A 70513-nucleotide genomic window follows, 5' to 3' on the forward strand; every position below is an offset into this window, starting at 1 on the left:
CGAATAGTGAGGACGTCTGCTCTAGTGAGAAACCTGTGTGATAAGGAGTGAACTGCGGGGCTACACCAGGTGAGGCTAACCACTGGGACACCTATACAGGAGGTGAAGGAAACTGAGCTAGAGGCTGTCCCTGACTCTGAAGCCCGATAGGCTGTACTGCTAGAGTCGTCGAAGTGGTAGGAGGCTGTGCAAGCTGGGGCAAAGTCTGTGGCAGTGGGATCCCAATGGCTGTCACTACATGCTACATGAATCCCATGAGCTGCTGCTGCATAAGTAACTGCTAGTGCTGAAGGAGCTGCTGCTGCCGCTGAAACTCGTCCTGACGAGCCTGAAACTGTGCGAAGTTTGTAGCTGTCTCCTATGCCTGTCGTGTCTGATCCTGCTGCATCCGCTCAAGAATAGCAATGAGAGCGGGGTCTGTCTATGGAGCAGGTGGAGCAGAACTGGAGCTACCTGCCTCTGCATCGTGTCTGCGTGGAGGCATCTGAGGTATAGGCTGGTAGTCGTCGTCGGAGCTGTCACTGTACTCACTCACCTCCTGCTGTGCCTCTAGCTCCGCCTCCTCAGTGGCTGCAATCCCTCTGATGATCTCGTCCTGCTGAGCTATGGACTCTGGCACATCGAGACGATGGCTAGGCTGTCTGGGTGCCAGAGGAGTGGCGTGTCTGATCCTCTGTGATAGGTTGTAAGCTGGGAACTCCGTAGTGGCACCTGTATACTCATCCATCATGCCAGGGGGCTTATCAATCACAACTCTGTGGATGAGAAACGTGATCCAGTGAGCATAGGGAAGCTGCCTGCGACCCTTGAATCCCTCAGCTATAGTATCCTCTATCTCTGAAAGAAGGAGGTCCCAGATGTCAAACACTGTCATCTGCATAATGGCATTGAGAAGCCAGAGCTATAAGCGAGTCAGGCCCTCCCTGTATCCCAACCTAGGAAGCAATATCCTCCTGATGATGGCCTCTAGTATCCTCGCTGTAGGAGTCAAGTCACTGGGGTTCCTGCTCGACCCCTCACCAAACGGCTCCTTGAAGCAATGGCGCACTAAGTCTGTAGGGGGCACCAACCCTCCATGAGGACGCCTGGGAGGCTCCTGATGTCCATAGCAAACCTCATGCATCCTTACAGGCTGCTCCTGTAGTCTCAGTATCTCTCTGGCCCTGCTACTCGTCACTCTATAGTCTTTGCCGTTGAAGGCAAAGTGAATGAATCTGTGATGAGGATCGATGTAGAGCGAGGCATAAAACTGACGAACCTAAGAAGGTACATATATCCCTGTCCGTCCAATCAGATCTGACAGTCCTGGCAAATATGACAAATATTGCCAAATGCCCTCTCCGGCTGCTGCCACAATGGACTCTATCGGACAGACCCTCTGTGATCTGAACACTGCCCCACTGTTTAGATATGCATTGTAGAAATCCTCCTGTAGTGGCATGTAGAACCCCTCAGCTGCTCTCTCATCCCTCTTCAGAGGAAACCAGACCTCAAACTCAACAAACTGCAGCTGCTGAACCTGCCTGGCTGTAGCGGCCCTCAAGTCGAGGTGAACCACTGGAGGCGGACCCTGTGGTCTGGGCGGAGGGCGTGAACCCCTACGCTGTGTAGCTGGCCTCGGTGGAACTGCAGCACTGGTACGACTCGAGCGGCGTAGCTGAGGTGCCGGCTCGGTCTCCTGACTCTCCTGAGTCTCCTGGGCTGGCTGAGGCTCTGCTGGTGGAGGCTGCTGCTGTGCTGACGGACCCTCCTCAATGGCAACCCGTCGTCCTGCAAGCATGGTAGTCCCAGCTGGACTACCGTGACGACGCTCAACCTCCTCAATCGCAGCTCTGACTGCGGGTGAAACTGGCTGATCTACAATGACAATTCCGCTGCGGGTGCCACCTCTCTCGGCACGCTCTGCGGCCTCTGCAACAGCTGCTGCTCTAGCTGTCTCTGCGTCGGGGTACTTCCGCTTCTTGGATGTTACCTGCTTGGTTGACTTGCCTTTAGATCCGGCTGGCTGACGAGGCGGGGGCCTCTGATCATCATCACCTGGGCCACCACCAACATTCTTGGTGCGAGCTATCTGAACTGACAAGATGGTGAACTGACGCTGATGAAGATCAACTGTCAAACTATCGCTTTCGAGGCTTGGCCTCGATCCTTACTCGTGAGCTTGGCTCCGAGTTAACTGCCAACTGCCAATTGAACCACAGCGGAACCGACTCGCTGCACGATAGAATAGATGGATATACAAATAAATACCATATGTCTAATAGATACGAAACCCTAGCAGAGAAAGCAATGTAGATGCGAAATTGAATCGAATGGCTTTCTACCTGACAAACAGTGAACCAAGAAGAGATAAGATGTCACGCGGGGGATCCTCGGAACCGGGCTAGGGTTAGGTCAAATGCCCTGAATGCAATTGGAAATTAGTGCATTTAGAATTGATCTAGATCACAATTGGAGATCAAGATTGAAACGCAGAACTCGCCTTACCAACCAATGGGAGGATAGGGCAAGAGCACTTGGCGTGAAGACGAGCAGCCTGGCAACGGTGGAGCGGTGAACTTCGGCGCGAGGTGGCCAGCGCGGTGCTGTAGAGTCGACCTGGCGCGGTGGCTCGGCTGCAGGGCACGAGGAGGCTGCGGTGCGGTTGGGCAGGGGCACGGAGGCGCGGGCGCGACTAGGCAGGTGCATGGAGGCACGAGCACGAGGAGAGGCGCGAGGAGGCGGCGACGAGGCTGCTCGGGCTAGGGCTGGCGAGCGAGGCAGCGGTGGCTCGGCGAGGCAGCGGCGGCTTGGCGAGGCAGCGGCGGCGCGACGAGGCAGCGGCGGCGTGGCTTGATGGCGCATGGGCTAGGGCATGGCTGCGGTTCAGGCTTAGATCAAGGAAGAAGAAAAACACGGTTCGGATAAATAGCCCCCAAAACGCGACAGAAAAGGAAACGGAAAAGAGTCTTGAAGCCGCACGAGATCCACTGACCGGACGCTCCGGTGGTAGCGACCGGACGCTACCACCCAGCGTCCAGTCGATTCCAGAGAGGTCCAAATCCTCTGGAATCGGGACCGGACGCGTTCGGTGGTCCATGACCGGACGCTGGACAGCAGCGTCCGGTGCAGCGTCCGGTGCACCTTTTCCAGTAAATCTTCAAACTCCCTTCGCGCTGCCTGTTCCCAATCAAGTCCCAACTTGAATAAGATCCAAATAAACACCAATTGGGACTGATATGAGTGACCTCTCTCAAACCCTCATATTTTTCAAAGTATTTTGCCTTAGGCTATAATTCTTTTTAAGAAAATAAGCAACAAGAGGGCAAATGGAACAAAACGACAAAACAACAATCATGCATATGTAATGCTTGTAAGTAAATCTAGTTGCTTGTCAAGTTTGATCCAAGGTTAAGCTTCTTCACACGCTTTTCGGCGGTTATCTTAACCATGTTAGACAAGCCCTATATGCATTTCCACAAATTAAACATGTTGTATATTACAATGAATGCAAGAGACAACACAAGCTCAATTTTTTGTGAAGTTACTAAAATCAAGTACATTGAGCTCGTTCTGCAATCTACAAAATGTAGCTTCATCTAGCGGTTTAGTGAAGATATCCGCTAATTGATCTTCGGATCTTACACCTTCTAGTGATATATCATTTTTAGCTACATGATCTCTTAGAAAGTGATGGCGGATATCTATATGCTTGGTGCGAGAGTGTTGAACCGGATTATTTGCAAGTTTCACCGCACTTTCATTATCACACAAAAGAGGTACTTTCTCTAGAACTACTCCATAGTCTAGTAAAGTTTGTTTCATGTATAATATTTGTGCACAACAAGCACCCACGACAATGTATTCCGCTTCGGCGGTGGACAAAGCCACACTATTTTGTTTCTTGGAGGACCAAGACACAAGTGATCTACCAAGCAAATGGCACCCTCCGGATGTGCTCTTTCTATCAACTTTGCATCCGGCGTAATCCGAATCGGAATAGCCAATTAATTCAAATAAAGCTCCTTTGGGATACCAAAGGCCAATGCTTGGAGTGTGCTTAAGATACCTAAGGATTCTTTTTACGGCAATTAAATGTGTTTCCTTAGGACTAGCTTAAAATCTAGCACACATACACACACTAAACATGATGTCGGGCCTAGATGCGGTTAAATATAACAAGCTACCAATCATAGAGCGGTAGAGAGTTTGATCAACCGAGTTACCTCCCTCATCTAGGTCGAGATGTCCATTGGTAGGCATTGGGGTCTTGATTGGCTTACATTCATCCATCTTGAATCTCTTGAGAAGGTCTTTTGTGTATTTCTCTTGAGAGATGAAGATGCCTTCTTTCATTTGCTTGACTTGAAAACCAAGAAAGAATGTAAGCTCACCAATCATTGACATCTCGAACTCCTTAGACATCAATTCACCAAATTCTTTGCATGAGTCTTCATTTGATAATCCAAAGATAATATCATCAACATATACTTGACAAATGAAGATATGCCCATCAAGTTTCTTGGTGAATAGTGTGGTGTCGACCTTCTCAATGGTGAAGCCCTTCTCAATAAGGAAATCCCGAAGGCGCTCATACCAAGCTCTTAGGGCTTGCTTAAGCCCATATAGTGCCTTGGACAACCTATAAACATGATTAGGGTATCTAGGGTCTTCAAACCCGGGAGGTTGATCAACATAGACTAGTTCATTAATAAAGCCATTTAAGAATGCACTTTTCACATCCATTTGATATAGTTTCATTTCATGATGTGATGCATATGCAAGAAGGATACGGATGGCTTCTAATCTTGCAACCGGTGCAAAGGTTTCTCCAAAGTCCAAACCTTCAACTTGAGAGAACCCCTTTGCCACTAGTCTTGCCTTGTTCCTCACAACAACACCTTGATCATCTTGCTTGTTGCGGAACACCCACTTTGTTTCAATCACTCTTGCACCTTTTGGTCGCTCTTCAAGATTCCATACTTCATTGCGAGTGAAGTTGTTCAACTCTTCATGCATGGCATTGATCCAATCCGGATCTTTTAGAGCTTCTTCTACCTTGGTAGGCTCATAGCAAGAGACAAAAGAGTGATGAGCAATAAATGAGGTAAGTTTTTGAGATCTAGTCATCACCCCCTTTGTTGGACTCCCTATGATGAGATCTTGTGGATGATCTTGTAGGAGAGGTGTATTTCTTCTATTGACCACTTGAGGAGGAGGTTGTGGAGCATCAACATCTTGTGCTTGTACCACCATTTGCTCATGGGAGATGTGAGTATCTTCATTTTCTACTCTCCCAACTTTATCACCATCTTGTGGTACATTTGATAAAGAGGGTTGGTTAATGACTTGTACATCATCTTCATCATCTTTTGGCTTGATGTCTCCCACTGGAATATTCTTCATAGCCTCCCTCAATGGTTCATCACCTACATCATCAAGATTCTCATGTGCTCCTTGGGAGCCATTAGATTCATCAAATTCCACATCATATGTTTCTTCAACCAAGCCGGTGGCATGATTAAATACTCTATATGCTTTGGACTTCGATGAGTAACCAACAAGAAAACCTATATCACAACGCCTTTGAAACTTCCCTAGGTGTTGCCGCTTCTTGTAGATGTAGCACTTGCAACCAAACACCCTAAAGAAGGAGACGTCCGGCTTCTTCCCATTGAGCAACTCATATGGTGTCTTGACAAGGAACTTTTGAAGAAATAGGCGGTTGGATGCATAACATGCGGTGTTGATTGCTTCCGCCCATAGAGCTTTGGGGGTGTTGTACTCATCTAGCATTGTCCTTGCAAGTGTGATCAAAGTCCGGTTCTTCCTCTCAACTACACCATTTTATTGAGGAGTATAGGTTGCGGAGACTTCATGTTTGATTCCAACTTCATCACAATAAGCTTCTATGTTTGTGTTGTCAAACTCTTTGCCATTGTCACTTCTTATCTTCTTGAGCTTCACTTCAAATTCATTTTGTGCTCTCTTGGCAAACTTCTTGAAACAAGATACAACTTCGGATTTATCATGAAGGAAGAACACCCATGTATATCTTGAATAGTCATCCACAATCACAAGACAATAGAGATTTCCTCCCAAACTCTTGTATGTTGTTGGTCCGAATAAATCCATGTGTAGGAGTTCTAGCACTCTTGTGGTTGACATGAAAGCTTTGGTTGGATGAGTGTTTGCAACTTGCTTGCCGGCTTGACATGCACTACAAAGCTTGTCCTTCTCAAACTTCACATCCTTCAACCCTCTCACCAAATCATTCTTCATAAGCTTCTTGAGTGAGCTCATCCCAACATGAGCAAGTCTTCTATGCCATAGCCACCCAAGTGTTGTTTTGGTGAATAGGCAAGTCTTCAAGTTTGCATCTTCGGAGGTGAAGTCAACTAGATATAGGTTGTTGTATCTAAATCCATTGAATATCACTTGATTGTCATCTACCTTAGATACAACCACCTCCTTCTCGGTGAACAAGCATTGGAAGCCAAGATCACACAATTGACCAACGGATAGCAAGTTGAAACTCAATGAAGCAACATAGAGCACATTTGAGATGGAATGATCATTTGATATTGCCACTTTGCCCAATCCTTTGACCTTGCCCTTTGAATTATCTCCAAATGTTATTTTCTCTTGTCCATCTACCTCTTCATCTAGTGAGGTGAACATACGAGGATCACCGGTCATATGTTGTGTGCAACCACTATCAATAACCCAATGACTTCCACCGGTCTTGTAGTTCACCTACACACAAGAGATTCAAGCTTTAGGGATCCAAGCTTGTTGAGGGCCCTTCACCTTCTCAACAAGTGACTTAGCCACCCAAATTTTCTTAGGCCTACTCTTGTTGGGGGGACCTAAGAACATGACTTTCATCTTTCCACTCGAATCTTTTCTAAGCATGTAGTGAGCATTGAAAGCAAAGGGTCTAGCATGCTTGGGCAAGGGTTGTGGTGGTGGAGTTTGACACTCATGAGCAAAATGGCCTTCTTGTCCACATTCAAAACATCTCTTTGGCTTTGGCTTTGGCTTTGATTGTTGATGTTGAGCTTGAGCCTTCTTCTTCTCTACACTTGCCATATATCTAATGCCACTTCTATCCATCTTCATGACGGTATTCATGAGTAGCTCACTTTGGAGATGCTTGCCTCTAGCAAACTTGCTCAATCCCACCTTGAGATGCTCTTTCTCCATCTTGAGCTTCTTGTTCTCTTCCTTGAGAATATCATTGTTCTTCTCTTCCTTGAGTTTCTTGATTTCTTCTTTTAATTTCTCATTCTCAAGGATCACCTCTTTGTCATGATCAAGAGTTTCTAACACAATGGTGTTGTGACTTTTCATCTCTTCAAGATCTTTCATGAGCTTCTCATTGTTACTCTTAAGCTTGACATACTCATTATAGTCATTGCATTCAACCACTTGCTTGCCCTTGCTACTTGATCCATGCTCAATGCTTTTATCAATTAAATCATCACATGAGGTAGCTATATCAATCTTAACAACATGGTTAGTAGCATCATGTGGCTCATTTGGTAAGAATTCTTGTGCAATAATAAGGGTATCATAATTGATCTTTAGAGTTGCATATTCATCTTTTAGCTTATTGTGACTAGTGATAAGCTCATTGTGTACCCACTCAAGTTTATCATTTTTATCTTTAAGCTCTTTCTTAGAAGATTTGAGCTCCTTGAGTTTGGATGATATAGAATCATTTGTTTCCTTGAGCTCATCATTAGCCTTTTCTAATGTATCACACTTAGCTAAGAGTGAATCATTTTTAGCATCAAGCTTTTCATTTGTAGCTCTACTCTTTCTAATGATCTTAGTATATTTTCTAAGTATTTTGACAAGATCATCATAAGTAGGTGAGCCATCATCATCGCTATCACTATCATCACTAGCATGTTCATCATCACTACTATCATCACTCTTAGTTACCTTGCGTTCACCTTTGGCCATAAGGCATAGGTGTGTAGAGGATGATGGCGATGGTGGTGGTGAAGATGCAAGATCAATAGCAATGGCGGCCACCTTTTCATCATCACTATCATCATCGGATGATCCACTTGATGAATCAATGTCCGTGAGCCAATCACCGACAATATAGGCCTTGCCACTCTTCTTCTTCTTGTAGAACTCCCTCTTTTTGCCATCTCTCTTCTTGTATGGCTTGTTCTTCTTCTTTTCATCTTCATCACTTGAATCATCTTTCTTGCCCTTGTTCTTGAACTTGTCTTTCTTGGGCTTTGTGCATTGATGAGCTAGATGACCAAGTTCGCCACAATTGTAGCAATCCATCTCGGAGATTGGCTTTCTTCTTGAGCTAGTGAAGAACTTCTTCTTTTTACCATCAAATTTGATGCCACTCTTGTTTAGCCTTTTTAGCATCTTGGTGGTCTTTTTCACCATGAGGGCAAGGCTTTCTTCATCATCTTCATCACTTGAGCTCTCATACTCAAGTCTTGCTTTGCCCTTGTCTTGGCTAGCTTTGAATGCTAAGTCTTTCTCTTTCTTCTTTGTAGAGGATGAGCCATCTTGTGGTGTGATGTGCATGTACATCTCATGAGCATTGATCTTTCCCAAGATTTGTGTCGGTGTGGCGGCGGAAAGATCACCTTGATGTAGCACGGTCACAATGTGCCCATATTTGTCAATGGGGAGGACACTCAAGATTTTTCTCACAACGTCGGATGGTGACATTTGAGTAAGTCCAAGCCCATTGACTTCCTCTACAAGAACATTTAATCGAGAATACATCTCATTAGCACTTTCTTTGGGAAACATCTCAAAAGAATTTAGCTTTTTAATCACAAGATGATAGCGTTCCTCACGCTCACTCTTGGTTCCCTCATGGAGCGCACAAACATCCGACCATAGTGCATGGGTGTCTTTGTGGTTCCTTACACGATTGAACACATCTTTGCAAAGGCCTCTAAAGATGGTGTTGCGAGCCTTTGCATTCCATTTTTCATAATTTACTTCATCGCCTTGAAGTTGTGCGGCATTCCTAGGTGCGGGGAACCCCTGAGAGGCGGCTCTAAGAATTCTAACATCTAGAGCTTCTAAGTAAGCCTCCATGCGGATTTTCCAATATGGAAAATCATCTCCCTCAAAGATAGGAGGAGGACCATCCCTGTGAGACATCTTGCTCTAAGCGATTAAGCTTAAAAATGTGAGCACGAGGCTCTGATACCAATTGAAAGGATCAAGATGCCCAAGAGGGGGGGGGGTGAATTGGGCTAATTCTAAATTTTCTTGCAATAATCAAATCCTACGGATAGCCCAATTAACCCCTTGTGCCTAGAAAAGTGTTTATATCAAACTAATGCACAACAACCTCTCAACCTAAGTTCCAAACTTACTCTAGCAAGCAATTCTTATGGAAATGAAAACAAGTATTGAATTGCTCAAAGTAAGTGCTCAAAGTAAATAGAGAGAGAGAGGAATGCGGCGATGTTTTGCCGAGGTATCGAAGAGTCGCCACTCCCCACTAGTCCTCGTTGGAGCACCCGTGCAAGGGTGTAGCTCCCCCTTGATCCGCACAAGGATCAAGTGCTCTCTACGGGTTGATTCTTCGACACTCCGTCGTGGCGAATCACCCAAAACCGCTCACAACTTGAGTTGGGTCACCCACAAGCTCCACCGGGTGAACACCAAACTCCCAATCACCACCAAGCTGTCTAGGTGATGGCGATCACCAAGAGTAACAAGCACAAACTCTCACTTGACCACGCGAAGCCTAATGAGAAGATGGATGCACACTTTGCTACTCTTGATTTGCTAGTGAGGCTACTCTCTTGGATTCTAGAATCACAAACACCTCACTAGGACCTTGCTCTTCTTGGCACTCACAAACATGTTTCTCAGCTGTTGGAATGAGCAAAAGATGCTCCACTCACGAGTGGAGCATCTATTTATAAGCCAGCCTAAAAAACGAACCGTTATGAGCTTCTGCGGGATGACCGGACGCTCCGATCGTGATGACCGGACGCTCCGGTCAGTTCAACCCGCGAAACAGTTTTCAAGTGATGACCGGACGCTGTCAGGGTCCGGTCAGTACCGACCGGACGCGTCCGGTCGCTCTTGGATGCTTACTGTAAACGACCGGACGCTGGATACACAGGGTCCGGTCACTCTTTTCCAAGTCTGGACCCTTACTGGAGTCGACCGGACGCTGGCCCTCAGCGTCCGGTCACATGACCTCCCAGCGTCCGGTCATACCAGACTTAATCCCCTTGGTCAAATGAACTGACCGGACCCTGCGGCCAGCGTCTGGTTGCACCGGAGCCAGCGTCCGGTCAGTGTTTTGACCCTCCATTCACTTCCAACTTCCGAACATATGTGAATGAAGTTTGCTCCAAAGGATCTTAGGCATTCATAGGAGCTACCTAGAGCTAGTTTTAACAAGTGTGCACCACACCTAACTCACTAGACTTAACTAGGTCAAGCTACCCGTTCATACCTCCCTTCATAGTACGGCCAAAGGAAAAACAAAGTCCTAAACTACTCTAAGTGTCTCTCCAACTTCAATCGACACTTAGAACTAGTTATCCTTAACCTTATCGTCCATCCTTTGAAAACCGAAACGATTTCCATCGTAGGGGCATGACAACCTCGATTGCCCAATCGATCTCTATTACCATGACCTAACTTAATTGTCTCTGCAAAACACACGTTAGTCATAGTAATCTTGTATTGACATTAATCACCAAAATCCAACTAGGGGCCTAGATGCTTTCATAACCAAACTGGACTTCATATCTAATTTGATTAAGGAAGGCATTTTAACCTAAACACCTCGCTTAATTTAAAAAAACCTTTGAAAGTATGTCGAGTACTTCCAAACCAAAACTTACTATGGCAGACAAAGGTAACATGAAAGCACTATAGAGATTTACTCAAACGGAGATAGAAGAACACGATTATTATTAGCAAATTGAGCATGTCTTAAAGGTAGAGACAACCAAAATAATTTAGCAACATGGCAAGAGATATTTTTTAGAACAGTCTTTGCCCTAGCTTGAATTTTGTAGAAAAATCAAGTTTGGATGAATGTACTTAAATGCTGCATGATAAATGGTTGGACATACCTTGGGTCAACATCCTTCATTCTTTTTCTTCAAACCTGGAATGGTTAGTAACAAAAATACTCGAAGGAATATTTTTACAAATATATTTCTATGCTCATTTCACAAAGGCATCACAACAAAAAGGTGAAAGCTCATGTTATCTCCCAAAAGTGCTTGTTTTAGGACAGAAGCTAGTCCTTGGAAAACCTTCGAATTGTGTTTTAAATTGATAAAGTGTTTTCCCCTCCAACACCAACTTTTGTTTGCCTATCTCAAGATTCATGCCAACGAGATTTGCAATATTTATGGTAAACATATGCATCTACAACCACCCTTTCAACAATTTTATGAACAGGAAGCACGAGGAGGTTGAAGATCTTATGTGGCAATATTGGAGAGACCAATTGATTCAAGAAATTTCTCATATGAGCATGGATTTGATGAGGTGCTCATGAAATAACTCCCATGCTCATCGACATCATCTTCCTTCTCTAAGGTTGCTTCTTCATGAATGTCTATAGGCAAAAATATTATCTCTATCATTCTAAGCCTATGACATTCATTGGTCATGTTGTTGTCTAAGATTTCCCTTGGATTGGTGACTCTTGGGTTGGTATTATCTAAAGCCTCGTCCATCCATTCAATGGCAACGGCACATAAGTTCTTAATATTCTTCAGCCATTATTGTTGCTCTTCTTGGTTTTCCTTGTGTCCTTCATGACTCCTATATTTTAGGTGTTGTAGTAGATTTCTAGGATCATCATGAGTCTTAGAAGAAACAACATAAGAGGGATCATTGGGGTCAAGGATGGGTTTAGAGATATGTTCAGATGAGACATCTAATATGGGCATAGAAGGGGAGAGAATAGGAATGGCTTCTAGATAGCTTGGCTCTCCTTCTATGGTTTCACTAGACATGCCACCCTTGTGTTCTTCCCAATGTCCAATATGGGAATAAGGATGTTTTCTAAGAGATCCCTTCCTGAGAGGATTTGAATTATATTCCCTCGAAGGTCTCTTGTGGAACTGGAAGTTTAAGCTTTTTTCCAAAATTAGCATAAAAAAGATCATCCTCACAAGAAATTCTAAAAGGTTGAATTTCTTCTTTCCTTGGAGGATTTTGGGGTATTGATGGTTCGGGATTGACAGCTAAATCTTGGAATTAGAGTGGTTATGATTTAGCTATCAAAACTAAAAGCATCTAGGCCCCTAGTTAGGTTTCGGTGATTAATGACAATACGAGATTACTGTGACTAACGTGTGTTTTGCAGAAATAATTGAGTTAGGTCACGGTAATGGAGATCGATTGGGCAATCATGGTTGTCATGCCCCTACGATGGAAATCGTTTCGGTTTTCAAAGGATAGACAACAAGGTTAAGGATGGACTAGTTCTAAGTGTCTATTGGAGTTGGAGAGACACTTAGAGTAGTTTAGGACTTTGTTTTTCCTTTGGCCGTACTATTAAGGGGGGTATGAATGGGTAGCTTGACCTAGGTGAGTCTAGTGAGTTAGGTGTGGTGCACAATTGTTAAAACTAGCACTAGGTAGCTCCACAACAACCCTTTGATCCAATGGAGCAAACTTCATTCACATATGTTCGAGAGTTGGAAGTGAATGGATGGTCAAATACTGACCGTACGCTGGCTCCGGTGTGACCGAACGCTGGCTTAGGGTCTGGTCAGTTCATTTGACCAAGGTGATTGCGTCTGGTTTGACCGGATGCTGTGAGGTCATGGTACCGGACGCTGAGGGACAGCGTCCGGTCGACTCCAGTAAGGTTCCAGAGAGGGAAAATCACGATCGGACACGTCCGGTCAGTGCTGACCAGACGCTGTCTAGCATCCGGTCACACTGTAAACACTAGAGTTCGGGGTATACTAACCGAAGCGTCTGGTCAATATGACCGGAGCGTCCGGTCACCCCACAGAGGCACACAACGGTTTGTTTTTCAGCCGATGTTATAAATACCACCTCCACTCATGTGTGGGGGTACTTTTTGCTCATTCCAACAGCTGAGAAACACCTTAGAGAGTGCCAAGAAGAGCAAGGTCCTAGTGAGGTGATTGAGATTTGAGAATTCAAAAGAGAGCCCTCATTAGTGAAGATCAAGAGTAGCAAAGTGTGCATCCACCTTCTCATTAGGCTTGTTATGGTTAAGTGAGAGTTCATGCTTGTTACTCTTGGTGATCGCCATCACTTAGATGGCTTGGTGGTGATTGGGAGTTTGGTGATCACCCGGCGGAGCTTATGGGTGACCCAACTCACGTTGTGAGCGGTTGTGGGTGATTTACCATAACGGAGTGTCGAAGAATTAACCCATAGAGAGCACGTGATCTTTGCGTGGATCAAGGGAGAGCTACACCCTTGCATGGGTGCTCCAACAAGGACTAGTGTGGAGTGGCGACTCTCTGATATCTTGGCAAAACATCATTGTGTCCTTTCCTCTCTATTTACTTTGAGCAATTCAATTCATGTCTTTACATTCTTAGAATTGCCATGCTAGAGTAGGATTAGAACTTAGGTTGCAAGTCTTTTATGTAGTAGAACAATTAGGAACACTTTCTAGGCACAAGGGGTTAATTGGGCTAACCATAGGATTTAATTATTGCAAAGAAATTTAGAATTAGCCCAATTCACCCCCCTGTTGGGCATCTTAATCCTTTCAATTGGTATCAGAGCCTCGTGCTCATATATTTAGGCTTAACCGCCTAGAGCAAGATGTCTCACGGGGATGGACCTCCTCCTATCTTTGAGGGAGATGACTTTCCTTATTGGAAAATTCGCATGGAGGCGTATCTAGAGGCTCTAGATGTTGGTATACTTAGAGCCACCTCACAAGGCTTCCCAAAACCTCGAGATGCTACTAACCTACAAGGCGATGAGGTGAACTATGAGAAGTGGAATGCAAAGGCTCGAAACACTATCTTTAGAGGCCTTTGCAAAGATGTGTTCAATCGTGTGAGGAATCACAAAGACACCCATGCACTATGGTCGGACGTTTGTGCGCTCCATGAGGGAACTAAGAGTGAGCGTGAGAAATGCTATCATCTTGTCAGGAAAAAGCTCAACTCTTTTGAAATGCTTCCTAAAGAATGTGCTAATGAAATGTATTCACGTTTGAATATTCTTGTAGAGAAAGTCAATGGGCTTGGAATCACTTAAATGCAACCATCCGATATTATAAGAAAGATCTTGAGTGTCCTCCCCATTGACAAATATGGGCATATTATGACCATGCTACATCAAGGTGATCTTTCTACCGCTACACCGACACAAATCTTGGGAAAGATCAATACTCATGAGATGTATATGCACATCACACCTCAAGATGGCTCATCCTCTACAAAGAAGAAAGAAAAAGATTTAGCATTCAAGGCTAGCCAAGAGAAGGGCAAAGCAAGACTTGAGTATGAGAGCTCAAGTGAAGATGAAGTTGATGATGAAAGTCTAAGTATCGTATCCACAGGAAAATGTGTGAGACTAACTACGATCTAACTTAACTAGGATAGCAACAAGGTTGAGATAAATAGGAGCGTAGAGAGGAAAACTAAAGTTATCTTGTTCTGACTTGGGTAAGATTATGTCTTCTACTATTCAATTGGGTATATTACTAGGGAAAGGCATCAGCAGAGGATGCTTTTCTTCGCAACCGCATCCTACGTGCGCCTATAGACGGGAGGTGGACTACAAAGGACCAACGAAGCTATATAATACAGGCTATATAGAACTTATGTCACTCACGCGATCTACCACCTTTCGAAATACTGGGTGTATCCATGATTAATCCAAGTCTAAGCACCACGCTTATACTTATGATTAATACTTTACTCCCCCTATGTAGAGAATAAAACACTTAAAAGAGTCACAAACCTGATAAACAATATAAACAAGATGCTTACTTGAATCAGAAGTTGATTACCAGAGAAATCTCAAAAGCAAGCTCAGATAGAACTTGAATCCGCCAAGGTACAAGCCATAGAAAGAGCACCGACAGGCCGGCACTTCCTCCAAACTCTTCCCTCACTCTTTATCTCACTATTTCTATTTATAAGACTAGATCCTATGAAGGACTAATCTTCTCTTGATAGTTGGCTCTGATCCTCATGATATGAATTAGGGTTTCAGGGATCTGCCCAAGGAGGGGGGTACAGGGTTGTTTATATAGGCCGGAGCGTCCATCGTGAGCCCTTGGATCAAACCGACTTAAAGAACGACATAGATGCAACCTAGGAGGCAGTGGAGAACCAATTTAGCAACGAGGGGCTGACTGGCAGACCCTAGGTGTCGAGCGGCCTGCATGTGGGGCCAGACGACCCCACATGTCAGTGTCTCAGGCTCCGCTTCGGTGGAGAGCCTCCTAGAGTCTTGCCACATCAGTTATGCTACGAAATTACATGATTTCTTTTGACGAATAGGTCCCCCTTGGCGGTTTTCTAGATAAACCCTGCTAAAAATATAGATTCACCAAAACTCGTAGAATTTATTAGTTTAAACCCCTATACCTATGTTTGGTGATAGAATTAAGTATAAATATATGTTATGTTGATGGTTTATAATTAATGTTAGTGACCGTCAACACTCAGGCTACACGAAGGGTGCTGGATGAAGGGGACGAGTGGATTGCCGCGGGCTTTATGACACTCTCGTTGTTCCTGGTGGCTGTGGTGGTGCCCTAGGGTTCTTTTCCTAGTTGTCGCAAAATCATTCATCATGTAGTACATTATTGTTTTGCCCGTGGTGGTTTGTACCTTGCTCCATCGAGGCATCTCGCCTGCCGATGGTTGTAAACTCTTTGTGTTGCTTCTTCTTAATGAAATACACGTGAAGTCATGTTCTAGAAAAAAAATCTGGTTCTAGAAAAAAAATCCAACGATGTTCACTAGCCAATTCACCGTCAGTCCACAACTCCACGTGCAGATACAGTGGCTCTTTGTCTGTGCTTTGACTCTTTTTCTGACTTCGATCAATCCACATGTGCTGTGATCGCTCTACCCTTTGACTTTGCTGTGTCACGCGCGTGTGGCACTGTGGCATCAAGGACCAGCCCAAGTGAATGTTGCAGGGCGGGCATTCGGGACTCCGCCTCCAAAAAAACAAAAAAAAAAAATCTCCCATTCCACAACCTACCAACCGCCAACAACACATACATTCTGCTTCTCCTAGATCTAGTCCACTCCTATTCTCTCCAAGTCCATCAGTCGAAGCATCGCCTGCCGATGGCGTCTTCGCCCCACTCAGTCGAGGTCTAGACCCCTGACGACTCACCGCGGTCCACTTAATGTTGCGTATGTTTTACAATGGTTTTCAAGTGTTTGTCATGTGTTTTTGCAAGTGTTTCAGATAAATGTTTTAAGTATTTCATCTGTCTTCCAACGTATATTGTAGATTTTGCATCTGGATGTTATAAAAGTACCATCTCACTTTCTATTATCTCGCCTTGATGTCTCCTCCTCGTCCTAATGCCTGCTCGGCATCCGCCGCCCGCTCTCCCACCTCTCAGAGCCTGTGACATTCGGGACGGCGCAGGCCCCGGACCGTAAATAGGCACGGAAACGGATCCGTCCAGACGTCAGGCACTAGCAAGTGCTCAGCTACACCTACTGTACATTGCTAGCTACGAGTACTACCCTGTGCTGCCTCTGTGCCGTACGTCTACTCTGTGTGCAGACAGCAGACAGCAGACAGCAGACAGCAGACGTGCAGTGCAGTGTACACGACGGATCGGATCCCCGGCCGTCGGGCTGTGGATATACACATAGACACACACGTGCCCCTGGAACCTTGTCTTCATTCCTTTTCCATCTACATCATCGATCCATCGGGGGCGGCGCTGTTGGCCGGCGGCATTGCATGGACGACAGACGGCGCGGCGGCGATAGCGATCGATCGGTTCATGGGGCGGCGGCCGCCGTGCTGCGACAAGGAGGGCGTGAAGAAGGGGCCGTGGACGCCCGAGGAGGACCTGGTTCTCGTCTTCTACGTCCAGGAGCACGGCCCCGGCAACTGGCGCGCAGCCCCCGCCAACACAGGTGGGTGTGGGTGGGCACACTAGCCGTTTCGCTCGACGTCGTACGCTCGCATGGGAGTTCACTCTGCTGCCTGCCTGCATGCAGGGCTGCTGCGGTGCAGCAAGAGCTGCCGCCTCCGGTGGACCAACTACCTCCGCCCGGGCATCCGCCGGGGAGGCTTCTCCGACCAGGAGGACCGGCTCATCGTCCACCTCCAGACGCTCCTCGGCAACCGCTGGGCCGCCATCGCCTCATACCTCCCCAACCGCACCGACAACGACGTCAAGAACTACTGGAACACGCACCTCAAGAAGAAGCTCCTCGTCCAGCAGCAGCGCGCCACCGCCGCCGCCGCCTCGTTGCCGCCCAAGGGGCAGTGGGAGCTTAAGCTGCAGGCCGACATCAACCTCGCCAGGCGCGCCCTCCGCGACGCCCTCTCCGTCGACGCCGCCGGCCCGCCAGGATGGCCGCCGCGTGCTCGGCGGCGGCGTCCGCCGGCCCACCACCAGGGGCACAGCCGTTAACTCGATCCGTTTGCTCTTTTTTTTTTAAGAAGTCGGGAGGGGAGGCCCCTACCTAATTTGTATTAAAATTGCAAACTGTACAAATGCAGGTTCAAAAGCCATGAGGCTCACAGATAGCGACACAGAAATACAAAGGAAAGAAGTTACAGAAGTGCCAGAAGAAAAAGCTGCAAAGAACCGGATAAAGCAAAAAGCAGAGCTATAGAAAAAGAACAATAACTGGGAACAACAGCCCCAGCTTCGCTTAAAAAACAAACTGAAAACACTGGTCTGACTGATTTTGTCGTGAGAGAAAAACACTGTTTTGGTTGAAAAGACAAGCAAAAAGTGACCGATCATAAGACAAGCGACAGGGCCTAACATCCTGAAGAATCCCTAGAGTTCTCAAATGATAGCCCCCTTGCTGCTGGCAGCCGAGTCGTTCCCAGATTTGTTGTTCCATGCCTTGATAGACAAACTCCCTTGGTTCCTTCTGTGTTCTAACATTATCTTTGATTGTTTGAGTAAGGTGTTGTAACATTGTCAAAACACTCTTTCTGTTTCTTGCCAACCAAATATTCCAGGCTATTGCAATTAAAATAGTTGGAACTTTCAGGTATCATCTTGTACCAAGTGATTGTGTTTGTTGCCATTAGAGCTTGAGCCATGTTTGTGTGCTGATTCGGTGTTGAATCCTAAGCTGTCCATACTTGGGTTGCATATGGGCATCTGAAAAGCATATGCTCAATATTTTCCTCTTCATTACAGCCACAGGGACATAAGGCATTATCTATGATATTTTTCTTTGCTAGGATATCTCGTCTTCACCTTTCATACATAACGGGTAGTACCATAAACTCAAACCGTTAATGTCTATTTCAATGGCGAAAGGAGGAGGGGGAACAGGGTTGGTTTATAATCACAAGGGAACAATGTTTATAGATAGGAACTGAATTACACAAATTATTATTCACAAGGCAGCAACAGTATTTAGTGTCTATGTCTACAAATAAGAACTAAGTTGCACAAAAAAACGTTCTTCACAGCATAGCAAGTTGATGTCATACCGAGAAGTCAAATCTCGGATGCTGCACAGTACTCTCAGGAATGCAATGTCTCAGTTTGGTAATCCTCCTTTTCTTTTTAACGAGCTTATTAAGATTGAGAGTAAGTTCAAGATGCACTCGTATGGCATTGACAAAAAAAAATGTATGGCATGATGATTATTTTGACCCTTTTATAAGACAATTCATGTTGACTTTTGGAATTTAGGAGTGAATTCTTCTGTTTTTAACACTATTCTTATCCTTTTTGAAAAATTAATAAATCACGATTGACATCTTGGGTCGTAACAAAAGTGTAACATTTTATTTCAGTAGTTTGGTCTACTCTACCTTTTAGTTTTTCTGTTTTCAAGTCGTCGCATGTTTTTTCCAATTGGTTGCAAGTTTTACCGAAGAGATGGTCAACCAGTCACCAAGAGAGGCAAATGTATAAAAGCTTAAAAGAAAATATTACAGCTTGCGACATGGATGGACCCAAACATAGCCAATTCGCCGTATCATAAGCTCATAACAGACAAAAGGTATGTTCGCAGATTTCTTTTACAATGCTGGTGTTTGTCATTGCAACAAAAATTTGTAAGGCATCTTGTTGGTATATCACAATAAAGAATTAACAAGTACACAAATGCACGATTCAGAGCCTCAAAGCAGCAATAGCTTCAGGCCTGAAGTCAATCCTAAGTCCTAACACTCTCCGCACCTCTGCAGGTGTCAACAGCCATGTCAGATGGCCAGCATTGTCACCCCAGAAATCCAATATCTCTGATACCCGCTCGAAGTTCAGAATGGTCGACATCTGCGAAAGCCTAGAGAACTTGTCTCTGACTGGTCTCTGGGACATTTCTGAGAAATGGTTGATCAGAGAGCGGACCTCCTTGTCAAGCTGGAGCCCACCGAGCTGGCTGAACCTCTTCTGCATCATAATCACCTCGAGCCTCTTGACAATGAAGTCAATGATCAAGTGCACAAAGGAATCATAGTTGTTCGATGTCATCACTGGCTGGAGCCAAGCAACATTAGTGTTAACTGCAAGTATAAGCTTCTGCACCCATGGGTCATTCACCTCATTTTCCCCATATTCAGCATCATCCAGCTCATAACTGACCGTAGCAACAGTGTCAAGGACTGGACGAATGCGCGGTGCCACAGATGCCACCAAATGCTCCAGTGCAGAATGAAGGATCTTCTTAAAGGAAGCACTGATCTCTCCTAGCTCTGATAAACAGGATTTGATCTTCTCTCGATCAGCTGGAGTATGAAAAACCTGTTGGACAGCCACAAATCAGTGGAGTTTATATCAACCATGATGATATGGCAATCAAATCAGAAATCACTGCTCACTAGTTACTAATGACACTGTTACGTCATATGAGTCACACTCAAGTAAATATCGTACCCAATTGTAACTAATAAACCCTATGATCCTCAGGACTTCCAGTTATGCTAACTATAGATTCTTTGTCAACATAAGATTTCTTAGAACCATTAGAGCAAGTACAATGATACACGTAAATGGTCTTATAGGTTGTCCAATACTAGGATTTTTTATGGTGTGGATGAGAAGAGGGAGGTGAGAGAAAGAGGTTGTTTCGTGAAACAACCAACACATAAGCTAAAATTTAGGACTATGAGACTGCTTCTGCACCATTGTATGACTTCTTGTTGCCATGCAACTCATAACATTCATTTTGTTTTATATACACAAATTAAGGAAATGTGAGTTACTACGAGAACTCAAAAGACAAGTTATTGTACAGATTGTCTGATAAGTCAACTCAAGATCACATGCACTACATGAGAGACCGCCTATAAGACACACCAAGATACTTGCCCTTAGTCCATTATAAATTAAAGGAGCATGTGAAGGAACATAGAGGAATCAAAATCAGAAGTGAACTTTTGCTCTAAACTTCATCAAACCAAAGCTGCGTTAAACAATATAGCCAAATTCAGGTATTCCTGCCTTTTTCCTGTGAATTGAACCAATTCCTGTGAAATTCCTGCATTCCAAAACAGGCCCTGGGCACTGCAATCTAGTTGCATAATTATAGAAATTTGGTACAGGGTTCAAGAATCTATTACAATAGATCATAGATGCAAATGAAGATGCTCAAGCGCTACTGTTGTAGTCCTGTAGATGGTTTTATAGTTTTAGTCCCCTACAGGCATGCATGTTTTGCTGACTAGACCATGTATATTGTATATACTAATTTAATATCTGTGTACCATACAGTAAATGCTGGTACAAGCCTATGATTCATTGTCTCATTTCCAGATCTATTTTCAAAAAGTATTTCGGATAAACGTAAACAAGTTTCATTTTTGCTGCACTGTTTTAGATACTGCTCAATAAAAGTTCAAGGTGGTCCCAGAGCATAATGTGCTTGTCACTGACATTTTGTACATTATTATGCTTGCAAGATGACTAATAAGCATGCTGTTCTATTCGTTAGATCACAGGTTCCCGCAGACAAGATTGCTGCATCAATCATACATTCAATACTTCACACATCATTTATCAATACTGTTTATTCTACATAGTAAGTTTAGTAATTTAGTTTGCAGAATTGTTTATCTGGAACTAAGTTTAATGGTTTTGCTATGGCAAGCTGAAAACACAGTTCCTACAACAGGAGTGACCAGAAAGCAGTACACAAAATGTTATCAATGTGACTAACATAATTCTGTTCTACTTAGAAAGTTGCTAGTTCAGGCATTTACACAATGTTTTCTGATCGTCCGATTAATCGCAATTAATCGTCCTTATCGGTACTTAGCACTTGATTAGGCCCTCCGATTCGATCAGAGCGATCAAAAACCTAATCGTCCGATTAATCGTCGATTACTCGCGATTAATCGTCCGATTAGGTCTCTTTGCCGATCAGAACTAAATAGGCAGATGGGCTACTTCAGTTTACTGGGCTATATTTATTTGGGCCAGGCCCATTAGGGTTTCTCTTATATACCTCACCCCCACTCTTTCTCTCCTCAGTCCTCAGTACTCCTCACTCCCGCTGTGTGTGCAGCTGAGCTCCATCTCTTCCCTGCTGCGTGCATCTCACTCCCTCCTCCCTCCCTTCCAGTTCCAATCCAAGCAGCCCATCCGTGGATCTTCCCTGCTGCTTGCTGCTTCCTCCTCCCTTCTGCTGCAGGGTCGCCTATTCTCTTCCCCACCTGCAGGCTGCAGGTCCAGGGAGCACGAAGATGAGCTCCTCCTCTAAAGGTGAGTCATTAAATCGGCTTTGTTCTGTCATCTCCTTTCCTCTGCACTATGCTCAAATCTTGATGCTTTGTTTCTTTGGCTCTTTGCTGAACTTGCGTAGATGAAAATCGAAGGCGGCAGCTTGCAGTGGAAGTCATCATGGCTGGGCCTAATGCTGAAGTTGGTGCTGGTGCAAGCTCATCAGTTGCATCAGGTGGTGCTGGTTCAGCATCCTCAGCTGCTCCAGATGTTTCAGCCCTTGTAGAAAAGGCTATAGCAGCACAAGAGGTTAAATAAATTTGCGATATTGCTTGCAAACCAATGTGTTGTTCATTATTTTTTATGCAGTTCCACACCAAAAAGAGGAACAGATTAGAGCACAAGAGGTTAAATAAATTGGTCTATGTCACTTACAACAAAAAGATGTCAAACAAGTTTCAAAAAATCAGAGAGCTTGGTTGCAAAGGACATAAGAGCAACCCTCTCACGCTAGATGAATTTCAGTGGGATAATGAATGGGTGGATGAGAATTGTGAGGAATCGACTTGGGCTGCTGTTGATGAAGCTATTGGTGCATCTGAGAATCTACAGGGCCGCAACTTGCCTAGGGCCTCTGTCAGCCAGATGTATACCAGGAAGCGTCCAAGGACTGCTGCAGCTGCAGCTGCTGCTCCAGATAGCATTGATGATGAGATGATGACCATGAAGCACAAGTTCAGCCAGATGCATCTAATGCTGAAGTAGGAATGGAGGTGGATGGAGACTCGGGTGGAGATGGAGGAGGCTTCAATTTGGATGATGATTTGCTTATTTAGATTTAGATGGCTGCTGAATGCTGATTGAATGGCAGCTAGTGTTATCTTAAAAACTCTGAATGTTGTTTGCAGTGTTTAATTATTTAGTTTGTAGTATGTACTCAGTACTCGTACTATATTAAGTAAGCTGTGGACTATGCTAGTTTTCTTAATTCCTACTTTTCTGGATCTGGATTGAGTATGTGCTGCTGTAATGCTGTCAGTCTGTCACACTATTCTTTTGCATCTACTTACTCAAGTTATCTATTATTCCTGCAGAAAATCAGCAAACATATGGAGGCTGGGACAAGAATATGGAGTCAGATAACTAGAAATATGCTCGATGTCTACTATATAAATATATAGTACATGGTATATTATATATATACCATACATATATGATATATACTTATATAGTCCTGCTATATGCTGGACGATTATATGGACAATTAGACCGATCAGAGGTCGATTAATCGTCCTGATCGTCCTAATCGGTACCAGACCGATTAGGAATGATAAGCCGATCAGAAAACATTGCATTTACATCTCATGATTTGTCATTTCCCAGCTGACAAATACATAAGACTAAACAATCATTTCTATGTGCATTAGCATGATAGAATTAAGCAATGCCAAACTAATTTTACTAAGGCAATGAAATGCATTCTTTGAGTTATGAGATTCTCTATTACATAAGATACATAGAGATCAAATGACGGCAGCAGCGGCAGCACACAGGAGATACCATTACCAACTCACAGGGATCATTGTTGAAAAATGTAGGTGTACACAACTAGACCAATATGATACACCAAATGATTTATCAATGCCGCAAAAAAGTTTTAGGTTTCTGAAATTTACTCTATTACTATCAACTAATTTTCAGAGAATGCTAAACTGTTATGAGCTCCTTCATTTTAAATCAAACAATCTGCAATTAAGAACACAATATATAACTGAAGAAATGCACAGAAGCAATAAATTGAACTTGATGGAATGCATAGATGGCCTAGTTGTTAAACATGTCTCACTTTAGGCTTAAACAAATGTATAGAGTCAAAAAATACTAGACTCACCTCCACACAGAGCTCCTCAATCTCATGACGGAGCTTCAGAACATACTCAGAGCTAATGTCAATGTTGTTTAGTGCAGTCGCAATCTCCTCACCAGTCTTCTGCACCCCAACACCACCAAGGAAGAGCTTTGCACCCAAATTTGGCTCCCGCATCCTCCATTGTAGTGCCTCCTGATACTCATTGCTCAGAAGGCTCGTTGCCCCACCAAGCACAGCAAGAACAGAGTTTATGCTTGCAGTGGAAGCAGCCCGGCGGCAGCAACTCTGCAGTACAAAGAATACATCGTCCACCATTGACGTTGTGAGACCATCTGGTATGGGCTCATCAATCCGTATGGCTTTCCTCACATTCTCCACCATGAAAAACTCCTCAAAGATCACATAGAACCCAGTCAGATCCTGCTCCATTTTATTAAAGTTACCATTACGGAAGGCCTTCATCGCCCGCGGCCCAAGTTCAGGCTTGACATCTCTCAATCCGCGGATCTTATTCACCATAAATTCAGTGTAGTCCTCCCCAAGCTGTGTCAACGCAAGAATCTCCTCAAGATAAAGCTCAATTTCCCTGGGATCAGGCCCTTCATTACCTCCAGCAGCACTGGCCATGGAACCCATGACCGAAAGGAGGTTCTTTGTATAGGAGTTTATATCCGATGCAAGGCGTGCAAGCTTCCTATAATCAGCATAACGGCGTAGGATCTGGGTGCCCCGCGAATCACACTCCTCCTGCAGCTCAATGATGGCATAAGCAACACCATCATCGCCTCTGAGCTCACGAAGCACAGCATCATTCTCCTCAACAGCGAGCACAATGTCCTTAAAGAGACGAGTGAGGCAGCCAACAAAATCCGGCCGCTCAGAGGTCGGTTGGGTCACGGAGGTCAGCTCAGCGAGGTGCTCAAAGTCTGCACGGGCACGCAGAGCGACAACCTTCTTCAGGTAGGCGACGTAGACCTGGAGTCCTTCATCGGCAAGTCCGAGCAGTGGGAATAGGCGGACGAGGCGGAGCACCGCAGGGTGGTCCTGTGCGTCGACGACCGCCGCTAGCCTCCGACGCGCGAGCCCCTCGAGGCGACGTTTGATGTCAAGCAGATCGCGGCGGAGATCGTCGTCGGTGGGGAACCGAGCGTCGATAGCGAGGAATTCATGCGCGGCGGCGGCGGCGGCGGCGAGGTCGTCGGCGGCCAAGGCCCGCCGCGCGGCTTCGAGCGCGCGGGAACGGTCGAGCGCGGCCTCGGCGCGCGCCAGCGCGGCGTCCGCCCTGGAGTGCGCCGCGTCGAGGTGGCGGACGCGGGATGAGAGCGCGTCGGCCAGCGCCGCGGTGGAGGAGGAGGACTCCTTAAGCGCGGCGGCGTCGGAGGCTGCGAGCGAGAGCAGCGGCGGGGCGGAGCGGAGGAGCGAAGCAGCGGCGCGGTCGAGGTCGGCGCGGCGGGCGAGGAGAGCGTCGAGACGGGCGTCGAGCGCGCGCTGGTAGGCCACGCACTCGTGGAGGAGGCGGGTGGCGGCACCCGCGTCGGTGAGGACGCGGAGCGCGGCGAGGGAGGCCGGGTCGCCGAAGTCGAGGGACGGTGGCACGTCAGCGGACGAGGGGTCCGGGGCCACAATGGCATCTGGTCGCCGCGGGGACCGCGGGGTGGGAGAAGGAAAGGGCACCGCCATGGCCGCGGGTCGCGGCGTCGGTGCAGATCGGCAAGATCTCGGAGTCAGGGGAGAAGACGAGAGGGCTGTGGAGACTGAGAAGGCCAGATCTCGGAGTACTCTTTTTTTTTCCCCAGGGCAAGGCCAACGGTGGGCTGGTGGTGTGGAGGGGTAAACTGACGCCAACAGGCAATAGCGCAGCAGCCTAACCAAGGACAAAACAGCCCGCGCGGCACCTGTTCGACGAATTGCCCCACTGGCCATGGCGCTGCTATGCGCCGCGCTAGCCCAGCCGTTCTCGCCGCGCGCCGCGCTCCCGGTCCGACACCCTCCGACCTCGCTGACAGGATCCGGGCTTAGCCTCGACTTCTCGCTTCCGCCACATCCAGGTGAGCAGAGCCACCGCAGACACGCTGTTCTGCGCTCGCTAGCTCGGCGACGCCCACGCGCGTTCTTATCTCTGTCTGATGCGTGCAGGTCTCGGCGCGCCCCAGCGCGCGTACCCCAGGATCGAGGCGACGGCGAGGCGCGGCGCGCGCACGGAGAGCTCCAAGGTCAGGAACCGTCGGCTGCAGAAGAAGGTACGTTCCGATGCTCCACCTGAGCTTTCAAATTTCAGGATAAGGCCAGCAGCCCGGCACCCGGCAGGATGTAACCAAACCGCGGTTCCGCCGCCGACTCTCGCTGGCTGCAGTTCAACGGCACGGCGACAAAGCCCAGGCTCTCGGTGTTCTGCTCCAACCGACAGCTCTACGCCGTGCTCGCCGACGACCACAACAAGAAGATCCTCTTCTACGGCAGCACGCTGCAGAAGTCCATCTGCGGCGACCCGCCCTGCGGCACCGTGGTAAGCAGTCGTCGTCTTCTCCGTCTGAAATTTGCATTGTGTTCCGGTGGAAATTTTAAGTTCAGCTTGCCTCGCCGGCTCGCCCTGGACAGGAGGCAGCCCGGAGGGTCGGGGAGCAGCTCGTCAGGGTGTGCAACGAGCTGGGCATCTCCGAGGTCTCCTACGACCGCAATGGCTTTGCACAAGGCGACAAGATGATGGCGTTCGAGGTTCCAGTCTCACAGCACGGGTTCCTGCCAAGATAGGCTGCAGTCCCTGCACACTGTAGTGTCGCTCCAGCCTCCAGAAAGGAGACACCAGGCTTGCACCGACAGTTCACCGGAGCAGCTTATTCAGGAGACAAGGAAGTTGGTCCCATTCCATGCGGATTCTGTATGAGTCCTTGATCAACTGTAGTTCATACGTATTTCACAACAGTCTAACAAAGTTTCTTCGTACTCCTACTCTATAGACATGATTCCAGTGCATACTGCTCAGCTCTCGTTACATCCCTTCTATAATCTATTCATCTACATGAAGTCGCTGAAGTGAACATTAAGGAGCTGTATGCTACGGTGAAGACGCTGAAAACTGGGACTTGAGTTCCCAACCTGTGGACCAACCATGGATTCTCGATATCTGGATCAATGAAAGTTTGTATAAGGAACGGTATAGCTTCATCACCGAACAATTCTTTGCACCAAGGTACCCGTTCCGATATGCTGGATCCTGGACCGGAGCACCTGTGAAGAATGCCAATAACAGATGTCAATACCAATTACCAAACATGCCTATTCAGCTGCAAGTCATCTTGTCATGAGTAACCAAGAAGAGCTAGAAAGTAGAAGAGAAAAGGAATGATCAACCAGTAAACATAAAAGGATATCGTCATTTTGAAGTTCAAGTAACACTCGTGTTCAGGAACAATGAGAAACAGAAGGACAAGGCTGAGACCTGTACTCGCAGAAGCAGGCCGTTTGCTCATTCTCAGGTTTGTCCCAATTATGCCACCCAACAGGCTCTATGCAGTGATCCATAAAAGTTTCTGCAAAAACAACCCTCCCAAAGGACTCCCAGGGCCGACCTAGGTACATATACGCAGCTTCTCCATTGCCAGTAATAACACACCTGGATGGTGCCATGTCATTTGGCATGTAAATTCGTAGTAAGAAGTAAAAGGAAATGGTAGGCTAACTCTAGTCTCTAGATAATCATGTAGCAGATTTACATTACAAGTGAGAACACTGGTGAGTAGTAAACTCACTTGAAGAATACGAATCCAGTTGATTCTGAAGAGGATTTCCGGCCATGAGCAGTAATATATCCTGCTGATTTGCAGTGGATATGGCAATGCACCAGAAGGGCAGTAGAATCTCCAAAGATAAAGTCATAATTACCTTCAATGTAACAGTTTTTCAAGAACTGCTTTCCATCATGCAAATGTAAAGTTTCCTGAATGATTTTGCAAAGCAAATTAGAATACCTGAAAGTAAAAACAATATAAAACTAAATAATGACAGCTATGTTTATATCTCCTTACAACTTGGCACCAAAAGACATCAACCCCCATGAAACATGATATTCTTCTGCACAATAAGCGCACTACAGTATTATAATGTGTATTCCACTAAGCTACCACCACTCCACCAGAGGTGACAGACTGACAAGTCAACCTAACAAACCTGGTTAACCAAAGCCCCAAGCTAAAGCTAAATGGTTACACAATTACATATATGTACCTTTTCTGCCATTAAATGATGTATTAGACGATTACACTATGAGGCAAATCAAAAGCAGATCCAATTTCTAGTAACAGGAAATTCACATAAGACCGTTTTTCTGAAGAAGCAAACATCAAATAAACAGCACAATGTGATGAGGCACCTAGAGCTAGAGTGTGAAAGAGTTAACCCCCCCCCCCCCCCCCCAAAAAAAAAAAAAAGGAAACCACAAATAATGAACTGATAGAGCCAAGTAACTGCCACCCGAGAAATCTGCAATCATAGAAGGCACACCTGTCAGGCCGTCACACGGACTGCTGCTGCTGCCCAGACACCTATACACACAGCAGTACATATCATCGCACCAGCATCACTGACTAACTAGATCCACCAGAGGTGCCACATAAACAAGTCTGCTAGAATAATACCTGGGGAGCTGAGTTCTTAAAAATAACATTCTCTACAATGAAATCATCCCCCTCCACAATAACTGTTGCACTGTTTAGTGTTCCTGTGCCAATCTCTTGTGATGACTGGTAAGAGAACAGATATGGAATATGTGAGGAGTATTCAGAAAATGCAAAAAGAGAAAAAATAATGCAAGAACTTTACATGATTCCATCCGATTATGGTATAGGAACAGCCAGAGTAATTCCAATCAGGCTTATCATTTCGGATACACATTGGTTCAGATTAACAGAACTTAAGTACACATTGTTGCTCTTTTAAGAAGATAAATGTCATTGCTAGTGGCTTCCTCTTAATGAACAAGACTTCAAATTTAAGGACATCCAGGAAAAATAATTCACTAATTCGTTACCGGGGTGGAAAGAAGTTATAATACTCAAAAGCCACAAATGTATTGATTCCCATAACAAACAATGAAACTGCTTTCACAAGGGGTACAATAACCTCAACTTATATTGTACCTGATCAATGCAAAATGCACTGGTCACCTTGACAAACAATATTTTCACATCGAAATGACATCATTGTTACATATCTAACTAATAGCGATCCTTGTTAAGTGAATCTTTACCAGGCACTTGTAATTTCACTAGGGATAGCACATACATGACAGACTATCTATTCAAGCAGGAGGCCAGCCGGAAGTGACACTACCTGAGTATACTTGATGCGAGTAGTCGTGTTGTCCCAACAGATCACTGTGTCCTTTATTGGGGATCCACACAAGGTGATGAAGTTCTTGGTCTTGGGAATGTGCACTTGCTGCCGATGCACACCAGGACCAATCCTGATGATGGTGCGCGCTTGGTTGTTCAGTGGAACAGCATCCACGGTATCCTGAACACTTGCAAATGAGACAACTCCATCGTAACCAAAGATTGCTACCTCAGGAGATGCAACAAGTAGAACCCTCCTATCCCCCATTGCTCCTTATTTTCTTCCAAGTTTTTTATTGTTGGAATATTTTGGCCTGTACAAATGTTGGAAGGATTTAGTTTTTACGAAGCCTAATCCTTAAAATATTCTATGAAGTCTGATCCTTCAAGGAATCAAGGTTCGGTGCTGACAAGGCTCCACACATGACTGCTTTGTATTTTCCTTGTTGATGTGCAGGATACCACATAAATAATACAAGTGATAGCTATAGGCTCTGACCATCTTGCCTAATCCTTCAAATACTCTATGAAGTCTGATCCCTTCAAGGTTCGGTGCCACCAAAGGCTCCATACATGACCGGTTTGTATTTTCCTTGTTGATGTGCAGCAGGATACCACATAAACAATACTAGTGATAACTATAGACTTGGACTTTCATAATGACAGGATTTGACTATGGTGCATTTTTGCATTTTTTACCTGTCGCCAGATCACTCAGTGTAACCATCACTCAAAGGGAGAACTAATGACCAGTCATCACAACATCAGTAGGAAGGCATAGACAGTAGTCGGGCAGCTCCAGCCTGTAGTTTTCTTGGCCCCGGTCTTATTCATGGTCCGTCTAACCTCCATGGCTTCTGCTGTTCGGCCAGCGGCTGTGTACATATCTACGAGCAAAATCTAGTAACCACCCTCATGTGGGTTTAGGATCCTTAGTTTTTGGACTGCCTTCTCTGCCATGTCAATATTGCCGTGCATACGGCATGCACCAAGTAACACACCCCAGACCACATCATTGCTTGGAATCGACATTTGCCTTATCATCTGGTAAGCTTCCTCAAGTTGTCCTGCCCGACTAAGCAAGTCCACCATGCACCCATAGTGCTCGATGGTCAGCTCCACTTTGCCATAATCTCCTCTTTGCATCGCATCAAACACAGTGCGCCCCTCCTCAACACAGCCCTTGTGTGCATACATGGTTAGCACTGCAAGCAGCGTCACCCCATCTGGCTTCACGGAATTGTCATGAGCCAGCATTTGATGAAACAAAGCAATTGTGCTTTCCTCATCACCATGCGATGCATATGCTGAGATAAGTGTATTCCAAGATGTCAAGCTCCTTATTGCCATCCCATCAAACAAAGCACGTGCTTCAGGTAGGCACCCACACTTAGCATACATGTTCATGAGTGCATTGCGGAGTGAAACCATCCACCCAAAACCATTGGAATCAACATAATGACGCAGACGCTCCCCAGTCACAAGGTCCCCAAGTGCAGTGCATGCCGACACAACACTTACCATGGTCACCTCGTCTGGTTGCACTGGCATTGCATCAAACAATGCCAGAGCCTCCTGTAGACGCGAAGCCCTGGCATAGGCAGAGATCATGGCAGTCCAAGAAACAACATCACGATGTGGCATCTGGTCGAACACCATGCGCGCGGAGTCCAGCTGGTTGTTTTTGAGGCGCGCCGTAAGTAGCCCCGAGAAGAAGACTACATCCCGGACGGGCATTTCGTCGAACACCCTGCGGGCGTCGTCGAGCGTGCTCGCTCCGCGCGCCGAGGCAACCGTGCTTGAACGCCTGAGCGTGGAGGTCAGAAGGCACCCGACCAGGCGAATGGCAGCGGGAGCAAGACTTGAGGACGAAGGTGAAGGTGAAGGCGTCGGGAGCGGCGCCCGCGCGGCGCATCGCGGTTAAGAGCTCGTGCCAACGCTGGGCGATGAGGAGACAGCGAGACCGCGAATGAGGGTGTTGTAGAAAAAGGCGAGGTGGGAAGCGGCGGCGGAGATGAACGGGAGGTGGAGAGAGAGGAGCACGGAGGCGTGGCGGAGGTCGCCGGCGGGAGACACCGCGGCGAAGCGGAGGAGCTTGGCGAGCACCGCGACGGCATCGGCCGCCGGAAGTATGTGGCGGCGACGGAGGAGAGCGGCATGGAGGAGCCGGAGGTCGCGCTTCGTGGAGCACCGGCCTTTGCAGACAATCTGCCGGTGAGATCGACGGCATCGCGGAAGCTGGCTGCGCATCCGTGGAGTCTGGAACTCTGGAATCTGGATGGCAAATTGGCAATCGTTAATTGGCCATACCATTACAAATTCAAATTCGACGTTACCCATGCCACTTAAAATTTAAAATATGTTATTTTGTACGTCTGCCGCTTCTTTAAACCCACGTATAGACATACAGACAACTCTATGCTTTTGTATGGATGACATATTTCAAGTCCAAGAGAAATTATAATGACACCAGTCCTATTAGACAAGAAGTAATGGTGTATCGCGTACACATAGAATTTATAATGGATTCAATTAGCCCAATTAATGATGCTGCCTTAGATACGCATGAGTACTCGAGCTGTCGTAGGTGGGATACAAAATTCTAGGTCCCGTTTGAATTGTAGGATTTCAAACGAAAAGTATAGGAATCAAGATTCCTCCATTTTCTACACTGTTCATGCGTTTGGAATGTAGGTTTGAGCAAATCCTTTCCTGTAGAAAGTTTCCTCCACCCATGCATTTTGAAGGAAAGAAAACATCCCGTCTAAGCTAAGAGAAAATTCCCTGTGACGATGTGTGACTGACCATTCACGTCACTTCTGTTCTCGTCATGCAACAACTCCAGTGCTCCATTGACCTACCCATGCTAAACTCAAGCTACCAAGTTTAGCAAAACAGGCACAACATTAGTCCAAATAAAATAAGATTCTTCTACTATCTCATTATTGCATTCCAAACGCCCATTCCTAAAAAAAAAATCATATGTTTTTCCATTCCTCTATTTTACCATCATGTTCCTTTCCTATTCATGTATTTTCTTCCGTTCCTATATTTTTTATTCCTGCGTTCCAAACAGGTCTTATGAACTTGTTTGGTTGGATTTTGGCTTATGTTGATACTTATGCTAATTTATTATGAGAGAAAAATATTGTTTGTTCGCTAAAAAGTACTGTTGAAGTAGTTCGAGCAAACAGGGAGAATAATTGTCTGCATGACTACATGCTAGAGGAGACAGCTGGCTAGATACGATGCATGAGAGGTTTTCGTCCTGTTTGTTTGGCTTATAAGTCGTACTTTTTCAGTCAACGAACAATATTTTTCTCTCATAACAAATCAGCCAATAATACTTTCAGTCATGACTTATCAGCTAAACGAACAAAGCATTTATATGTAGATGCAGGTATGAGTACAAGATTCCATCACTTAAATGCTTAAAATACAAAGAATGAGTTAATCTGTAGTACATACCTAGCTTTTACTATACACTCACTCGGTCCCAGTTTGTGAGCTTTAAAATTTATTCCTGAAATATAGCATTCTACAAGAGTATATGATATTGTCTTCTAATGAGAAAACTAATTATGAATGCATACAAAACGGTAGTTGTCAAATTAAGCAGGTATCCTCCAGGAAAGAAAAGAAGATGAGGATATATATATGTCTTTTGCTAGTATTTTTAATCTATCAATTTTTTTTTGAAAATATTAATTATTTTGGCGAAGAGACTAACTAATTTAAAATTATAAGCTTTATTAAAAACTTGGATCTGTTTGAATCACTAGTCCCAAGAGAGTTTAGTCCTTGACTAAAAGGAGATAAAGTTTAGTTCTTGAACCGAATTTTAGTCAATGTCCCATCGGATGTTTGGACATATGCATGGAGTATTAAATATAGACTAAAAAAATAACTAATTACACATATTGTGACTAATTTGTGAGACGCGTTTTTAAGCCTAATTAATCTATGATTTGACAATGTGGTGCTACAGTAAATATGTGCTAATAATGGTTACTTAGGCTTAATAAATTCGTCTCGTAAATTAGTCTCCATCTGTGTAATTAATTTTATAATTAACTCATGTTTAGTCCTCCTAATTAACATCCGAACGTCCGGTGTGACATGGACTAAAATTTAGTCCGTGGAACCAAACACCTCCTAAACTTTAGCCCCAACTAACAATGACCAATTTACCCCTAATTTAATTTATCCATGCACGTGCACATGCACACGGATACGTCCTGTTCGCTTGATCATTTTTGTGGTTTATAAGCCGACTTATATTGTTTTGTTGTGAGAGAAAAACACTATATATAGCTGATAAGCATGACTGATATGATCAAATGAACCGTTGATAGCTAGTGGGCGGGTGGGGGTATGGGGCGTCCTTTGCCCCAGGCACTTTTAGCGTAGTTTAGGCTCCCTTTAGAGCAAATGGACTGAATTTTAGTTCTCTTCTTTTAACTTTAAGCCGTCCGTTTGAATTTCTATGGACTAAAAGTTAGCAAAATGTGTAGAACTAAACTTTAGTGCATCGGATCCTCTGTAAAGGGACCCTGTCATGTTTGTTTGGAGGAATTCTGGAGAAATCTGAATGAATCTAGAGAGATTTGTAAAAGAAAAATACTATTTTAAATAAAAGAAAAAACGGATCGAAGCCAGCTTTAAGAGCCGGATCTAAGAGCTCCCTAACGGGTCGAAATTTTGAATGTCTCGTCCCCTGTGGTCACCGAGACACCAATCCATCCTTTCCTACTGCTCGTAGGAAAGCCAAAACAAAGACCAAGAAGTCAAGAACAGAAGCCAAGCGCAAACAGCCGCCAGCAACGCGTCCAGTCCCCACTCTTGCGGTCGCGGTCACGGCCTCACCGCTCTCCAGTCCCCGCTCGCCACCAGGCCAACAAAATCACCTCCCGCCCCTCGCGAATCTTCTAGAACATTCTCGAACCGCCGGCAACCGGAATCGCCGCCGTCCGGAACCGCTCCAATGCCCGCGGCGATCAGGAGGCGGCCGTCCGCCCGCCGGGCCTAGGCCGCGGCCGCGCGTGCGATGGCGAGGTCGAGGCCTAGGGTTTGGCTCGTGGCGGTCTGCGCCGCCGTCCTGCTGTGGGCCTCCGTCGCGCAGCTCGTTGCCGTCGGCCGCCTTCTCCTCCTTTTTGGCCTCGCGGGCGACGCCGATCCCTCGCCGCCACCTTCCGCGCTTCCGCCCCCGAGTGCGTTGGTTTCCTTCTTGTTTTGTATTTCTGGGGTAGTTCGATTTCATTTTATTCTTATTACTGCTCTATTGCATGGAACTTCATAGAGCACTGAGCGAGTGAAAATGGAAAAATATCGTGTTACAAATGCTGAAGGGTATTTTAGTCGTACGAGTGCGCAGCTGTGATTGTCCGTACGCAACTTGGCACTAGCACGTTTATTAACCTGTAAATGTTGCTGCTGAATGCATTGTTGCGACTATTATTGAAGTATAAGTATGTTGACTCGGAAAGTCATGCCAACCATATACTGTTGTATAGGAGTAGTGTTTAGTAATGCTTTGATCGATTGACACCCTCATATTTTTTCTCTCGAGGCACTAGCACTATTAAATTGTGAAGTTACGAATAGGCTTCATGTTTTGTTGAGAACTTGAGTTGAATTTAGATTGACTAGATTCTGTAGGCTTTTGTTGATACACAGCTGCTGCATTCAATAGCCACTGCAATTTGGCAATTTGATCACTGTTAAATTATTTCAGGAATATACAAGAGCAATGGTTACCTGAAGATATCTTGTAATGGTGGTCTGAATCAGATGCGCTCAGAGGTCATTGCTGTTTGCTTTCTTCTTCCATTCAACTTCGTGTTTCCTTTTTCTTTCCTAACAATCTTTGCTGTTTGGTATCTCCATTTATTCAGATATGTGACATGGTGGCAGTTGCTCGTCTTCTAAACCTCACTATGGTTGTCCCAGAACTTGACAAGAGATCATTCTGGGCTGATCAAAGGTAACCATCATTTTATTTGAGAGATGCACTATGGAACTAACCGTATTAACATCTAAAGTGAGTAGTGTTCGTTGTGGTGGACAGTAATTTTGGAGACATATTTGACGTGAGGCATTTCATCGACTCATTGAGAGATGAGGTGCACATCATTAAACAGCTTCCAGAGAAGCTTGGTCCAGGAGATTCAGACATTATTATACTTGAAATGCCACCCGTGAGCTGGTCAGATGAAAAATATTACTTGCATCAGGTTTGTAACTCATCTTGATGTGTCCTTGTTTTCATGGTAACTGATTCACTGTATCCTCTTGACAATCTCTCACCCGTGCAGATCTTACCACTGTTCAGCAAATACAGTGTCATCCATTTTAACAAAACAGATGCTCGCTTAGCCAATAATGGTATCAGTACAGAGCTTCAACTGCTTAGATGTCGTGTTAATTTTCATGCACTGAAATTCACACCTCAAGTTGAGGGACTAGGGAATAAACTGGTACATAAAATGCGAGCCAAGGGATCATTTGTAGCCTTGCATTTACGCTATGAGATGGATATGCTGGCGTTTTCTGGTTGCAACCACGGCCTTTCACCTGAAGAAGCTGAGGAGCTCAAAAAAATGAGGTTTGTGGCTAATCCTGTGCTGCCTTCCTTTGTAACACAACTATGTTTTGGATATGACCATGTAATTCTTTATAGGAAGTAGCAAGTTATCATATTACTTGAATGATCTTTATACTTTGTATAGTTACCATTCAAGAAGGGGAAACCAATTGTTACGTACTTAATTTAGCTGCCAATGTCAAGTACTGGCTTAGATAATGTGCATAACAGGCAATTTCGTGTTATTCTCCAAAGCATTATAATTTTAATTTGGTGTTTTTCATTGTAAGCAAACTTTGTGACATCACTGCTGTTAGCAAAATGGACTACTAAAAAATTACTCATTAGTTAGGTTTGTTAAATTAGTTTAGTTCCAGCTTATTTCTGCCGTTACTTATTTTAAAGATCTGATTACAAAATGATGCAGGAGGCACCACATTATTGATTTATCTCCCTTCCTTCAATTCAATCCATTGACTAGAATTGCATAAAGAAAGAGGTATTTAATGCTAATGCTAACCATAGAATCTCGATCGTACTGTGAAAAACATTTGATAAATCACAGTACAACCTGAAACCCACAAATATCTTGGAAACAGTGAAAGCGACAACGCAAACTTATTTGTTCTTGATCGGCATCTGTATCTTATTAGGTAAACAAGTCATTCATAATGGAAGCTTGTAAAATGTGAATAAGGCCCTGCACGATGTGTGGCTCAAACCCAAGTTTATACTACTCTACATGTGGAGCTTATTGACTGTTATTAGACTTGGCCTGGGAGGTACAGTAGGTTCTTTCACCAGGTGCTAGTTTTGAAGTATCTAACTTTTTTTTTTTTTTTGCCAATCAGATATGCTTATCCATGGTGGAGAGATAAAGAAATTGATTCCCAAGCCAAGAGGTCGCAAGGACTATGCCCACTTACTCCTGAGGAGGCATCACTTGTTTTGAAAGCTCTAGGGTTTCAAAAGGATGCTCTTATATACATCGCAGCTGGTGAAATTTATGGGGGTGATAGGAGACTAGAACCACTACGGGCTGCTTTTCCAAACCTTGTAATCATCCTTTCTTTGTAAAAAAACATTCAATTATAATGCCCTTAATTGTGTTGTTGCAATAAATCTTTCACAGTTCTCTAATGTTCCATAACTAGTGATTTTCCCTATTTTCTGCCAACACCGCATTTCAGTTTCGTTTGCACAGCATGTCTGGAGATATCTTTTTACCCCAGTATTCAACCAAATTCGCTGTATAAGCAGTGTTGAATGTTTTTCAGGTACGAAAGGAGATGCTGCTAGACTCTGAAGTTCTGCGTCAATTCCAAAATCACTCTTCCCAGATGGCTGCACTTGATTTCATCGTATCCACAGCTAGTGATGTTTTCATTCCCACTTTCGATGGTAACATGGCAAAGCTTGTTGAAGGTCACCGAAGGTACGAATATACAGATAGAGGTCATCTTATGAAATCAATTGCTTATTTAGAATAAAATATACAGCAGTTGATTACGAGATACTTGTTTGGATCATTTTCTTCAGGTTCCTGGGTTTCCGGAGAAGTGTGGTGCTAGACCGACGGAAATTAGTTGAACTTCTAGACCTGTACACCAACAAGACAATCTCTTGGGACAATTTTGCATCTTCTGTTCGGGAAGCTCATAAGAACCGTGTAGCTCAACCATCGTGCAGGCGAAAACTTGAAAACAGACCAAAAGAAGAGGATTACTTCTATGCTAACCCCCACGAATGCCTAGCCAATTCAACCTTGTGCAGCTAAACTGAGTTTTGGTTTCTGTAAGGTGATCAGATGAGCTTGAAATTATTTCCAAGCAGGCAGTGGCGCACAGTCATTTTGATGTCGTGTTGTCGAGGGACCGAAGCCAGCTTACACAGCCCATCACGATCTTTTGACTTTACATTCCTTATTGCCCTGTTGTATAGGTCAGTTTTTCACTTCCCTATTGATTCGTTCGCTTTCCAACATGCCAAAAGGGGCCTGTTTGGAGCATGTAAATTTAGGTTTGTTGTCTACCATACTTGTTCATTTGTGACAAACTCGTGCTGCTAGGTCAAAGGGTTAGCTTTTTCTTCTTTTGCAATTTTTTTTTCTAATTTTTACAAATGCTTAGTGGAATTATCACCTTTTAAAATTGTACTATGTCAAAGCAGGAGTGCTGAACCTGCCTGCCTTTCTGTTATGGAAGAGGCTGTCCAGTTTGCTTGGTGCATCAGGGTTCTCGATGAATGCTTTTACTGTTAGCAAACCCTTCTCTAAGAGCATCTCCAAGAGTTTCAGTGAGTTTTTAAGTGGCTAAAAAGGTTAGGATCATATTTGTTGGGTTGCTCCAAAGAAGACAAATTTGTATTACCCTAACTTTTTTTACTCTATTTCTCTCTTGTACATTTGTATTAAAAAACTTGTCTTTATTCCATATTCTTTCACACGTCCTTTCACTCCAGATTGTCTAATTGATATGCACACATATTTTTTAATGATTTGGTCGATTTTTCTAGGTGCGGAAAGATCGGAAGTTGAGATAATAAGTTGTTGGAGAGTGTTTTTTTTTTTTCAAGAGATGCTCTAATTTAAATTGTAGTTAGACTTGGCGTAAGCGGGCAACAATAGGTAGGAAGCAACATGGCGAAGGCCCCAGGCGCAGCACCGACTCCCTCCGGCCGATCGGGTGCAGGTGCGCTGGGCAGACGACATTATACGAGCAGGTGCGCCGGGCAGACGACACTGTATGAGGCTCGATCATGCTACATCCACATCCTAGCACCTAGCAGACGGTACCAATAAAGTCACTGCATCCTTGTGTAGTCAAAGTCAAATAAAACTTAGCTAGAACGTAGCAGAACTAGCATCGTACTCCGTCCCTAAATGTTCGTCGCTACGATTTACGTGCTGATAACTTTAACTCGATTTATAGAAAATACGTGTAATATTTTTATCTCTAAATAAATTTATTAAAAAACTAGATTCAAATATCTATCCAACGATACTAATTATGTATCATAAATATTAATATTTTTTAATATATATTTAGTCAAAGTTGTTTCTCGATAAACGAAAACGACAGACATTAGAGAGAGAGTATATCAGAATCTGTAAATAAGGTTGTCCAATTCCCAAATGAATGCTCAAAGTTCTCGTTCTGAAGTAGTTTAGTGATACTTCCAACTCCTCGCAGAGGCTAGAGCTTGGGGTTTGGTGCTTTGGGTTGTCAGCAGATCCTGCAACATAAGTTGCAATGGTTAAAGAGTAGAGTCTCCATAGTGCTAATATGCTAATTAAGATGCAGTTATTTCCCTGTAAGTTGGGAGAGGACTCCAGCAGCATTGCTATGAAACAATGCACTAATGAAGTGTAACTTACCAAAACAGTGGCAGAGGATTCCAGCAGCATTGCTCTATTGAAATCAAACAATGAATCTTGTTCCTGAGAAGTGTATATTAAGAGAACATTTCAGGCTTTTGCAGCCTATTACTTAGCCTAGTCAGGTAGAAAGTAAATTTTCTTATAGAAGCATATGGCTACATTACCTTTCAAATGTCAATCTATGCAATTCAATCAGCAGTCAACATGATTCCGGCAGAAATATGGGAGAACATTTTTTTTGTCCTAGAACACGCAAGAGAGCTGTGTATTATTGTATTATTAAGAAGAAAAAAGGAAAACCCTTATAAGACACCACACACCCAAAAGGAAGCTACAAATCACCTCTGCACCAAGAAAAGAAAATGATACGACCACAATTTAAATAACACCCAAACCCTACATAGACGACTGAGTGAAAAGGTAAAAAATACCTTTAGCCCTAGCCAAACCCCATAACTGTAACTCCTCACTAGCAAGCAATAAAGCTCTAGTCAAACAAGGAGGTACACCATCAAAACACATCTATCGCAGTGATTCCATATGGTCCAAGCCCCAAGAATCATAAGGGAGTTGAGACATTTCTGCAGTTGTCATCCAACAGCAAGAATAACCTTCTCCCACCAATCATCAAAGAACTGTTCTCCAATCTGAGGGGCAAGGATTTGTAGGCCTACTCTTTGGAACAAGCTGAACCAAACATCTCTGGCAAAGATGCAAGAAAGGAGAAGATGGTTTATGGATTCCTCAGCTTGATCACAATGAGGACACCTCTCTGGATGAGGGAACCCTCTTCTTGCCAGTCCATCCAACACCTACCATGAGCTACCAGCCACATGAAAAATCTACACTTGCCAGGAGCCCAAGATCTCCAAATCCTATGGTAAGGCCTAAAGGAGTGCATCCCTTGGAAGAAATTCATATACGCTGACCTTGCCGAATGGAGAACAACAGATTGTGGTGCTTTTCCAAATAATCAATTAGTTCAGGTAAACAAAATTTGCTGTAGAATCCAAGGCTACAGGTACTATTTATGTGCATGGCTTGCAATTATGAATACAGCTTGCAAAGCAGGACTTACTGAATGTAGCAAACATCATATATTCAATTCATAAAACATGTGCAGAAAATGTACTGAATGAACTGTAAGAATTCAATTAATTCCAGTAAGCAAAGTATGATGTACAGATGCAAGGTTAAGGTAAATATTGTATGCATGGCCTGTAATTATGATTGCAGCATGCAAAGTGACACTTTTTTTTTTGCAAAACACAAAGCAACACTAATTGAATATAGCATGTACCATTATTATTATTATAGAACAACTAGAGAAACAGTTCTCTAACAAATAGACCAACCAGTCATATTCTTGTTCCTGAAAAGTGTACATAAAGAGAAGATTTAAGCTCTTCACAAGATCACATCCCAATACTTAGCCTAGCTAGTATGGCAGGAATAAAAATGTGTGATGGAGAAACAGGGGAGCAGTATTGAGCGGAAAGTTACATTACCTATCATATCAAATGTCAATGAATGCTTATTCCAATGACACGCCTTGTCTATTACTCCCTCCATTCCAAATTGTAAGTCGATCTGACTTTTCTAGGTACATCGCTTTTAATATGCATCTAGACATAGTATATATCTAGATGCGTAGCAAAAGCAATTGTACATAGAAAAGCCAGAACGACTCACAATTTTGAATGGAGGGAGTAGTTAAAAAAGAGAAATGTTAGCTCAAATGGAGGAACAAACAGAAAAACCAATGGAACCAAAACTAAATAAAGTGTAGCGAGTCCAAATGAAAAAAACCCATCCTACAAAAGAAGGAAAGACATGGAGAAAAGGAAGAGAAGAAGCATAACAAAGGGCCACACCCAGAAGTGACGATTACATAGGGATTATATAACTTAATGCAAGGGTTTTAACGAGGAGGGAACTCATGTTACAGTTCTGATGGAAGAAAACAGGAAAAAAACCAACACATATATTATAATTTCTGATGGAAAACAAAGTGTGTTGCGATTCCAGGAAAGTCTTTGCAAGCAAAAGAAAATTGTAGAGAATTAATATCATGGTTGAAATAGCAAAAATGCTTATAATTGAAAGCAACAAGATACTTTTTATAACATAAATATATATATTACAAAAGAGAGATCATCCTAGGTCTCCCAAATCATATTGTTTTAGAAGATGGAAACCTAATAAATCATTAACAACCAATCATAAATCGACAAGCGAATAATAAAAAAGATGTTCTAGCAAGGCATAATAACACGCACATATAAAAAAAGATGGAAACGTAGCCATCACCATACCTAAGCATAGTGTATTATTATTATTATTTGAATCAAGAGCAGTCATTTATTGGTTGGGATTAATATTCAGCCAGTAGAAAATAAACTACATGAAATCATTTTCCACTATACAACCAGCACGAATGAGGTTGTTGTTATATTCACTATACCTTAAAGCCATGCACTTGCATTGACAATCTTTGTCAGGCAATTACTTTGCACAGTGCAGCAAGGACCACTGTTATGTTCAGAATCAGCAAAAAGAAAGAAATCAATTTCAATTGCTAGCGAAGGAAAGGCACAACAAACTGTTATTTGAGTTTGGATTTGGCTCTTCAAAACGAAATATGCAAGGATGGAACAGCGTCGAGTCAAGCTAATAAATAGCTAACAAATAGCGGATGAAGGGGACCGTGACGCCTAAGAGGAGGTTGAATTAGGCAATTTAAAAATCTAACAATAAACTATGGCCTTTTTTTTCTATCCTTAGCAAAAACCTATGCAAAAGATAAACTATCTAAATATGCAACTACGGTTTTGCTAGTGTGTTGCTATCTCTACCGCAAAAAGGAGTTATGCAAACAATGTAAATGCAGAAGCTAAAAAGTAAGGTAGAGATATGCAAACTCCCGTCGACGACTCCGATATTTTTACCGATGTATCGAGAAGCGCGCAAGCTTCCCCCTAGTCCTCGTTGGAGCCCCTCGCAAGGAATCCCTCATAAGGGCCAAGCTCCCGGTCGGGTAACTCCGTGGATAGCCCCATGTCTTCCCCACGCGCAAGTGGGTCTCCGGTTGCCTTCTGGCAAGCCTCTCCCGGATCGCTCCCCGCCGTCTTCACTATCAAGCTTCCGGCCGAACCGCCGCAGGCCTTGTTCCTTTCCGTACACGGTGGCGGCCACACTACAAACGCGGTTGGTATGATCTCGCAAGACTACAAGCCCATCCGATATACAACAATGATGCGCGCAAGCATCGAGTGGTAAGAGGTATGCAAACCTCACTAAACACTAGGCCTAAACCTAGAGCAAGCACATAAGCGGTGGTCTAATCAACCTAAACACTTCGCAAAGCACCTACGCTAATCACCTAATGAATCACTAAGCACTATGCAAGTGGAGATCACTAAAATGGTATATCAACATCCTTGGTATGTTTCCTTAGCTCCACTATATGTGCAAATGGCTGGCTGGGGGTATATTTATAAGCCCCACTGAGAAAGTAGCCGTTGGGGACGAAACCTAGCTTTCTGCTACTGACCGGACGCTGATCACGTCCTGACCGGACGCATCCAGTCGTCCCGACCGTTGGAGCGCGTGTGTTGATCAGACTCAGCTCAGAGTCCGGTCATCATCGATCGGGCGCGTCCGGTCGTGCTGGCGCCGCTCTGGAACCTCTCTAGAAACTGAAAGGATCAAGATGCCCAAGAGGGGGGGGTTGAATTGGGCTAATTCTAAATTCTCTTGCAATAATTAAATCCTACGGATAGCCCAATTAACCCCTTGTGCCTAGAAAAGTGTTTCTATCAAACTAATGCATAACGAACTCGCAACCTATGTTCCAAACTTACTCTAGCAAGCAATTCTATGGATGTAAAACAAGTATTGAATTGCTCAAGGTAAATACTCAAAGTAAGTGCTCAAAGTAAATAGAGAGAGAAAGGAACGCGGCGATGTTTTGCCGAGGTATCAGAGAGTCGCCACTCCCTACTAGTCCTCGTTGGAGCACCTGCGCAAGGGTGTAGCTCCCCCTTGATCCACGCAAGGATCAAGTGCTCTCTACGGGTTGATTCTTCGACACTCTGTCGCGGCGAATCACCCAAAGCCGCCCACAACTTGAGTTGGGTCACCCACAACCTCCGCCGGGTGAACACCAAACTCCCAATCACCACCAAGCCGTCTAGGTGACGGCGATCACCAAGAGTAACAAGCATGAACTCTCACTTGACCACGCGAAGCCTAATGAGAAGATGGATGCACACTTTGCTACTCTTGATTTGCCAGTGAGGCTACTTTCTTGGATTCTCAAATCACAAACACCTCACTAGGACCTTGCTCTTCTTGGCACTCACAAACGTGTTTCTCAGCTGTTGGAATGAGTAAAAGTAACTCCACTCACGAGTGGAGCTTCTATTTATAAGGCAGCCTGAAAAACTAACCGTTATGAGCTTCTGCGGGACGACCGGACGCTCCGATCGTTTTGACCGGACGCTCCGGTCAGTTCAACCCGCACAACAGTTTTCAAGTGATGACCGGACGCTGTCAGGGTCTGGTCAGCAATGACCGGACGCGTCCGGTCACTCTTGGATGCTTACTGTACTCGATCGGACGCTGGATACTCAGGGTCCGGTCAGTAACGACCGGACGCGTCCGGTCGCACTTTCTCAAGTCTGGACCCTTACTGGAGTCGACCGGACGCTGACCCTCAGCGTCCGGTCACATTGACCTTCTAGCGTCCGGTCACACCAGACTTGTTCTTCTCAGTCAAATAAACTGACCGGACCCTGCGGCCAGCGTCCGGTCACACCGGAGCCAGCGTCTGGTCAGTATTTGACCCTCCATTCACTTCCAACTTTTGAACATGTGTGAATGAAGTTTGCTCCAAAGGATCTTAGGCATTCATAGGAGCTACCTAGAGCTAGTTTTAACAAGTGTGCACCACACCTAACTCACTAGACTCAACTAGGTCAAGCTACCCGTTCATACCCCCTTCATAGTACGGCCAAAGGAAAAACAAAGTCCTAAACTACTCTAGGTGTCTCTCCAACTCCAATTGACACTTAGAACTAGTTATCCTTAACCTTGTCGTCCATCCTTTGAAAACTGAAACGATTTTCATCGTAGGGGCATGACAACCTCGATTGCCCAATCGATCTCCATTACCATGACCTAACTTAATTGCTTCTGCAAAACACACGTTAGTCATAGTAATCTTGTATTGACATTAATCACCGAAATCCAACTAGGGGCCTAGATGCTTTCAATCTCCCCCTTTTTGGTGATTGATGACAATACCACCTCAAGTATGTTATGGGGTGAGGTTTTTGACGGGCTTGGTTCATATAAGCTTTTGTCGATAAGAACAAAAGTGTTAGGTAAGCTTATATGAACCAAGCCAACACAATGTACTCAAAGGATATGAATTAAGCATGAGTACAAATCACAAAGCTCATTTGCTTCATAGTATAAACGTGGAAGCAAAAGCAAATGAGCATAACACAAGTGATATGACATATAGATAATGCAAAGTAGAAATCTCATATGTCATATATCACAATCACGTAGATAGCACTATCACATAAATATAATAGTATGCATGAAAGTAAACATACGAATGCATAAGTAATAGTGTATCACACAAATTTAAAACTCCAAATGTATATAATAAGCTAATACTATAAAACTAGCTCCCCCTAAAACTCGCTCCCCCTGAGTCTACATACTCAAACCCTCTCCCCCTTTGGCGTCAAACACTAAAACCTAAGGGTCGGTCAGTGGGGCTGCAGCGGACGAGTCGAGCGCTGAAGTACGTGGAGCAAGATGGAACTGGGCGCCATCATCATCTGACCCTAAGCTCTGAACTGACTGACCCTCTGTAGCAGGAAGTGTCACTGAAGCGGTCTAGGTCTGAGCTGGGGCTGGTGCTGCCTGTGAAGCTGCTAGTATGTCAGTCATAGGATCTGACGAGGCGACAGATGAGGGGAGCCTCTAAGTGGTCATGATAGCTAGAGCTGCTGTAGACGGGCTGGCAGTATGCATGTGAGGCGGAGTAGGCATGCCGGTCAACTCGCTGAAGGATGCTCCAAGACTCCTAGAGATTGACGTCTCAGGCATGAATAGCGAGGAAGACTGCTCAGGTGTGAAGCCCGTCTGAAATGGAGTGAACTGCGGGGCTACCACGGGTGAGGCTAACCACTGGGACACCTGTACAAGAGGTGAAGTAAACTGAGCTGGAGGCTGTCCCTGACTCTGGAGCCCGATGGGCTATACTGCTGGAGTCGTCGAAGTGGTAGCAGGCGGAGCAATCTGGGGCGAAGACTGTGGCAGTGGGGCCCCAATCGCTGTCACCACATGCTGCATGAATCCCATGAGCTGCTGCTGCATTAGTAACTGCTGGTGCTGAAGGAGCTGCTGCTGCCGCTGGAACTCGTCCTGACGAGCCTAAAACTACGCGAAGTTGGCAGCTGTCTCCTGTGCTTGTCGTGTCTAGTCCTGCTGTATCCGCTCAAGAATAGCTATGAGAGCGGGGTCTGTCTGTGGAGCAGGTGGAGGCATCTGAGGTATAGGCTGGTAGTCGTCGTCAGAGCTGTCACTGTACTCGCTCACCTCCTGCTGTGCCTCTAGCTCCTCCTCCTCAGTGGCGGCAATCCCTCTAATAATCTCATCCTGCTGAGCTGCGGACTCTGGCATGTCAGGACGACGGCTAGGCTGTGTGGGTGCCGGAGGAGTGGTGTGTCTGATCCTCTGTGACAGGTTGTAAGCTGGGAACTCTGTGGTGGCACCTGTATACTCATCCATCATGCCAGGGGGCTTATCAAGCACAACTCTATGGATGAGGAATGTGATCCAGTGAGCATAGGGAAGCTGCCTGCGACCCTTGAATCCCTCAGCTATTGTATCCTTCATCTCTGAAAGCAGGAGGTCCCAGATGTCAAACACTGTCTACTGCAAGATGGCATTGAGAAGCTAGAGCTGTAAGCGAGTCAGGCCCTCCCTGTATCCCAACCTGAGAAGCAGTGTCCTCCTGATGATGGCCTCTAGCACTCTCGCTATAGGAGTCAAGTCACTGGGGTTCCTGCTCGACCCCTCACCAAAGGGCTCCTTGAAGTAATGGTGCACTAAATCTATAGGGGGCACCAGCCCTCCATGAGGACGCCTAGGAGGTCCCTGCTGTCCATAACAAACCTCATGCATTTTGATAGGCTGCTCCTGTAGCCTCAGTATCTCTCTGGCCCTACCACTCATCACTTTGTAGTCTTTGCCTCTGAAAGCAAAGTGAATAAACCTGTGATGTGGATCGATGAAGAGTGAAGCATAAAACTGACGAACCCAAGATGGTACATATATCCCCGTCCGTCCAATCAAATCTGTCAGTCCTGGCAAATATGATAAGTATGGCCGAATGCTCTCTCTGGCTGCTGCCACAATGGACTCTATGTGGCAGACTCTCTACGATCTGAACACTGCCCCACTGTTGAGATAAGCATTGTAGAAGTCCTCCTGCAGTGGCGTGTAGAAACCCTCAGCTGCTCTCTCATCCCTCCTCGAAGGAAACCAAACCTCAAACTCAACAAAACGCAGCTGCTGAACCTACCTGGCTATAGCGGCCCTCAAGTCGAGGTGTACCACTGGAGGTGGACCCTGTGGTCTGGGCGGAGGACGTGAGCCTCTACGCTGTGTAGCTGGCCTCGGTGGAACTATAGCACTAATACGACTCGAGCAGCATAGCTGAGGTGCTGGCTTGGTCTCCTCGGTCTGCTGACCCTCCTGAGTCTCCTAGGTTGACTGAGGCTCTGCTGGTGGGGGCTGCTGCTATGCTGACGGACCCTCCTCAATGGCAACCCGTCGTCCTGCAAACGTGGCAGTCCCAGCTGGACTACCGTGATGACGCTCAACATCCTCAATCACAGCTCTCAGTGCTGGTGAAACCAGCTGATCTGCAATGACAACTCCGTTGCGGGCACCACCTCGCTCGGCACGCTCTGCGGCCTCTGCAACAGCTGCTGCTCTCGTTGTCTCTGCGTCAGGATACTTCTGATTCTTGGATGTCACCTGCTTGGTTGACTTGCCCTTAGATCCGACTGGCTAGCGAGGCGGGGGCCTCCGATCATCATCACCTAGGCCACCACCAACGTTCTTGGTGCGAGCCATCTGAACTGACAAAATGATGAACTGCCGCTGATGAAGATCAACTGTCAAACTACCGCTTTCGAGGCTTGGCCTCGATCCTTACTCGTGAGCTTAGCTCTGAGTTGACTGCCAACTGCCAGAAGAACCACAATGGAACCGACTCGCTGCATAATAGAATAGATGGATATACATATAAATACCATATGTCTAATAGATGCGAAACCCTAATAGAGAAAGCAATGTAGATGCGAACTTGAATCAAATGGCTTTCTACCTGACGATCAGCGATCCGAGAAAAGATAAGATGTCACGTGGGGGATCCTCGAAACCGAGCTAGGGTTAGGTCGAAAAACCTGAATGCGATTTGAAATCAGACAAATGCAGTTGATCTAGGTTCACAGGCAAATCGAATTTGGAGCATTGATTTGGTCTTACCAAGATGGAGGTGGAACTAGGGTACACGTCGCTTGAGAAGACTGGAGGCGCATGGCTTGGCTTAGGCAGCGCGGTGGCGAGAGGACCGGGCAAGCGTGGGCACGGGAGGAGCGGTGGCTTGCTGGAAGGCTCGGGCACAGTGGCGCGGCGAGGCTGGAGCACGGCGGCGTGGGCGCGAGGTGGCTGGCACAGGGTCACGGTGGCGCGGCGAGGTAGGGGCACGGTGGCGCGCGGCTGGCGAGCAGTGGAGGCAGCGGCTCGGCCTAGGGCAAAAACGAGTTGAGGGGCGAACAAGGGTACGGCAGCGGTTGAATAATCCCCCAAACGCGACAGAAAAGGAAACTGAAAAGAGTCCTAAAAACGCGCGAGATCTACTGACCGGATGCTCCGGTGGTAGCGACCGGACGCTACCACCCAGCGTCCGGTCGATTCCAGAGAGATCCAAATCCTCTAGAATCAGGACCGGACGCGTCTAGTGGTCCATGACCAGACGCAGGCAGGGTCCGGTCAGTACAACTTGGTCTTCCTTCAATTGACCGGACGCTGAACCCTTCCTGACCGGACGCACAGACGCATCGTCCGGTCACTCCTTCACCAGCAGTTCACCTCCTGTGAACTGACCGGACGCTGGACAGTAGCATCCGGTGCAGCGTCTGGTGCACCTTTTCTAGCAAATCTTCAAACTTCCTTCGCGCTGCCTGTTCCCAATCAAGTCCCAACTTGAATAAGATCCAAATAAACACCAATTGGGACTGATGTGAGTGACCTCTCTCAAACCCTCATATTTTTCAAAATATTTTGCCTTAGGCTATAATTCTTTTTAAGGAAATAAGCAACAAGAGGGCAAATGGAACAAAACGACAAAACAACATTCATGCATATGCAATACTTGTAAGTAAAACTAGTTGCTTGTCAAGTTCAATCCAAGGTTAAGCTTCTTCACACGCTTTTCGGCGGTTATCTTAACCATGTTAGACAAGCCCTATATGCATTGCCACAAATTAAACATGTCGTATATTATAATGAATGCAAGGGACAACACAAGCTCAATTTTTAGTGAAGTTGCTAAAATCAAGTACATTGAGCTCATTTTGCAATCTACAAAATGTAGCCTCATCTAGCGGTTTAGTGAAGATATCCGCTAATTGATCTTCGGATCTTACACCCTCTAGTGATATATCATTTTTAGCCACATGATCTCTTAGAAAGTGATGGCGGATATCTATATGCTTGGTGTGAGAGTGTTGAACTAGATTATTTGCAAGTTTTACCGCACTTTCATTGTCACACAAAAGAGGTACTTTCTCTAGAACTACTCCATAGTCTAGCAAAGTTTGTTTCATGTATAATATTTGTGCACAACAAGCACCCGCGGCAATGTATTCCGCTTCGGCGGTGAACAAAGCCACACTATTTTGTTTCTTGGAGGACCAAGACACAAGTGATCTACCAAGCAAATGGCACCCTCCGGATGTGCTCTTTCTATCAACTTTGCATCCGGCGTAATCCGAATCGGAATAGCCAATTAATTCAAATAAAGCTCCTTTGGGATACCAAAGGCTAATGCTTGGTGTGTGCTTAAGATACCTAAGGATTCTTTTTACGGCAATTAAATGAGTTTCCTTAGGACTAGCTTGAAATCTAGCACACATACACACACTAAACATGATGTCGGGCCTAGATGCGGTTAAATATAACAAGCTACCAATCATAGAACGGTAGAGAGTTTGATCAACCGGGTTACCTCCCTCATCTAGGTCGAGATGTCCATTTGTAGGCATTGGTGTCTTGATTGGCTTACATTCATCCATCTTGAATCTCTTGAGAAGATCTTTTGTATATTTCTCTTGAGAGATGAAGATGCCTTCTTTCATTTGATTGACTTGAAAACCAAGAAAGAATGTAAGCTCACCAATCATTGACATCTCGAACTCCTTCGACATTAATTCACCAAATTCTTTGCATGAGTCTTCATTTGATGATCCAAAGATGATATCATCAACATATACTTGACAAATGAAGATATGCCCATCAAGCTTCTTAGTGAATAGTGTGGTGTCGACCTTCCCAATGGTAAAGCCCTTTTCAATGAGGAAGTCCCGAAGGCGCTCATACCAAGCTCTTGGGGCTTGCTTAAGCCCATATAGTGCCTTGGACAACCTATAAACATAATTAGGATATCTAGGGTCTTCAAACCCGGGAGGTTGATCAACATAGACTTGTTCATTAATAAAGCCATTTAAAAATGCACTTTTCACATCCATTTGATATAGTTTCATTTCATGATGTGATGTATATGCAAGAAGGATACGGATGGCTTCTAATCTTGCAACCGGTGTAAAGGTCTCTCCAAAATCCAAACCTTCAACTTGAGAGAACCCCTTTGCAACTAGTCTTGCCTTGTTCCTCACAACAACACCTTGATCGTCTTGCTTGTTGTGGAACACTCACTTCGTTCCAATGACTCTTGCACCTTTTGGTCGCTCTTCAAGAGTCCAAACTTCATTGCGAGTGAAGGTGTTCAACTCTTCATGCATGGCATTGATCCAATCCGGATCTTTAAGAGCTTCTTCTACCTTGGTAGGCTCATAGCAAGAGACAAAAGAGTGATGAACAATAAATGAAGTAAGTTTTTGAGATCAAGTCATCACACCCTTTGTTGGACTCCCTATGATGAGATCTTGAGGATGATCTTGTAGGAGAGGTGTATTTCTTCTATTGACCACTTGAGGAGGAGGTTGTGGAGCATCAACATCTTGTGCTAGTACCACCATTTGCTCATGGGAGATATGAGTATCTTCATTTTCTATTCTCCCATCTTTTTCAACATCTTGTGGTACATTTGATGAAGAAGGTTGGTTAATGACTTGTACATCATCTTCATCATCTTTTGGCTTGATGTCTCCCACCGAAATATTCTTCATAGCCTCCCTCAATAGTTCATCACCTACATCATCAAGATTCTCATGTGCTCCTTGGGAGCCGTTAGATTCATCAAATTCCACATCATATGTTTCTTCAACTAAGCCGGTGGCATGATTAAATACTCTATATGCTTTGGACTTCAATGAGTAACCAACAAGAAAACCTATATCACAACGTCTTTGAAACTTCCCTAGGTGTTGCCGCTTCTTGTAGATGTAGCACTTGCAACCAAACACCCTAAAGAAGGAGACGTCCGGCTTCTTCCAATTGAGCAACTCATACGGTGTCTTGACAAGGAACTTTTGAAGAAATAGGCGGTTGGATGCATAACATGCGGTGTTGATTGCTTCCGCCCATAGAGCTTCGAGGGTGTTGTACTCATCTAGCATTGTCCTTACAAGAGTGATCAAAGTCCGGTTCTTCCTCTCAACTACACCATTTTGTTGAGGAGTATAGGTTGCGGAGACTTCATGTTTGATTCCAACTTCATCACAATAGGATTCAATATTTGTGTTGTCAAACTCTTTGCCATTGTCACTTCTAATCTTCTTGAGCTTCACTTCAAATTCATTTTGAGCTCTCTTGGCAAACTTCTTGAAACAAGATGCAACTTCAGATTTGTCATGAAGAAAGAACACCCATGTATACCTTGAATAGTCATCCATAATCACAAGACAATAGAGATTTCCTCCCAAACTCTTGCATGTTGTTGGTCCAAATAAATCCATGTGTAGGAGTTCTAGCACTCTTGTGGTTGACATGAAAGCTTTGGTTGGATGAGTGTTTGCAACTTGCTTGCTGGCTTGACATGCACTACAAAGCTTGTCCTTCTCAAACTTCACATCCTTCAACCCTCTCACCAAATCATTCTTCATAAGCTTCTTGAGTGAGCTCATCCCAACATGAGCAAGTCTTCTATTCCATAGCCACTCAAGTGTTGTTTTGGTGAATAGGCAAGTCTTCAAGTTTGCATCTTCGGAGGTGAAGTCAACTAGATATAGGTTGTTGTATCTAAATCCATTGAATATCACTTGATTGTCATCTACCTTGGATACAACAACCTCCTTCTCGGTGAATAAGCATTGGAAGCCAAGATCACACAATTGCCCAACGGATAGCAAGTTGAAGCTCAATGAAGCAACATAGAGCACATTGGAGATGGAATGATCATTTGATATTGCCACTTTGCCCAATCCTTTAACCTTGCCTTTTGAATTATCTCAAAATGTTATTTTCTCTTGTCCATCTACCTCTTCATCTAGTGAGGTGAACATACGAGGATCACCGGTCATATGTTGAGTGCAACCACTATCAATAACCCAATGACTTCCACCGGTCTTGTAGTTCACCTACACACAAGAGATTCAAGCTTTAGGAATCCAAACTTGTTGAGGACCCTTCACCTTCTCAACTAGTGACTTAGCCACCCAAATCTTCTTAGGCCTACTCTTGTTGGGGGGTCCTAAGAACATGACTTTCATCTTTCCACTAGAATTTTGTCTAAGCATGTAGTGAGCATTGAAAGCAAAGGGTCTAGCATGCTTGGGCAAGGATTGTGGTGGTGGAGTTTGACACTCATGAGCAAAGTGGCCTTCTTGTCCACACTTAAAACATCTCTTTGGCTTTGGCTTTGGCTTTGATTGTTGGTGTTGAGCTTGAGCCTTCTTCTTCTCTACACTTGCCATGTATCCAATGCCACTTCTATCCATCTTCATGATGGTATTCATGAGTAGCTCACTTTGGAGATGCTTGCCTCTAGCAAACTTGCTCAATCCCACCTTGAGATGCTCTTTCTCCATCTTGAGCTTCTTGTTCTCTTCCTTGAGAATATCATTGTTCTTCTCTTCCTTGAGTTTCTTGTTTTCTTCTTTGAGCTTCTCATTCTCAAGGATCAACTCTTTGTCATGATTAAGAGTTTCTAGTACAATGGTGTTGTGACTTTCCATCTCTTCAAGATCTTTCATGAGCTTCTCATTGTCACTCTTGAGCTTGACATACTCATCATAGTCATTGCACTCAACCACTTGCTTGCCTTTGCTACTAGATCCATGCTCAATGCTTTCATCAATTAAATCATCACATGAGGTAGCTATATCAATCTTAACAACATGGTTAGTAGCATCATGTGGCTCATTTGGTAAGAATTCTTGTGCAATAATAAGGGTATCATAATTGATCTTTAGAGTTGTATATTCATCTTTTAGCTTGTTGTGACTAGTGATAAGCTCATTGTGCACCCACTCAAGTTTATCATTTTTATCTTTAAGCTCTTTCTTAGAAGATTTGAGCTCCTTGAGTTTGGATGATATAGAATCATTTGTTTCTTTGAGCTCATCATTAGCCTTTTCTAATGTATCACACTTAGCTAAGAGTGAATCATTTTTAGCATCAAGTTTTTCATTTGTAGCTCTACTCTTTCTAATGATCTTAGTATATTTTCTTAATATTTTGACAAGATCATCATATGTAGGTGAGTCATCATCATTGCTATCGCTATCATCATCACTAGCATGTTCATCATCACTACTATCATCACTTTTAGTTACCTTGCGTTCACCTTTGGCCATAAGGCATAGGTGTGTAGAGGATGATGGCGATGATGGTGGTGAAGATGCAAGATCAATAGCAATGGCGGCCACCTTTTCATCGTCACTATCATCATCGGATGATCCACTTGAAGAATCAATGTCCGTGAGCCAATCACCGACAATGTAGGCCTTGCCACTCTTCTTCTTCTTGTAGAAGTCCCTCTTTTTGCCATCTCTCTTCTTGTATGGTTTGTTCTTTTTCTTTTCATCTTCATCGCTTGAATCATCTTTCTTGCCCTTGTTCTTGAACTTGTCTTTCTTGGGCTTTGTGCATTGATGAGCTAGGTGGCCAAGTTCGCCACAATTGTAGCAATCCATCTCGGAGATTGGCTTTCTTCTTGAGCTTGTGAAGAACTTCTTCTTCTTGCCGTCAAACTTGATGCCACTCTTGTTTAGCCTTTTTAGCATCTTGGTGGTCTTCTTCACCATGAGAGCAAGGCTTTCTTCATCATCTTCATCACTTGAGCTCTCATACTCAAGTCTTGCTTTGCCCTTATCTTGGCTAGCTTTGAATGCTAAGTCCTTCTCTTTCTTCTTTGTAGAGGATGAGCCATCTTGTGGCGTGATGTGCATGTACATCTCATGAGCATTGATCTTTCCCAAGATTTGTGTCGATGTAGCGGCGGAAAGATCACCTTGATGTAGCACGGTCACAATGTGCCCATATTTGTCAATAGGGAGGACACTCAAGATTTTTCTTACAACGTTGGATGGTGACATTTGAGTAAGTCCAAGCCCATTGACTTCCTCTACAAGAACATTTAAATGAGAATACATCTCATTAGCACTTTCTTTGGGAAACATCTCAAAAGAATTTAGTTTCTTAATTACAAGATGATAGCGTTCCTCACGCTCACTCTTGGTTCCCTTATGGAGCGCATAAATGTCCGACCATAATGCATGGGTGTCTTTGTGGTTCCTTACACGATTGAACACATCTTTGCAAAGGCCTCTAAAGATGGTGTTGCGAGCCTTTGCATTCCATTTTTCATAGTTCACTTCATCGCCTTGAAGTTGTGCGGCATTCTTAGGTGTTGGGAACCCTTGAGAGGCGGCTCTAGGAATTTCAACGTCTAGAGCTTCTAAGTACGCCTCCACGTGGATTTTCCAATATGGAAAATCATCTCCCTCAAAGATAGGAGGAGGTCCATCCCCGTGAGACATCTTGCTCTAAGCGATTTAAGCTTAAAAACGTGAGCACGAGGCTCTGATACCAATTGAAAGGATCAAGATGCCCAAGAGGGGGGGGGTGAATTGGGCTAATTCTAAATTCTCTTGCAATAATCAAATCCTACGGATAGCCCAATTAACCCCTTGTGCCTAGAAAAGTGTTTCTATCAAACTAATGCATAACGAACTCGCAACCTATGTTCCAAACTTACTCTAGCAAGCAATTCCATGGATGTAAAACAAGTATTGAATTGCTCAAGGTAAATACTCAAAGTAAGTGCTCAAAGTAAATAGAGAGAGAAAGGAACGCGGCGATGTTTTGCCGAGGTATTGGAGAGTCGCCACTCCCCACTAGTCCTCGTTGGAGCACCCGCGCAAGGGTGTAGCTCCTCCTTGATCCACGCAAGGATCAAGTGCTCTCTACGGGTTGATTCTTCGACACTCCGTCATGGCGAATCACCCAAAGCCGCTCACAACTTGAGTTGGGTCACCCACAACCTCCGCCGGGTGAACACCAAACTCCTAATCACCACCAAGCCGTCTAGGTGATGGCGATCATCAAGAGTAACAAGCACAAACTCTCACTTGACTACGCGAAGCCTAATGAGAAGATGGATGCACACTTTGCTACTCTTGATTTGCTAGTGAGGCTACTTTCTTGGATTCTCAAATCACAAACAGCTCACTAGGACCTTGCTCTTCTTGGCACTCACAAACGTGTTTCTCAGCTGTTAGAATGAGCAAAAGTAACTCCACTCACGAGTGGAGCTTCTATTTATAAGGCAGCCTAAAAAACTAACCGTTATGAGCTTCTGCGGGATGACCGGACGCTCCGATCGTTTTGACCAGACGCTCCGGTCAGTTCAACCCGCGCAACAGTTTTCAAGTGATGACCGGACGCTGTCAGGGTCCGGTCAGCAATGACTGGACGCGTCCGATCGCTCTTGGATGCTTACTGTACTTGACCGGATGCTGGATACTCAGGGTCCGGTCAGTAACGACCGGACGCGTCCGGTCGCACTTTCTCAAGTCTGGACCCTTACTGGAGTCGACCGGATGCTAGCCCTCAGCTTCCGGTCACATTGACCTTCCAGCGTCCGGTCACACCAGACTTGTTCTTCTCAGTCAAATGAACTGACCAGACCCTGCGGCCAGCGTCCGGTCGCACCGGAGCCAGCGTCCGGTTAGTATTTGACCCTCCATTCACTTCCAACTTTCGAACATGTGTGAATGAAGTTTGCTCCAAAGGATCTTAGGCATTCATAGGAGCTACCTAGAGCTAGTTTTAACAAGTGTGCACCACACCTAACTCACTAGACTCAACTAGGTCAAGCTACCCATTCATACCCCCCTTCATAGTACGGCCAAAGGAAAAACAAAGTCCTAAACTACTCTAAGTGTCTCTCCAACTTCAATCGACACTTAGAACTAGTTATCCTTAACCTTGTCGTCCATCCTTTGAAAACCGAAACGATTTCCATCGTAGGGGCATGACAACCTCGATTGCCCAATCGATCTCTATTACCATGACCTAACTTAATTGCTTCTGCAAAACACACGTTAGTCATAGTAATCTTGTATTGACATTAATCACTGAAATCCAACTAGGGGCCTAGATGCTTTCAGAAACGATTGAACGCTGCACTTTGTGCGTCCGATCGTCTAGTCTGCTGTGTCCGGTCACGCTGAAAATACTGCCGTGATGATGAACAGTATCACCGGTGCGTCCGGTCACTGCTTCGCTCAATGTCTGGTCATTGCTGCTCAGCGTCCGATCATAGCTGTCGACGCCTGGTGTTGCTGAGCAACTAATCGGACGCGTCCGATCCTTATTAGGGACGTGTCCGGTCACCTCTGTGAAGCTCGTTTCTTCACGATCTTGCGTCCGGCCTTGGTTCCTAACTTCGTGCTTGGACTTTGCTTGATATCTTGGATCCTCTCTTGTGCTTCTAGGGACTTGCTTAACGTGTTGATCATTGGATCATCATGTCACCTTCATCCAAGTCATGTCTTGTACCCTATTGAACTACAAAATAATCACTTATAAATTTATTAGTCCAATTTGGTTGTGTTAGTCATCAAACACCAAAATTCAAAGTAAATGGGCCTAGGGTCCATTTTCCTTACAGCAGATAGTGGGTTCATAGTGAAGTAGTGTCTGTATAGGAGACTATGGATATATAGCATGTTCTATAACAGGGGTTAAGTTCCCAATAATAAAATATTAAAAATAATCAAAATTTGGAACTTATATCAATACTAACACCATGTTTCCTTAATATAATCAGAATTTAGTAGTTTCTAGGTAATTACTATATTTCACGATATAAAACCACAAAAAACATAAAAAAATATAAAGGTATGCATTGAGAAATTAACCCTAAGTTTCCCTATCAATTATTTCATGGTATAAAACCACAAAAAGAAACATAAAAACATAAAGAAAAGAAGGTATGCATAGAGAAATTAACCCTAAGAAGGTATCAATTGAAAAGCATACAATTTCCCAACCCATAGTTCTTTATTATCACCAATATCATCATCATCATCATCCATAGTTCTTTATTATCACCAATATCATCATCATCATCCATAGTTCTTTATTATCACCAATATCATCATCATTATTATCACTTAACCATCCAGTAAGAGTAATAGTAACCTAGCCATAACTGATGCCAAATTCCAATATGCATCTATCCACGCTGTGTAGTCTCGTTCACGGCTGGGGGGAGCTCCTCAACCTCAACAGGAACAGAAGTGGGTGAGCATTCACCATTGAGAGAGGACCCTATGGCTATCGCCTCCTCGAGGTGGAGGTCACTGGAGAGAAGGCACCAGAAGGCCTTGGCGTGGGTGAGGGTATGGCAGTTGCTCTAGAGGAGGCAGATGAGCCTCGTGAGGGACTGATCTAGGATTCGACCGAGACAGTCCGAATTTCGGTGAAATTCGTCCATTTTGGTTAGGTCCGAAATGAATTTTGTGCTTCAAATCTCGAAATTTCACCGAATTGAGTCCGAAATTGGACCGAAATTTCCCGAAATTCGTCCCTTTCGGTTGGGACTGAAATTTTTTCCAAAATGAATCCTAGAACCAAGTGAGGGAGTACTCCTCGAGGTGTTGGAGGTCGACGAAGCCACCCCTGCCAGCGGCGTAGCTAGGGTTAGATAAATAAGTGCGGGTGTTGGTGACGATGTTGGAAACGGGGTCGCTAAGCTTGCCGTAGCAGTGGCCTGAGTGGAGAATGGCCTCAAGCGATGCCTCCTCGCCATGTCTGAGGTTGGCGAGGTGGGCCAGGGTTGCCACGTACAACTCGTCCAGCCTCTTGAGCAGGCGCTCCTCGAGCTCAACAGCCGTGGTGCGGCGCCCGCGGGGGGCCGCATCCTTTCCCATGGCCGGATCAAAATCAGAGACCAGTTGTGACCCCGCGTGGGTGGAGCGGCCGTTCCGGGAGGCTCTCGCACTTGCGGGCTTGTCCTGCCATCAGAGTCGGAGTCAAAGGCGGTGGGGGCGGGGGTAGGGTTTGGAAGATGGGATCAGAGGTGCGGGTGGATTGGCAGTTTGGCACGCAACAAACCTCACTGTTTGATCTGGGGTCGCTTGTATATATAGACACAGAGTTAGGTGGCTTTGGCCATCGCTTACGCACTTGCATAGATACTAACTCCTTATTTAGACGTGGGTGAGATGGCACTCTAGCTACATATGGCGCAACATCTTCCGGTGGCCTGCTCGTCACTGGCCAAGGGCGACAATCAAGGCTAGTGATGGTGGGGCAGAAGGGATTAGGGTTAGGATTCATATTTAGACTTTGAGGTCTCTCTGATGTCCTTGACCTTAGAGGGATGATCAAGGCGGCCTGCCTTATGGTGATGGCGGTTCAAGGGCAGTGAGACGAGGCAAGACAGTGGTGTCGTCGCTTGCCAAGCAGTGGAGAATTAATAACTGGTGAGCGAGGTCAACGGCGGGGGTGATGAGGTCGGTGGCGAGGGCGATGAGCACAACATTAGCAAAGGGCAGTGCTCTAGAGGTGGCAGTGGGAGGTGAAGTCGTTGGTGGCCTTTGACGATGGTGGAAGCGGCAATGGCGGAGGAGGGTGCAGAGGATGAAGAAAGTTGGGGGATGGAAGAAGATAATAAATCGCACATTGCTATTTATACTGACATGTGGGTGTCATTAAAGTCTGCTCCCTATGTAATCATCGATCCTAGGCCCATGATGTTCTTGTCATCTGCCACGCCGTCCACCACCCAATACAACCGCCACCACAGCTACAACCTCGTTGTTCTCTAACCTCCATTTTCTTCTTTCTTCTTTTCCTCCTCACCATGTTGCCTCGTTGCCACCATCTCGACCACCACTATGGCCATCGGTGACCTCATTGTCGACCGCTATCACCTTTACCCACCCTTCCCCAATCCCAATCGGAGTGGAATCAGTGGCACCCCTCGCCCCCACCGCTACTCTTCCCATTTGCTTGTCTTCTGCCGCCTTGTTTATCACCTGAACCACCATCATGAACGCTTCTAGGCCCTATGTGGACAAAAATATTTTGTGGACACCATAGGGTTTTGATTTTGGTGATTGATGAACATAAGTATGTGTAACTAACATGTGTTTTGCAAGGAGGAATGTAGTTGAGTTAGTCCAAGGATATGTGTTTGGCTCCAAATATGACACATATAGGATGGACGAGAAGACTAAGGACAACGAATATTGTTTGCGGTCATGTGGACATTTTGTAAGTAATGTATAAGTAGGTCTTTGTTTTTCTTTAGCTGTACTATTAAGGGGTCCAAGGAATTCAAACTAAGAGAGTAGAAGTGTGAGAGAGCATGGAGGTGCATGAAGTGGGTAACTCTCACAAGTGATAGGGTTGACCTCTGGTGGATCGTCTAGTGATTCTCTACTCAGTGATGACTTAGCCTAGTACCAATGTAAGTATTGTATGATCCAATGGAGGACTTTATGACATCAGCGGGTCATTTCGTGAAGCCAATCTAGACTTAGTGACCAGTTGGTAGGCTTACTAGTCACTAAGTGGTGGTGGGAGGTGGATGGTGAGGTCATCAATGACCTTGTCTATGGTGGAGGCGATAGTGGAGGAGGGCATGTGGAGGAAGAAGAAAGGTGGGGATGGAACAAGAGAATAAACCGCGTGTTACTATCTTCACAAACGTGTGTGCGTTTTTAAAGCCTGCCCCCTCTGTCACCACCCTAGGCCAATGACGTTATTGTCATCGGCCTATTGTGCACCACCCAACCCCACTACCACCACTGCTATAGCCCTACCCTTCTCTAACCTCTATTTTGTTCTTTCTTCTCTTCCCCCTTCTAACCATGTTGTCTCACTGCCATCTCCTGGACTGTCACCCTAGCCATCGGTGACCTCATCACCCACCTTCCACCGTCACTGTCTTCACCATGTGCTTCCCTAATCTTAGTTGGAGAGGAACCAACGGTGCCCCTCGCCCCTACAACCAACTCTTCCCATACGATTGTCTTCCACTGCCTTGCTCATCACCCGATGAACTACCACCATGAACGCTTCTAGGCCATATTGTGGAGATCTTTTGTGGACATCATAGGTTTTCAGTTTTGGTGATTGATGAAACAAGTACATATGACTAATGCGTGTTTTGTAGGGAGGAATGCAGGAGTTAGTCTTAGTCACATTGAGAATGACCACAAGCGATTTGGCCCCAAGACTTGTGATTGATTGAATATGACGCATAGGATGAATGAGAAGACTAAGGACACTCTAGAACGAATATAGGTTGTGATCATGTGGACAATAGTAAGTATCATATATGTAAGTGAAAGTGCATCAAGCCCTTTAGTGGGTTTTGGATGATTGAATGACAACTTGATTAAAGGTCTAACCCATTTGATAAGTGTTGGACAGAAAATGGGTTATCTCACAGGTAATTGATGAAAGCCAAAATGATGTGTTGTTGTATAAACAATTTAGTTCAAACACAAGACAATAATGCAAATGTAATTTATGCAAGGCTTATTCATCGTGGGATTTTGATGATTCATATGAAAGCAAGCTCATTGACAAATGATTAATGAGACGTGAGGGATTGCATATGGAATGGTCTCACATTCTAAACCTTACTACATGGAAAGACATTTAAACAAATGATCTTAATGAATGATTCAACACCAAGTGTGACTTGATGGCTTGAGATGGTGAAAATAGCAAGGAAAGGCTTCTAGGTACTAAGCAAGGGTGAAGGGCAAGCGACGGCTTTACGACCAAGGAACCTACCTAGGGTGAAGAAGGAAGTACTTGCATTTAGTTGAGGTATCAAATCAAACCACGACGATCACATTGAAGTGGAGAATCAAATCTTGGATGACTTGTTGGAAGAGACTTGATGCATTTGAAGTTAACTCATATTTGTTGAATGGAATCAAGTCACATGCTCAAGATGGCTATGCTCAAGGAGAAAATTAATTTGACTAGTTGACACCCTCACTTGATGATGATTGAAAGTTACAGCATGTGGTTCAAAGGAAATCAACTCAAGCGACTCAACTTCATTTTTCATTTGATCTTGAGTTAATATGTATGTCGTACTATTAAGAGGGATGCATCATGTTGATAGATAATTATTCATAAGTGCTCAAGCCAACCCATGTGAAGTTTGAGTGTTTGAGAGCCAAAAGAGCTAACTTGTTTTTGCTGAGTCCGGTAATACCGGACATGTCCAATATTTGCCTAGCCACAGTAACCTTCTCAGTGTTCTCGGTTTGGCTCATCGGGAGTTTTAGGTGTTAGAAGTCCCAGCAATCATCGGGAGTTCCGACGCCTCGCAGCTTTACTAACATTGTGACTGTTGGGGCTGTACGACCAATACGTGTCCGGTATTCACCAACGGCTACTTAACGGCTAGTTTTTTAAAGGGGCTATAAATACCTCTTAGCCTCCACCTTTGTAGGCTGTTGATTCTGCTGACATTCCCACATATTTTTCAGTCTTGAGAACACTCTCCAACCCTCTCTTAGTGAGTGATTGATTCAAACTTGCAAAATCAAACTTGTGGGTTGAGTGAGATTCAAAATTGAGAGCAAGCCACCCTTGAGCACTTGTGCATATTTGTTGATCTTGTGATTTGCATTTGTTACTCTTGGACTCTTCGGTCCTAGACGGCTAGACATCGCCGGAGAGCACCCAAGAGCTTGTGGTGTGCCTCAGGAAGTTTGTAACGGTTCGATTCCACCATCACAAGGGATGGGATCATCTAGTGGAAGGAGAAAAAGGAGTTGGAAAAGACTCCGGCTAGAATGACCTTCGCTAGGTCGCTCGTAGCCCCCTCAACTGAGAGTAGGACTCGACGGAGTCCGAACTTTGGTAAAACAAATACCATGTCTCAATCTCTTGTTTCATTTGGTATTTGTGTTCTTGTTGTGTTCCTCGAGCTTGTATACAGGTTGCTAGATAGTGCCTATAGCTAGGAAGCAAGGAGGAAACAATAGGAGCATTTCGAGGACTGAACTAAATAGCCCATGAATACCGGACGTGTTCGGTATCCATACTGGACGTGTTCGGTATTTCACCCCTGTGCTAATTTTATTCATTCTCAGTTCTATCTCTTATGTTGCAGGCTTATGGCTCCTAGACATATTTAGTACTTGTTAGATACTCAGTGGTTGACTCGTGAGGGGTTCATTTCTTTGATTTGGGATTTTCGAGACATCAGAAATTCCTTCACTAATCATTTCCGTATTTTGAAGGGTTGAATTTTTAGAAACACCTATTCACCCCCTCTAGGCAGAATCCTCAGTCCTTTCAATTGGTATCAGAGCAAGGACTCACTAAAAGCTTCACCACTGTGAGAAAATGACATTGACGCCTAACGAGTCGAAGCCGGTGCTTCTCCAAAATAATGGTTCAAACTTTCTATCTTGGTCAATTTATGTACTCAATGCTTTTAGAGCTATTAGTCCTCTTGTTGAGTATATTGTGGATGCCAGCATCCCTCTTCCGGTAGTTGATTGGAGCAACTACAAAAATATTCCAAAAGAGAAAGAGAGATGTGTACAACTTAATGCTTAAGCAATTAATGTCATGTTGAGTACATTAACTTTAGATGTTCTATATGAGGCAATCTTCAATGGACAAACACCTCCGGAGAGTGCTCATCTTATTTGGACTAGACTTGTTGATTTATATGTAAAGTCCAAATGTGATGAGACATTTGAGTATGAATCAATAGAAGACATGTCCATTAAATCTACATGCAGTGGAGAAGCCTCAAGGAATTAGTGAAGCATCGAGCTGGAGCAAGAAGTGCAAACTACAAGTGCTACGGTGTTAGTCTGCTCATACCAGATGTGTCTGATATCTATACCGGACGTGTCCGGTATGGCCCAGGCAGGAAAATAGCAAACCAGCTCTTGCAACAATGATCAAGCTTAGTGGCGGCCAAGTGATGAATCATGTTCAATACATCAAGATACTCATCACTTGTGTCTCATGGCCAAGAAAAGTAAGAAGAAAGCCTCCAATAAAGATCAAGTGAAGGAGAAAGCACAAGTGGATGATCAAGATGAAAGTGATGTTGAAGTTGAAGACAACTACAATCTTGACCATCTCACCCGCAAGGACAAGCTCATCATCATGAAGATTGTTGAAAAGAATGATGAGCTAGAAGAAGAGAATGAGAAGCAAGAGCAATCACTTCAAAAGCAAGAAAAGTTTCTCATCTCCAAGTAGGAAGAACTAAAGGCATTGAATGAAAGGTATGAAAAATTATCAATTGAGCATGCTTTAGTTACTAACTCCTCTTCTAGTGTGATACAACTATAAAAGGAAAACTTGGAGCTCAAGACAAGCCTAGATGAACTATCAAGCAAGGACAATGTTCTCCAAGCTAACTATGTTCATCTCAAGTGCTCACATGAAAAGTTGGTAGAATCACATATCATGCTTGAGGTAGCTCATGAGGTTATGACTACATCGGTAAAATCATCTCAAACTCCCACACACACATTCACTTGTACACCATCTCAATTAAATATTACTTATACTAATGAGTGTGCTTCTCAAGCAAGCCAATATTTGATTGAGCAAAATCTCTTAGAAAATCATGAGCTCAAAGAAGAAGTAGAAAGGCTAAGAAAGGATGTGATTTGGTTGAAGGGTAAGGAGGAATCACAACCTTCTCTAGATAACCGTGAAAACATGGTGAAGAAGCTTGAGAATGGTTCAAACCTTGCTCCCTCCAAAACCTAACAAAAGAATCACAACTCAAGTAATGTCAAAGCAACCAAGAGCAAGAAACATAGAAAAAGATTGTGCTATGGTTGTGGATTGTATGGACATGAGTGGGCTATGTGTCCACATAAGAGTTGGGCTGACAAGGTTGAAGCCGCCAATCAAAAGGCTTCTACCAAGGTGTCCAAGCAAATGAAGAGTGATGAACCAAGTGCTTATCTCATATGCAAGAAGTTGGGCCATCCTACCAAGAATTGCCCCTTGTACAAAGAGGCAAGAAAGAAGGCGCAAGTTACGACAAGAAGATGCTATGGATGCAATGAGATGGGGCACATGGTTGATGGGTGTCCCAACAAGGAAGTACATGCATAGAGCAAATCAAGGACACATATGCTATGCTTGTAGAAGAAAAGGGCATCTAAGCTATGATTGCCCAAATGGTGAAATTCTTAAGCCGAACACATTTGTTTATGTTAATATGCTTAGGAGGACTACAAATGGAGTTAGCACTAGCAAGGTGATGTGTTCACCACAAACTAGTACTAAAGCCATTTGGGTGCCTAAGTACTTGTTGACTAACTCAAAAGGACCCAACAAGAGTTGGGTACCAAAATGTGCTTAGGATGTTGATGTAGGTGCTTGGTTGTGAGATGATGCCTTTGGGGTGCTTGAGCAATCAAATTGAATATATTCACTCAAGCTATAAACCAATTCCTATTATACTCTCTCATATGATTGACCCAAAGATGAATGAATGAACATGATTTATACTTCATCATCACCATTGGTAACAAGTACCTAAACCTCATAGGATAGCCATTTCAAGTTTAACTTACTCAATAGTTCACAAATAGGCATGTTTGTGAAATATTGAAAGTGGCTAATTAGTCTCGTTTGATAATTATTGTGTTTGCCATATGGTGCTATTAATGACTCTCAAGTAGAGCAATATATTTGTTGAGATACAGATATACATGAAATCAAACGATGAAAGACAAGAATCACAAGAAGTGAATTACCTTGTTCTGTCCTGCAAATACCGGACAAGTGGTAGGAGACAGAACATCAAATTTGGTTGCAGCCGAGTTATGATAATTGTGACTTCATATATTCTTAGATTACTTAGAAGCCTTATGATTCATTATTCCTAAGTGGTTTGTGAGTATTTCTTGAACTCAATCTAAATATAGAAATTTACTTTGTGTTGGTCAAAATAGAAAATTGACTCTCATATTTGTAATTGAATAAATTGCTTGTGGCAAGTTATTCGGATTACTTATGGCACTCATTGAGGGGAGCTCATATTTCTATTTTGTACCATTGTGGACTAACAATTTCATATAGCATTCTTTATAGTCCTTTGGATGAAAATAGATTTCATGAATGGCATGATCATTTGAGAAGTAAAGTGAGCATAATGATGATCATATCATGTATTGTCTTGGTGGAAATCTTTGTGGGCTCAAGGCAAAGGTATGTATTTACATTGATGCATTGTAAGTGCATCTAAGGCCCTTTATATGATAGAATGTGCATTCAAGTGACATAGGATAGATGTTTTCAAAATCTCTAACAAGCATGTATAGGTTGTGTGAATTTGAAAAATTATTTGATTCTTGGTCTTAGTGACCTAGCCTTGACATGTGGTGATTATAGCTCTTCTTGATTGATTGATTGGCTAATCACACATGCCATGGCTCTCTTAAGTCCACAATCTACTATATCTCACCAAATCTCTCTCAAGTGATCAAAATCTTTCATATGCCACATATTTAGAAAAGAGAAGAGCAATTCATGGCATTTGGATAAGAAAAGTGGTTACATGTAATTTGAACCAAGGATAGATATTATTTTGGTGTGAAAAAGATTTGTGAAGGGTTTGGAATTAAGAGGACAAAATTTGGAGCAGTTGGACAGTGCTCGCAAATACCGGACGTGTCTGGTATTGCATCGGACGCGTCCGGTATTCGCGGGGTTCATATTTCTTCATACCCCTTCGGTTCAGGTCTACGGTTCATTCCTTCCCCTTCCATCCGCAACTACCCAACGCCGCCTTTGCAGGCCCCTGCTCACGCCCGCACGCCACCGACAGAGCTTCCTTTGCTACCGCCACTGATTCTTGCCCTTGTGCTACCCTCCACCGTGCCAGCACTACCATTCCTTGCAGCCATAGCAGCAGCACAAGCATCTAGCCGTAGCCACCATTATCGCCCTCGCCGGTGCCTGTGCAAGGAAGAAGGGGGAAAGGAAAGGAAGGAGAAGAGAAGGAAGGTGGATTGGATCATGTTCCACATCAAGAATCCAAGGATTGCTCATCGAATTTGAATTCGATTTCATCATCACCAACCTAGGTATTTCAAATCCCAAAACTCATCTGATCTATTCAATAGTGCTTCATACTCAAATTCATTTGGTCAAGATGGTGCATTGGATGTCTACAAGCATTGGTTAAAATATGGATTGAATTGGAGTTGGATTGGGCAAGAACCCCTTGTCAGGGCTGTCTGTGCGTGCATACTGGACATGCATACCAGACGTGTCTGGTATTGCTACAGCAGTGCAGAATGGTTCTGCATTTCTTGACTCGATTCCACATCAGCTTTACAATAGAGTTATGATTGTTTATCTAAGTTCTCTTATGAATCTATGACTCAGGATAATTGGGTAGATAATTATTTCTCCTAATACAATACGAGGATATTTCTGGATATGCTTCTTAGACTCTTTGGTATGCCTATTTGGATGTAGGGCAGTAGAGATGGGGAGACACAAGGATGGCAGACTCGAGCCATGGTCTAAGGCTCAGCACGACAGACCTGCTTTTGAGAAATACAAGAACGCAAGGCAGGACATGCATCCTAGGTTCAGTCAGTAGGAGCAGGGCAGCAGCAGGAGACCCTCTAGAGCTACTAGGGGTGCTCCATAGTACATAAAGAGTGGTGATGGTAGTAGTCCCTCTTTTAATGATGATGAGACCAAAGATTATAGAGTAGAGCACAGGAAGAGGAAGAGCACCGACAAAGAGTCAGATAATGATGATAGTCCTGATGATGAGTAGGAGATTGAGGAGGTGGAGGAGGCACCTCTAGTTCAGCACCCACCTCAGAGAGGACTACCAGCTCATAGCATCTACTTTGGTATGCTTAAGGTACATCGCACTGTAGTATCTGATTATGTTGCTAGAGTTAATTACAAGGGAAATGGTATGACTAAGAGAGCTAGACAGCTAAGGAGGATTGATCCTAGGAGTCAGCCAGAGAGTTGTCCATATGATCATCATTTTTGCACTATGTTTTAGCTTGACTTCTATCATAGTGTGATACTCTCTAGAAACCCAGCTATGACTAAGTCTTAGTGAATTGATTAGAAGCATGTTAGAGAGCAGGAGAAGCCTTCTCTTAACATTGCTACTGCCACTTGTCAGTGCACTGGTGTTTACCAGCTCATGGAGTTTTAGCATCCTAGAACTACGAAGTTATTGCATAGTTCTATGCCACCTTATTTGTAGAGGAGGAGCCGAGGCATATGTATTGGAAGTTAGAGGGACAGTGGTACAGTGTTGACTATTCAGTCTTTGCAGGATATCTGGGTATTTTAGAAGAGGAGCTTCAGAGAGACATGATTCACACTAAGCCGATACTACCTCCTAAGAGGATGGCTTATATGTATAGAGGTGGCTCAGTTGGAAAGGTGGATGGCCTTCATCCTACCTATAGGTACCTAGATAGGATGTTCAGGAAGTCCATTGACTGCAAGGGTGGTGACAAGGGTACTATTGCAGATTACTCCAGGAACCTTCTCCATAGGATGGCACTAGATGCAGAGTCATTCAGTATCTTTGACTTCATTTGGTGTGAGATATAGAGTGTTGGTGAGAGGCCCATCAATGGCTATGGTTTTGGTCCATACATCATGCATATGATTGAACAGGTGATAGGGCACTAGTTTGAGTATGATAGATCCCACAAGGTGCTGAAGATAGTAGCTGACTTACCAGAGGTTGGAGTACCCCTAGCTGGTCTAGGGGGAGCAGCAGCAGGAGGAGTCTCACCTCCACCATGTGCTCCTCCACATTCTTCTTCGTGTCGCTACAGCCCTCCTTCTCCTATTCACAAGATGTTCAGCGCTATCTTTGGGATGTGCAGGGACATCCAGACCAGGCAGGAGAGAGAGAGGGAGGCTAGGAGGAAGGACACTCACACGCTCAAGATGATTTCTTAGAATCTTGAGCTTAATCCTCCTAGGTCTCCACTTTTAGATGAGGATCTTAGTGACCCAGAGACTGAGGAGCAAAGGCAGGTCAGGTACGATAGAGTGTTTGCTTAGTTTCTTCAAAGACAGGAGCAATAGCAGGCTCAGCAGTAGCAGGAGCAGGCACTAGAGCACCCTAACACCTTGCCGCTATAGGCTTGGGTGCCTACTCACTCTCAGCCATGTGCCGGTGTTACAGACGAGTATGCTTTAGACTAGTGGGGTGACCTCATAGGTGGATATAGCTACTATGGGTTTAGCGGCTATGATCTGTCTGGTGTGGGTGGTTCATGTCCACCTGGTGCTCCACACTCAGAGGATGAGGATGATGGCGGATAGGATGACGATGATGATGAGGAGTGATCATAGCTTTTAGATACAACTTGCAACCCCTTTGTTCTTGGTTTGTCAGTGTTGACCTTTTATGGTGATAGATGACAAAGGGGGAGAGAGACTGATTAAAGCTTGTGTTTCATGAGTTATCTTTGTACCTAGAGATATGTACTGTAGTTGTAGTTGTCTTTGTCTTTCTTTTGAGCCTCATTGATGTATCTATTTGAGTTGAGATAGATATATATGAGCTTTATCTTTGTATCATGTTTGAGATGAGACTTGTACTTAATGGATGTATCCTTTGAGACTTATGTGACATGATCCTTATCTTGTAATATAATCTATCTTAGTGGTTTGTGGACTTGAGAAAATTTATGATGAGTGCTATGCGTGTGACATATATATGATGTATTTATTTTCATAAGGACCATACTTGTTTAGAGTGGATTTGTGTGATATATCTTGTCATATGCATCACGGTTTTATTTTGTCACCCACACTTGCACCCCACGGATGCAATGATTTAGGGGGAGTCTTCTATGTGTTTTAATATGTGCAATTGACATTTGAGGTCATCTTGTGAATTCCATTTATAAGCACATATTAAGGGAGAGCCTCTCATAAATCATTGAATCCAAAAGCTTTAATATTTAATATCTTTTTGTAAGCTTTAATCAAGTTATCATCAATCAACAAAAAGAGGGAGATTGAAAGTGCATCAAGCCCTTTAGTGGGTTTTGTATGATTGAATGACAACGTTATTAAAGGTCTAACCTGTTTGCTAAGTGTTGGACAGGAAATGGGTTATCTCATAAGTAATTGATGAAAGCCAAAATGATGTATTGTTGTATAAACAATCTATTTCAAACACAAGACAATAATGCAAATATAATTGATGCAAGGCCTATTAATTGTGGTATTTTGATGATTCATATGAAAACAAGCTCGTTGACAAATGATTAATGAGACATGAGGGATTGCATATGGAATGGTCTCACATTCTAAACCTTGCTGCATGGAAAGACATTTATACAAATGATCTTAATGAATGATTCAACACCAAGTGTGACTTGATGGCTTGAGATGGTGAAGATAGCAAGGAAAGCCTTCTAGGTACTAAGCAAGGGTGAAGGGCAAGAGACAGCTTGACAACTGAGGAACCTAGCTAGGGTGAAGAAGAAAGTACTTGCATTTAGTTGAGGTATCAAATCAAACCATGACGGTCACATTGAAGTGGAGAATCAAAACTTGGATGAATTGTTGGAAGAGACTTGATGCATTTGAAGTTAACTCACATTTTTTGAATGGAATCAAGTCGCATGCTCAAGATGGCTATGCTCAAGGAGACAATCAATTTGACATGCTGACACCCTTGTTGACGGCAAAAAAGCGACAGGGAACCACCGACACACATCAAGCCAAGAGAAACCGCGTGGAGCAGATCCCGAGCTCTCTCCGGGCTTAAGGTGGACACTAGATCGGATGGTCGTGACCGAGGGCATGCCAGTCAATTTGACCCAGCAATTGATAAGGAGAGAATTGATCAGTAATTTAAGGTAAAACATGCCGTTGTTTGTCCAGATAGTTCCAAATATATGGCCAAGTGGCTAGCACGATAAGGCTATCGACTAGAGAGTCGATATCCAGCATGTTCATAATGTAATGTAAACAAAACAAGCATATCGATACTTATTATTTACTCGGTTGCATGGACCTAACTTAGCTGATGATCATGAAAACATGCGGAAGATGTAATGATAGGTGTGTAAGCATACATATGAAAGACATACTAGCTTTAAACCAGTACAGAAGCAAGTAAAAGCATGTAAACAGCCAGTACATCCTTAACAAAATAGGCAATCGGCTAAAATAGTCGATTTCGATGATCGTGTCGCACGGCATACGATCACTCATCCGTTGGATACAAATAAATCTACAAACAACTAGACTCAATCTATTGTACCATCAACAGGTTGAGTCATCTAATGTAGCATTGATAGTAGGACCCTATATCAGAGACCAACGGTCGATAGATCTACTTATATCGCAAAGGAATCATGAAAGCATGTTATGCGCGTGGAAGCTCAAGCCATCGGCTAAATAGCCGATGACGACATAATGGGTGGCAGACGCCATGCTCTTCTTAATAGATAGATCTATTAGCCAACAATGTCCAATCTGACACGCTATCAACAGATCGAGTCGTATGATGCGGCATTGATTGCGGGGTCATACCGGATACTAGCGGCCAATGAATCTATCTCTTAACAGAACATGACTTCAAGCACCCACCATGTACGATCAGGATCAAGATAGATTAGTCATCAAAATAGGATCTAACATCAAGAATTGAATTCAACGGTGATGGTAATCAGCAGACGATAGATCAAAATAATAAGACTAAGAAATCTCAATCTAGATCGTGCAATTGGTGATATTATATTAAACAGTAAACTATTTAACA

At 44.3% G+C, this 70513-nt stretch overlaps 6 protein-coding genes and 1 pseudogene across 7 annotated transcripts; 3 read left to right on the forward strand and 4 right to left on the reverse strand.

Annotated features, from left to right (window-relative positions):
* The first annotated feature begins 16869 nt into the window (after window positions 1-16869).
* On the forward strand, window positions 16870-17683 carry LOC136540594 (myb-related protein 306-like). Its single transcript, XM_066532595.1, has 2 exons — window positions 16870-17090; window positions 17175-17683. The coding sequence occupies exons 1-2, from the start codon at window positions 16955-16957 to the stop codon at window positions 17591-17593; spliced, it is 555 nt and encodes a 184-aa protein (XP_066388692.1). The 5' UTR covers window positions 16870-16954; the 3' UTR covers window positions 17594-17683.
* Window positions 17684-19107: 1424 nt separating this feature from the next.
* Window positions 19108-25505, reverse strand: LOC136535649 (conserved oligomeric Golgi complex subunit 4-like). Its single transcript, XM_066527987.1, has 2 exons — window positions 23709-25505; window positions 19108-19900 (listed from the first exon to the last, which is right to left on the reverse strand). The coding sequence occupies exons 1-2, from the start codon at window positions 25365-25367 to the stop codon at window positions 19271-19273; spliced, it is 2289 nt and encodes a 762-aa protein (XP_066384084.1). The 5' UTR covers window positions 25368-25505; the 3' UTR covers window positions 19108-19270.
* Window positions 25506-25603: 98 nt separating this feature from the next.
* On the forward strand, window positions 25604-26641 carry LOC136535651 (uncharacterized). The gene is made up of 4 exons (XM_066527988.1): window positions 25604-25735; window positions 25824-25927; window positions 26041-26193; window positions 26286-26641. The coding sequence occupies exons 1-4, from the start codon at window positions 25609-25611 to the stop codon at window positions 26436-26438; spliced, it is 537 nt and encodes a 178-aa protein (XP_066384085.1). The 5' UTR covers window positions 25604-25608; the 3' UTR covers window positions 26439-26641.
* A 57-nt stretch (window positions 26642-26698) lies between these two features.
* On the reverse strand, window positions 26699-27923 carry LOC136537417 (pectinesterase 31-like). Its single transcript, XM_066529397.1, has 4 exons — window positions 27912-27923; window positions 27437-27678; window positions 27127-27300; window positions 26699-26915 (listed from the first exon to the last, which is right to left on the reverse strand). The coding sequence occupies exons 1-4, from the start codon at window positions 27921-27923 to the stop codon at window positions 26699-26701; spliced, it is 645 nt and encodes a 214-aa protein (XP_066385494.1).
* LOC136535652 (pectinesterase 31-like) lies at window positions 26774-31285 on the reverse strand. 2 transcript variants are annotated; one of them, XM_066527990.1, is made up of 4 exons: window positions 29016-31285; window positions 28322-28426; window positions 28188-28228; window positions 26774-27569 (listed from the first exon to the last, which is right to left on the reverse strand). In XM_066527990.1, the coding sequence occupies exons 1-3, from the start codon at window positions 29283-29285 to the stop codon at window positions 28199-28201; spliced, it is 405 nt and encodes a 134-aa protein (XP_066384087.1). In that variant the 5' UTR covers window positions 29286-31285; the 3' UTR covers window positions 26774-27569; window positions 28188-28198. The 2 variants fall into 2 exon arrangements, with proteins under 2 accessions (XP_066384087.1, XP_066384086.1); XM_066527989.1 differs by having other exon boundaries at window positions 26774-27624.
* Window positions 29774-31247, reverse strand: LOC136535650 (pentatricopeptide repeat-containing protein At1g74630-like; annotated as a pseudogene).
* A 2543-nt stretch (window positions 31286-33828) lies between the features above and the next one.
* On the forward strand, window positions 33829-37969 carry LOC136540595 (rhamnogalacturonan I rhamnosyltransferase 1-like). The gene is made up of 8 exons (XM_066532597.1): window positions 33829-34227; window positions 34752-34819; window positions 34912-35000; window positions 35085-35250; window positions 35332-35621; window positions 36452-36656; window positions 36878-37035; window positions 37140-37969. The coding sequence occupies exons 1-8, from the start codon at window positions 34065-34067 to the stop codon at window positions 37375-37377; spliced, it is 1377 nt and encodes a 458-aa protein (XP_066388694.1). The 5' UTR covers window positions 33829-34064; the 3' UTR covers window positions 37378-37969.
* The last annotated feature ends 32544 nt before the right edge of the window (window positions 37970-70513 follow it).

The sequence above is a fragment of the Miscanthus floridulus genome, chromosome 2 (genome assembly GCF_019320115.1).
Source record: "Miscanthus floridulus cultivar M001 chromosome 2, ASM1932011v1, whole genome shotgun sequence".
Taxonomy (NCBI): Eukaryota; Viridiplantae; Streptophyta; class Magnoliopsida; order Poales; family Poaceae; genus Miscanthus; species Miscanthus floridulus.

Excerpts from the sequence above, each read along its gene's own strand:
- LOC136535651 (XM_066527988.1), top strand. The coding sequence starts at position 25,609 with ATGGCGCTGCTATGCGCCGCGCTAGCCCAGCCGTTCTCGCCGCGCGCC. Across the intron at positions 25,736-25,823 it reads CTCGCTTCCGCCACATCCAG|GTCTCGGCGCGCCCCAGCGC; the intron begins GTGAGCAGAGCC and ends TGATGCGTGCAG. Across the intron at positions 25,928-26,040 it reads ACCGTCGGCTGCAGAAGAAG|TTCAACGGCACGGCGACAAA; the intron begins GTACGTTCCGAT and ends CGCTGGCTGCAG.
- LOC136537417 (XM_066529397.1), bottom strand. Across the intron at positions 27,301-27,436 it reads ACTGGATTCGTATTCTTCAA|GTGTGTTATTACTGGCAATG; the intron begins GTGAGTTTACTA and ends GGCACCATCCAG. Across the intron at positions 26,916-27,126 it reads GCCTGCTTCTGCGAGTACAG|GTGCTCCGGTCCAGGATCCA; the intron begins GTCTCAGCCTTG and ends CATTCTTCACAG.
- LOC136535652 (XM_066527990.1), bottom strand. The coding sequence starts at position 29,285 with ATGGGGGATAGGAGGGTTCTACTTGTTGCATCTCCTGAGGTAGCAATC. Across the intron at positions 28,427-29,015 it reads CTCGCATCAAGTATACTCAG|TCATCACAAGAGATTGGCAC; the intron begins GTAGTGTCACTT and ends TTCTCTTACCAG. Across the intron at positions 28,229-28,321 it reads TTAAGAACTCAGCTCCCCAG|GTGTCTGGGCAGCAGCAGCA; the intron begins GTATTATTCTAG and ends CTGTGTGTATAG.
- LOC136540595 (XM_066532597.1), top strand. The coding sequence starts at position 34,065 with ATGGCGAGGTCGAGGCCTAGGGTTTGGCTCGTGGCGGTCTGCGCCGCC. Across the intron at positions 34,820-34,911 it reads TGAATCAGATGCGCTCAGAG|ATATGTGACATGGTGGCAGT; the intron begins GTCATTGCTGTT and ends CCATTTATTCAG. Across the intron at positions 35,251-35,331 it reads AAAAATATTACTTGCATCAG|ATCTTACCACTGTTCAGCAA; the intron begins GTTTGTAACTCA and ends TCACCCGTGCAG.
- LOC136535649 (XM_066527987.1), bottom strand. The coding sequence starts at position 25,367 with ATGGCGGTGCCCTTTCCTTCTCCCACCCCGCGGTCCCCGCGGCGACCA. Across the intron at positions 19,901-23,708 it reads TTGAGGAGCTCTGTGTGGAG|GTTTTTCATACTCCAGCTGA; the intron begins GTGAGTCTAGTA and ends GCTGTCCAACAG.
- LOC136540594 (XM_066532595.1), top strand. The coding sequence starts at position 16,955 with ATGGGGCGGCGGCCGCCGTGCTGCGACAAGGAGGGCGTGAAGAAGGGG. Across the intron at positions 17,091-17,174 it reads CGCAGCCCCCGCCAACACAG|GGCTGCTGCGGTGCAGCAAG; the intron begins GTGGGTGTGGGT and ends GCCTGCATGCAG.